The 72,089-nt window shown below is 37.4% G+C and overlaps 3 protein-coding genes across 7 annotated transcripts; 1 reads left to right on the top strand and 2 right to left on the bottom strand.

Annotated features, from left to right (window-relative positions):
- Positions 1 to 14,260: 14,260 nt before the first annotated feature.
- Positions 14,261 to 28,529, bottom strand: LOC115620863 (glutamine--fructose-6-phosphate aminotransferase [isomerizing] 2-like). 5 transcript variants are annotated; one of them, XM_030514324.1, is made up of 10 exons: positions 28,393 to 28,529; positions 19,518 to 19,585; positions 19,125 to 19,322; positions 18,750 to 19,063; positions 18,533 to 18,674; positions 18,314 to 18,343; positions 18,099 to 18,122; positions 15,826 to 15,983; positions 14,915 to 15,754; positions 14,261 to 14,846 (listed from the first exon to the last, which is right to left on the bottom strand). In XM_030514324.1, exons 2-10 carry the CDS (start codon positions 19,522 to 19,524, stop codon positions 14,472 to 14,474), a joined length of 2,088 nt encoding a protein of 695 aa, XP_030370184.1. In that variant the 5' UTR covers positions 19,525 to 19,585; positions 28,393 to 28,529; the 3' UTR covers positions 14,261 to 14,471. The 5 variants fall into 5 exon arrangements, with proteins under 5 accessions (XP_030370184.1, XP_030370186.1, XP_030370185.1 ...); XM_030514326.1 differs by having other exon boundaries at positions 15,826 to 15,947; XM_030514325.1 differs by lacking the exon at positions 18,314 to 18,343.
- A 3,805-nt stretch (positions 28,530 to 32,334) lies between these two features.
- LOC115620798 lies at positions 32,335 to 40,530 on the top strand. Its single transcript, XM_030514221.1, has 9 exons — positions 32,335 to 32,473; positions 33,338 to 33,550; positions 33,602 to 33,768; positions 33,942 to 34,085; positions 34,154 to 34,363; positions 39,316 to 39,492; positions 39,571 to 39,866; positions 39,933 to 40,078; positions 40,138 to 40,530. Exons 1-9 carry the CDS (start codon positions 32,422 to 32,424, stop codon positions 40,437 to 40,439), a joined length of 1,707 nt encoding a protein of 568 aa, XP_030370081.1. The 5' UTR covers positions 32,335 to 32,421; the 3' UTR covers positions 40,440 to 40,530.
- A 992-nt stretch (positions 40,531 to 41,522) lies between these two features.
- LOC115621899 lies at positions 41,523 to 64,846 on the bottom strand. Its single transcript, XM_030515728.1, has 10 exons — positions 64,765 to 64,846; positions 49,357 to 49,485; positions 48,973 to 49,262; positions 47,751 to 47,967; positions 46,659 to 46,808; positions 46,431 to 46,574; positions 46,024 to 46,332; positions 45,156 to 45,424; positions 44,855 to 45,095; positions 41,523 to 44,788 (listed from the first exon to the last, which is right to left on the bottom strand). Exons 1-10 carry the CDS (start codon positions 64,844 to 64,846, stop codon positions 44,448 to 44,450), a joined length of 2,172 nt encoding a protein of 723 aa, XP_030371588.1. The 3' UTR covers positions 41,523 to 44,447.
- Positions 64,847 to 72,089: the final 7,243 nt, after the last annotated feature.

Genomic DNA, 72,089 nt, shown 5'->3' with positions numbered 1-72,089 from the left:
GGCACACGGACACATTAGTACAACTGGATGTACCTACCAAAATTGATCTCAAAATTCCGAGAATTATGGAAGTTATAAGAAAAACACGAATTGCGGGGGAGTGGGGGGTGTATCAAAATAAAAAAAACAAACTTGACCTGCCTAGCGCTTAGGGGAACCTGGATGCCAAGTTTGGTTATTCTAGCTCTTGTACCTTCTGAGATCCTTGCGCTCATACAGACGGACAGACGGACGGACGGACATGGCTATATCGACTTGGCTTGTCACCCTGATCAATAATATATATACTTTGTGGGGTCTGCCACGCCTCCTTCTGTGTGTTACATACATTCGCACAAAACTAGTATAGCCTTTCACCCTTTGGGTACAGGTGGAAAGCGTACCTGGAAGAGTTCGACTATGAACTTTTCTATAAGCCAGGTAGGGATAATATTGTAGCCGACGCGCTATCAAGAATCCCTGTCATCAATAATATCGGGTCAGTAGCCTCTACCCAACATAGTGCAGACAGTTCAGGCCACAACTTAATACCAAGCAGATGTATCCATTTTGCACAATGAGACAATCTTGCTATATATTGTAAAGATTCCAAGTTTAGAAGAAACAGAATGCAAAAATATGATTGAAATATGATATGATATGAAATATGATTCTAAAGCCAGTAGTAAAAGACAATAATATTGTAAACCTAGAATTTAACGAACTATTTCATTGTAACAAGACAATTTATGGGATAAGTATTTATTTATTATTTATTTAAGAGCTAACTTAATAATAATAAAATTATAGGCTAGCTTATTTTTTTTTCTAAGCTATGGCAACAGAGGCCTTCAGCTCAATAGATGTGTGGTTTTTATGTTATTTACATGAATTTTCTTATTTGTATGTGTGTTTATATGCATATGAACAGGGGATGTTTAGGGTAGTCTACTTAGTTTAGGTACATTTATTTGATCTTAGATCTTATGATATAAGTTTGTAGTTTTTAGGTATCTTAGAATGTTTGATATGTTTGAGGGAGTGGGATTCGATAGACATTGGAGAGGGTCAGTGTTTTTAAATATTGCTTGTCTTTGGTGTTTTAGGCTATTGCAGTTGGAAAGTATGTGTTCAATTGAAATGGTGTCATTGCAAAAGGGGCATGTTCTTGGAGATTGGTCTATGTGGTGTATGTGAGTTATTTTGGTGTGACCGAGTCTAAGTCTGGTTATTGTTATTTGGTCTCTCCGCGAAAGGGGTAGTTGATTTTTTTTTTTGAAAATGTGGTAGTTGTTGAGCTTATGGGGATTATTTGTTTGGTACCAGGTTGATGTTTCGGTTATGTTGGATTGTAGTTTTGTGTGGTGTATGTTTTTTAAATATTTTAACATGTCTTGTATGTTAAGGTTTTCCTTTGTTATTAGAGGCAGCTTCGCTGCGTTTTTCGCTGAGGTGTCTGCTAGTTCGTTTCCTGTTATTCCTACATGTCCTGGTACCCAAAGCAGCTTAAACTTTGGGAACGATTTTTGCATAATATTGCGAGCATGAGAGGAATAGTGTTCGTTATTGTTGGCGTTGTTAATTGCGTCTATTGCAGAGAGTGAGTCGGTGCATATGCAGAACTTGCCTCTTCTATTTTTTAGGGTTTCGAGAGCTTCCACTATTGCAATGAGTTCTGCAGAAAATACAGAGGAGTAGTGGGGCAGGAGGTAATTGTTTCGGTTTCGTTTGTGATGGCGAAGGTAGTGGTGGTGTTATTTTGGGATCCGTCTGTATAGATATATGTGTGTTTATTATTCTCTTTAGTTTTAATTTTAATAAATTCAGCACGGTATCTTTGTGGGTTTGTGTCTTTTTTATTAAGGTTTCTCAGTGTTGTGTCGGTAGTTATTTGGCTTACGTTCCATGGGGGGGTAGTCTGTCTGAGTAGTCTTGTGGGTTGAAAGGGTAGATTGTGGGCTTGGCTATGTTTAATTATGTGATCTATTGTTGAGTTATATTGTATACGTCTAGGTGGTCGGTATGTTTTGAGTATGTTGATAAGTGGGGAGTCTTTTGCTGCAATCAGGGATTTTATCAGGTTAGCAGTTAGAAGTTCACGTCTGTCTTCTAATGTGGAAATTTTTGCTTCATATTGTATGTTTTTAGTGGGCGTGGTTTTGAATGCTCCTAGAGCAATTCTAAATCCTGTGTTGAGTGAGGTTTTTATGGGTCGTAAGGTTGTTTTCGGACAGTGCCCATAAATGGGAAGACCATAATCTGCTTTTGAGGAAAGTATTACTTTTGTGACGTTTATTAGTGTGGAAGTGTTGCAGTTAAATTTTGAGTTTGCTAGACATTTTATTATATTAATTGTTCTTTTAAGGGTGTGCGTGAGCTGTTCAGTGTGTGTATTCCATCTGTGTTTGTTGTTAAAGTGAAGGCCTAGAATTTTTAGTGATGAGACATTCTGGATTTGTATGCTTCCTGTTGTTAGGGTGCATTCACAGTTGTGTTTTCTACAGACGTGCATGTGTCTGCATTTGGTGGTGGAGAGCATGGCGCCTGAATAATCGGCCCAATCTAGTATGGTTCTGAGAATTGGTTCTAGGTTTATATTGATGTTTTTTCTATTTTTTAGTTTTATTATTATGTTAAAATCATCTGCGTAGGCGCTTAGATTAATATTTGGGTGTAGGGTGATCATTGTGGTGAGTTTGTTATAGGCTATTACGAATAGGACTACTGAGAGTGGTGAACCCTGGGGGATGCCGTTATGGAGTGGGTGGAAAGGGGAAAGGGTGTTGTTCATTCGCACTGTAATTTTTCTGTTTGTCATGAAATTTTTTATGTAGTTTAGTATTTTTGGTCCCGTTTTCCATTGCGTGAGTTGGTGTAGTATTGAGTGTAGTCCGATTCTGTCGAAGGCTTTTGCAAAGTCTAAGGATATTATAGATGTATGGTTTCTTCTGGAGATGGATCTTGCTAATAGGTGGTCTATTAATAGTAGACTATCTATAGCTGATTTCCCCTTCTTGAAACCAGTTTGACTGTTATGGATTAGTTTATCTTTAGAAACAAACCACCACAGCCTCTTTGCTATTATTTTGTCCAACTCTTTTGATAGGCATGAGTTCAGTGATATTGGTCGGTAGGAGTCTAGTATAGTTTTGTCTGCGTTGGGTTTTGCGATTGGAATTATAATGCTGTTTTTGAAAGCTTGGGGGATGTAATTGTTTAGTATGGAGTTTTGGAGGTTAATTATTCGGCATTTTGTTTTCCTGTTTACATTTTTTATCATGGAATAGTTTACTCTGTCAAGTCCGGGTGTATTACCTTTTAATGTGCTTAGGGCTGATGTAAATTCGATTAATGTTATTTCTTTTTCTATTTCGGTAGCTCTTTTTCTAGGGGTGTATGTATGGTTGAGGAGGTTGTTAAGTGATGCTTGTTTTGTGTTTGTAAATGTAGTGGAGAAATTTCGGTCAGTTGATTCGTCAGAGAAGTTTTTGCAGAAGAGTTCTGCTATTTCTGACTTGTTGGTGGTGTTTTCATTTGTGGATGGGTTAAGGATGCAGTGAATATGTTTTTGGGGATTTATGCCACAGAATCGTCTGATATTGCTCCAGATTGTTTTTGGACGTGTGTCGGGTGCTATTTGTGTTGTGAATTTGTGAATGCTGATTTTTTTTTCCTCTTTGAGGGTTCTTCTAAATATGGCATTCGCTTTTTTAAATTCTATAATATTAACCGTAGAGATGTTTCTTTTTAGTGTGTGCCATTTCTTTACTTTTTCGTCTCTAAGTTTTTGTAGAGTTTTGTTCCACCAAGGAACATTATGTGGTTTGGTCATGGGGTGTGTTTGAGGAATTGTTTTATGTGCGCTAGATATAATAATTTTTTGTATTGTGGCTGCCTCTTTGTTTATGTTTGTACTTGTTTCTAGCTCTGAGGAGTACTTTTCTGTAAGTTTTGAAAATTGTTCCCAGTTGGCTTTGTCGGTGATGAAAATGGGTTTGGAGGAAAAGGTTTGGGTTGTTATTAGGCTAGAGTTAAATAGTTTTATTATGATGGGGAATTGGTCGCTTCCAAATAGGTCATTTTCTGTGTACCATGTGCTGTCGATTTGTAATATTGGGCTGCTGAAAGTTATGTCGATGTTCGTTAGTGTATTGTGTGTGCTAAGGTGTGTTGGTGAACTGTCATTTAGTAGGATGTAGTTAGATTGGGTTATAAATTTTTCGAGTATTTTACCTCTAACGTTATTTGTCTTTGAACCCCAGCTTGTATGCCAACCGTTAAAGTCACCTGTGACTATTGTGGGTATGGTTGAACTTTCCAGTATACTTTGGAGGTTTTTTATAGAAAAACTTTGATTGGGTGCAATGTAGGCCGATATTACTCTAAATTTGAGTTTTGATGTTAACTCTGCGCATACTGCGTCGAAGCCGTCGTTCAGAGTTATATTTTGGGATTCAAGGGAGTTGTGTATCAGGAGAGCTACACCCCCATATGAAGGTGAACTGTTTTTTGCTATTAATGTGTAGTTGATAGGTGTGGGAATGTAGTTGGTGTGTATTATATGTGTTTCTTGTAAAGATAGTATATGTGGCATATGTTTTTTAATTATTATTTGGAGTTCGCTGTAATTGTTTACGTAACCGTTTATGTTCCATTGAACAATCTTAATGGACATTTTGTTTTATTTGAATTTAAAGAAAATGAAGAATAAAATGAGTGTGTTGTGTATTAACTTTGTAATAATTACGATTACAGCGCCTAATGGGTGTTAGATGGAGTCGCTGTCGCTATTGTTTTTATGTTTGTTTTTGTTTGAAGCTTTTGTTTTTTGTATGTTGGGTTTTGTGGGTTTAAGGTTTGTTGAAAGGGTGTTGTTTTTTTCTTTAGAAAATATTCTTAATTTTAAGTCTTTAGTTTTTTCGCTTGTTAAAGTGTGCGAGTTGTTGAGGTTGTCTACGTCCATATCCATGTCTTCTATGTGATGGTGTTGATGCGGTGTTGATGCGGTGTTGAAGTGTATTTGCTGTTGGCTGATGTAGTTGGGGTCTCTGATAAAAGGTCGTGGTAAGATGTGAATGAAGATGGGGTGTTTCTTTGGTGGGTAGTTGACGGTTTTGTGTTGCGCTGCGTAGTGGATGATGTTATGGTTGTGTTTGGTGTTGGTGTGTTTGGGTTTTGTTTTGGTGCGGCTTTGGTTATTATTGATGCGAAACTGTTGCTAAGTGGCAGATTGTGTCGGGTGTAATAGATTGAAAGTGCAGTTTTATGGTCGACTTTCTCCGTTGCTTTGATTGCTACCAATTCTTGTTGTTTTGCGAATGCTGGGCATTTGCGGTCGAGTGGGCTGTGTTTAGAATCAGTTTCGGGGTTGTTTATGCAATTAAGGCAGCATTTTTCATTGGAGCAGGTTTCATTTTCGTTTGTGTGCATCGGTTGAGAGCAGTTTTTGCAAGTTTCATTTGAACTTTTGCAGATCGGAGTTGGGTGGCCAAATCGTAGGCATTTTTTGCATCTAAGTGGAAACGGGATGTACGGACGGACTCGTGTGTTCTCATATCCAATTTTTAGAGATTCTGGGAGGGTGTGTGAGTCGAATGTAATTATTATTAGGCCAGTTTCTACCATGCACTGCTCTTGTTTTTTTAATATTTTGCGCACTTCGGTTACATTTTGTGGTTTTAATTCGTTTAGAATTTCTGTTTTCTCAATGTTTCGCAATTCATTGCAGTAAATTACTCCCTTTGAAAAATTAAGGGTTTTATGCTCCGTTGTATCTACCTCAATATCTGCCATGTTTTTAAGTTTTAATAATTTCATTGTTTGTAAGGAGTTTTTTGTTTTGACTAATAAGGTGCCGGCACGGGTTTTTTTGCAAGATTCCACTTCACCTCCACAGGTGTAGTCTATTGTTTTTTTTATTAGGAAGGGTGAGACATTTTCGAATGATTTGTTGTCTTTTCTGTTAATTACAATATATTTGGGGTTATTTAGGTTATATTTGCTGTAAGTTGTTGTTGTTATTCGATTTTTTTCTGGCGGTTCTCCCATTGTTGTTTTTCTCGGGCTCAGGCCCAGCACTTCGACGGGTGTTTTTATACCCTGTACCCAAAGGGTACAAGGGTATATTAGTTTTGTGCGAGTGCACATGGAACACACAGAAGGAGGCTTGGTAGACCCCACAAAGTATATATATTCTTGATCAGCATGACAAGCCGAGTCGATATAGCCATGTCCATCTGTCCGTCTGTCTGTCTGTCTGTCTGTATGAACGCAAGGATCTCCGAAAGTATAAGAGCTAGAATAACCAAACTTGGTATACAGATTCTCCTGAGACCGAGAAAGGACGAGTTTGTTCATTTTTTCTGATCCACCCCCCCACTCCCCCCCTATTAACGATTTTCTATAACTCCCGTAATTCTTGGAATTTTGAACTGAATTTGGTAGACACATCCAGTTAGTAATTGTATATCCGTATACCAAGTTTCATTATGATAGAATGATTGGAAAGAAAGTTATAGCCATATAACCAGGCCCAATGCACACATACATACATATGTACAAGTACACAAACACGCATAAGGCACGATTCTGATGTAAATGTAAATGTATCTATGCATGCATGGAATATTTAGTTAATTAATTAAATTAATTTAGTTAATTAATTAAATTAAATTAATTAATTAAATTAAATTAATTAATTAATTTAATTAAATTAATTTAATTACTTTTTTGTGGGGTGGTACAGGGTATTTAAGAGTTGAGCCTGCTCGACTTTAGCATTCCTTTCTTGTTTGTTCTTGTTTTTGTTGTGTTTGAGTTTTTTTGTTTTTGTGCAGTTGTATATTTATACCCTGTACCCAAAGGGTACAAGGGTATATTAGTTTTGTGCGAGTGCACATGGAACACACAGAAGGAGGCTTGGTAGACCCCACAAAGTATATATATTCTTGATCAGCATGACAAGCCGAGTCGATATAGCCATGTCCATCTGTCCGTCTGTCTGTCTGTCTGTCTGTATGAACGCAAGGATCTCCGAAAGTATAAGAGCTAGAATAACCAAACTTGGTATACAGATTCTCCTGAGACCGAGAAAGGACGAGTTTGTTCATTTTTTCTGATCCACCCCCCCACTCCCCCCCTATTAACGATTTTCTATAACTCCCGTAATTCTTGGAATTTTGAACTGAATTTGGTAGACACATCCAGTTAGTAATTGTATATCCGTATACCAAGTTTCATTATGATAGAATGATTGGAAAGAAAGTTATAGCCATATAACCAGGCCCAATGCACACATACATACATATGTACAAGTACACAAACACGCATAAGGCACGATTCTGATGTAAATGTAAATGTATCTATGCATGCATGGAATATTTAGTTAATTAATTAAATTAATTTAGTTAATTAATTAAATTAAATTAATTAATTAAATTAAATTAATTAATTAATTTAATTAAATTAATTTAATTACTTTTTTGTGGGGTGGTACAGGGTATTTAAGAGTTGAGCCTGCTCGACTTTAGCATTCCTTTCTTGTTTGTTCTTGTTTTTGTTGTGTTTGAGTTTTTTTGTTTTTGTGCAGTTGTATATTTTTAGCTAATTAGCTGATAAGCTTTTGCTGTTGAGCTATTTGGCACTACGGGGAACGCAGAAGTAACACGTCTTGTCTCAAAGAAGTTCAGAGTGAAACTGTATGGGATAAGTAACAATTGTAAGATATACCACAACATTAAAATTTGTAACAAATCAAAAATTGTAAACCTAAACACTAATAGCTGTATACCTAAGCCACTAACCATACAACATATAGATGCTTCATTTCATACAACGAAAACGTCCCATCAAAATTGTGAGCGACAGCTCCCATAGCTGTTCGGGTATTTGCCGAATGGGAGCAGTCGCATTCGTGCTCTCTGTGAACGAATTTCATTTCATTCGCAGAGAGGCAGTCAACAGTGACGGTCGATCTGTGCCGCTTGTGCTCTTTGAATGTGTGCGTGCACATATATACATGTTTATATGTATTTGTTCTTTTACTGTTTTGCGAGCAGTAGCTTCGCTTTTCGTTTTCAGATTTCGCCTGCAACATGGGCATGAGAATTTCATACACTGTTGCCATCTTCTGTCGCATTGCATGCGTATGCATGTGAACTTTGTCAACAGTGTATGGGTTTCTAAGAATGCCTATAAAAGCACACATACATACATATGTGTGTATGTGTGCAAATGTAGTGTTCATATGCAGACAGTAGCCTTGACATTGTCATGACCTACCTCAACTTGTATTTTTATACCCTGTAACCAAAGGGTACAAGCGTATATTAGTTTTGTGCGAGTGTACATGGAACACACAAACTTGGTATACAGATTCTCCTGAGCCCGAGAAAGGACGAGTTTGTTCATTTTTTCTGATCCACCCCCCTACTCCCCCCCTATTAACTATATTCTATTTTCTATTTTCTATAACTCCTGTAATTCTTGGAATTTTAAACTAAAACTTGGTAGTCACATTAAGTTAGTAATTATATATCCGTATACCAAGTTTCATTATGATATGGTTGATCGGAAAGAAAGTTATAGCCACACAATGCACACATACATACATATGTACAAGTACACAAACACGCATAGGCACGATTCTGATGTAAATGTATGTATGCATGTATGGAATATTTTCTATTTAATTTAAATAATTAATTAAATTAAATTAATTAATAAATTAAATTAATTTAATTTCTTTTTTGTGGAGTGGTACAGGGTATTTAAGAGTTGAGCCTGCTCGACTTTAGCATTCCTTTCTTGTTTTTGTTTGATTGACTTGCATATTAATTTCAAAATATTTGGTAAAAATGTCAGTTGGCATTCAAATCAAATTAATTTAAAAATACTAGTTTAAAAATATTTTATTTAGTTGTTATTTATGTTTATGTTTATTTATGTTCTTGGTAAAAATGTCAGTTGACAAATTGGCCTATATTTTATATGAAAATATGTACATTTAAGGGTCTCAAAATCTTGTAAATTTTATGGGGTCTTAAATTAATAGGACCTTTGAGTCGACTTGAAATGACTTAATTTCAAAAATGCATAACATTTTAATTACTATTTATAAGTATTTGAAATTAAGTCAAATCGATGTTCCCTACTTAATATTACCTTATTTAGTTTTTTAACTTAAAAGTAAATATTTGCAACTATTTAAACATAAAGCAAGAAAAAATTATACTGCCTAATTATTTTTAATTTATTTAAAGCTACCTTGGAGTTCTTTGCCCCAACAACAAAACATATACACCCAAATAATTTTGAGAGGATGAAAGTGAAATATGCCACACAAATATTTAGTCATAGTGTGGCTGCTGCACTCCACAATGATAAATTGTGGTGCATTAACATATTGCATACAGACGGCAGAAGCAACAGCCACATTTATTGAAAAAGTCAACAGATTATTTGACTGCCTAAATAGTGATGTTTTATACAAGGAGCGTTCCAAAGTAAACAGGACTTGTGGCGGCACAAGATGACAACACGGCAACACTAAACTTTACAGCTCACGACATCGCTCCACACGATGTGCAACTAACAGCATCGATATCGATATGAGATCGTCATCAAGCACGTGAGTTTGACCAACTTAAAAAATTTTAAGCTGCCAACTTCAAGCACTGTACAGAATTATATTATAACAACTGGTCAGCCGAAAGTCGAACCCAAACGACGCTGTTCTGGCGAGAAACTGGAAATCATTAAGGACGAATTCAAAAATTTACTCCAACTAGGAATTGTTCCCCCATCAAGCAGTCCATGGTCTAGCCCGATTCATTTAGTAAAAAAAAACTGGCGGCTGGCGTGCCTGCGGTGACTATAGAAAGCTCAACATCGCAGAAAGGCTTTATGGAAAACAGATTTTCTGCAAAATCGACATTAATAAAGTGACATCCAGAAAACAGCGGTAAATACCCCACTTGGTCTGTTTGAGATCGTAGTTTTTAAACCAAAAAAATTCCAATCAAACTTTTCAACGCTACATCGATTCAATTTTTCGTGATGACGACCATGTTTTTTGTTACCTCGATGACATACTTATTTTCTCATGTACTGAGGAGGAGCATCTCCATCACATTCAATCTGTGCTCGAAAAATTAAAAAGAACAAATTTCCCAATAAACGTATCTAAATGTGAATTCGGCGAACCAGAACTCACATTTTTTGGATACGTTATCACAACGGATGGGATAAAACCACCGCAAGAACGAGTAGAATCCATCAAAACATATCCAAAGCCGAAAACCATAATGGAACTGAGACGATTTCTTGGCACTCTTAATTTTTTTCGAAAGTTCATTCCACACGCATCTGAATATCAAGCTTTACTCTGCAGCCAATGCAAACAATCTAAAAGAAATGACCACACTTCTGTTGATTGGACTCCAGCTTCAGAAGAGGCTTTCAACAAGTGCAAAACAAGTCTTGCTGAAGAAACTTTACTAAATTTTATCGCACCAAACGCACCGATTGCATTATTAACAGACGCTTCAGATGTTGCTGTTGGTGCACATCTACAACAGCTCGTTGCAGGTGATGCAAAATAGAAGTTCGTGCTGCACCAGCTGCTCATCATATAAGCAAAACATCATTTGTACACAAAGACTTATACACCTGCACTCATGTATTCCTCCGCAATGACCACGTAAAACGCCCTCTCGAGTCGCCATAGACCGGCCCACACGAAATCAAAGAGCGAATCAACGATCGTCTGTTTGCAATTTGTGTCAACGGCAAAACACTAAACATTTCTATTGAAAGACTAAAGCCAGCATTCACCACTCGAGATCCTGACATAACACCGCAGCTGCTCAAAACTTACAAAAACAAACGCAAAATAACGTTTTCACAGTGCACATCGTGACGTCACTAGGGGCGGAGTAGCTGTGGCGGCACAAGATGACAACACGGCAACACTTTACAGCTCACGACATCGCTCCACACGATGTGCAACTAACAGCATCGATATCTTTAATCGAACTTTTGATCAATATAGTGTACTCACTAGTCTCTAACACAACGCCGCAAAAGGAAGACGCGCCAATAAAGACACATAAATAACGAAATATTAAATTGTATTTTATTGTTAATATGTGGTGCATCCGAACACACGGAGACTCCACAGACTTCTTGAATCTAGCGCCCCCTGGTAGCGCTATCTATATGTCGACTGGTGCGTTAGAATCTGCTATCTTTATCGATTGTCCAGGCGTGACATTTCATCGATTGGAAATGAAGTTATTGCGTTTTAAGTGTTAGTATGTTTGTGTTATTGGTGCGAAAATGAGCTTCGAACAAAGAGCGAACATTCAATTTTGTTTTAAAATTGGTAAAACTTTTTCCGAAACCTATCCCGTAGCAGAGTGCACGAGTGGTTTCAACGTTTTCAAAGTGGTCGTGAGGACATAAATGACGATCAACATGTGGGCCAATCAAAATTCGTGATCACCGAAAATTCCATCGAAACGGTGCGTGAATTCATCAAAAATCAGCCGAAATCATCATTGAAATTGATGGAAATGGAATTGAACATCTTCAAAACATCGATTTATCGCATTTTGACCGAACATTTGGGCTTACGAAAGGTGTGTGCATGGTTTGTTCCGCACAAATTGACTGACGACCAAAAATGGCTCAGAATCGTCTCATCGATCGACGCTTGTGACCGATTATTTGACCAAAACTCACATTTTAACCATTAACCACTCGCCGTATTCACCTGATATGGCACCGTGCGACTTCTACCTTTTCGGAAAAATGCATTTGCCCATGAAAGGAAAGTGTTATGCAGACGTAGAGGCCATTCAAAAGGCTTGCACCGGCATACTGGCGGCCATACCGACCAACGAGCTAAAACACTCGTTCGACATGCTTTTGGATCGTGCAAAAAGCTGTATTGAAGCAGGAGACTATTTTGAATAAAATAAATTGATTTTGCCGAAAAAACCATTTGTTTTTTAAAAAGTCCTGTTTACTTTGGAACACACCTTGTATATGTATATATTATATGTGTAGGTAATTTTATAACTACAGTAAATCGACTTAATATCAAATAAACTTGAGAAACGCGGTGCTAATTAAAAAATGCGAAGATATTCTGTGTGTTCTTAAGAGTGGCGGAAGTTATGTAGAAACTGGCCACAGAGACGATGGGAAGGGAGCTTCTTGATTTTTCAACTTAAGTCCATGAGAAATATAAAATTTCAGTAATTAAGTAAGCAACGATTTTAAGACCGGATAAATAAAACAAGTTCTCAAAAATAATGATTTTGGATTGAGTTGTAAAGTTTAACATAAAACAAATGGAAAAGCTAAAGTCGGGTGTCTTTAAAATGCTCCGTACATCTGTGTAAAATAATTATAGAAATTAAAAATAATATTAAAATTTCAAAGAAAAGTGATCGAATTTAAGATCGATTATACGTCCCTGGGTATTCGAACTCACGTAAAGCAATCAACAGCTGCGGGCGGTGAAACCTATAGGGACATATAATTACTAACTAGATGTAATTCTCAGATTTGAAATTTACTTATCACTAATAGCGGGGGAGTGGGGGGTGTATTAGAATACCTAGGGCTTAGGGAATCTTAATATCAAGTTTAGTTATTATAGCTCTTGTACTTGCTGAGGTCCAGAGGACAGACGGACATGGATATATCGACTTGTCTTGTCATCTTGATTTAAAAAATATATACACTCTGTCAGACCTCCTTCTGTGTGTTACATACATTCGCATAAAAATAATATACCCTACAAGTACAGGTTATACAACTAAGAAGAAGTTCGGTTTATGTGCTTTTTGCCGTTTTCGAAATTCATGCATGGATGGATTTGTTTTATTTTTTTGATTTTCCCCCCCCTACTTGCCCGATAATGGGGGTTTTCCGTAACGCCGTTCGCATAACCGCCTATATCTCGGAGACTATAAGACCTAAGGACATCAATACGCAGAAAATGTGTTTTTTGGAATTATCCTCCTTCCCCCTCTCCCCGGCAATCACTGATTTTCCATAGCTCCCGTAATTCTTGGAATTTTTCATTAAAAATCGTAAAATACCTCCAGTTAGTGATTATGAGTCCGTATGCCGAGTTTCATATTGAAAGGCCGATTTAACAGGAAGCTATAGCCATATATGTGCATATGGCCAAGCAGTGACCGCAGACACAGACAAACCCACACATACACGCATAGACACAAATAATTATTTTACACATATGTACAGAGTATTTCAAAGTCGGGACAACCGACTTTAGCTTTTCTACTTGTTTATAGCTATACGAGCTAAAGTCTGGGTAATCTTCGAAAGATATAGGTAGCCTGGGCTAGAAATATGCACGATTCGCATGTGAGACAGGGGCAGGTATGCTCGAAAACATCCATGCCCTGTTAGCAGCTGGGTCAGGTAGTAGTTGTCCCATCGTCTCATCACTTATCTGCCAGGAGTATGTTACTCCGGTTCTTCTTTCGTGGTACTTTTGCTTTTCTGCCTCTGCCAGCAGCTCTAGCTGTGGCATTCCTGCGATTACTATTGCTGTACGGAACGAGGAGGCTACCCTAAAGGTATACCTTCTATAGGCTGAAAGTAGATAGTTCTTATACGAGATTTTGGGCATTGCTTCAGACCAAATGGGCGCTGCGTACAGGGCTACTGACTTGACTACATTCATTAATAGCAACCTTCTGTCTTGTCTCGGTCCACCAATGTTGGGCATTATTCGTGCTAGGGCATTGCTTACTCCAGCACATCGACTTCCAACATATTTGAGGGGCTCCTTGAAGTTGAGTTTGTTATCTATCATGACACCTAGGTACTTAGTTGCTACTTTAGAGGTGATCCTGCTGCTTACAAGTAGCCTTTTGCCCTACAGGTACAGGGTATAAACATGATTCGAATAACAGCGACAAACGCTGTTAACTGAAAATGTATTTCGGTTGTCATATCGACGTATCGGTGACGCCAATTAAAAGCTAAACATAAGACGCCATAGTTATTAGTATATAGATTTCTACCCTTGGTGATAGGAATCCGTAGTGATAGGAGTAGGCACCAAATTTATGTTATATATACGATTCCTTCTTAAATCCTTTTCTGAACACATAGTCGATTAGAGCTGAAGCTGCTAGAGAGCTGAAGCTGTGGTGCAATTCAACACCAACACATACATTCCTCGGGATCTTGTATCTATTTCACATTAATTTTCAACAAATGCCACCATTTTGATGAGTACATTGATATGTACATATAGTATGTACGTGTATTTGCATCTGTATGTATATATGTGTAAAACACTAGTACGCACATGCATACTTGTTATGTATGTATAAAATAATGTGCAGAGCACGGATATGTATTTGTGTATGACAGACATGTATAGAGATTATCTTCAATATCTTGGATATGAAAATCAGTGGATGCTTGACAGTCTCATCTTGGATTCACTCAACCGTAACGGACTTGGCTAAGTTACGCGGACAGTCCACGTCACATCCGCGCAGCACAGCAATATGGTAAGAGAGCAATTGCATGGGAATAACGGTTAGGATTCCTTGGAGACAGTCAACAGTGCGCGGGATCTCCAAGTGGCGAGAGGAGAAGGCTTTGGTCTCTTCGTCACCCTCTTCGCAGATAATTATTGGGCAGCCTTTGCGTGATGTAACCTGTTGCAGAGCATTCATACATTTTGTGTATACGGGATCTCGGAGTACAATCATTAACACAGGCATGGAGTCATCGACGAGTGCCAGAGGACCGTGCTTCAGTTCTCCGGCCATAATACCTTCACTGTGCATATAAGTCAGTTCCTTCACTTTCTAAAATTAAAGAATATTTGCTTTAATTATCGAAAACAAATTGTTGAAGAAATTCCGGTCCAACTTACTAGAGCGCCCTCGAGGCAGGTGGCAAAGTTATAGCCCCGGCCCATGATTAATAGGGATTTGTGCTGATAAAGATCCTTGGCAAGTTCCTGTACCACTTTGTCTAACTTGAGAACCTCCCTTATCTGGTCGGCAAGTTTCGATAGTGCCTGCAGAATCTCAAGACGCCTCTGCTGCAGAGACAATCTATCCTCGGACATAACCAATGCGAACATAACCAATGATATAAATTGGGATGTGTATGCCTTCGTCGAGGCGACGCCGATCTCAGGTCCAGCATTGATATGTACGCCGCAGTGCGACTCACGGCAGATACTACTGCCCACGGTATTTGTAATTCCGACGATCAGTGCACCGCGCTGTTTGCAGTACCGAAGAGCCATCAGAGTATCTGCGGTTTCACCTGATTGTGAGATGAAAAAGCACACATCATCGCGGAAAATGGGAGTGTTGCGATCCAAGAAGTCCGATGCAAGCTCTACCATGACAGGCAGCTCTGTGAGCTCCTCCAGCAGCTGGCGCGTAGCTACGGCGCTGTGGTAGGAGGTTCCGCAACCAATAAGCATTAGGCGACGGCAGCGTTTGATCTCCGGTATGTAATCCTTAATTCCTCCCAGCACAATTGAGTTCCCATCAAAGCGTACTCGACCCCTCATTGTGTTGACCACAGACTCGGGCTGCTCGAAAATTTCCTTTTGCATGAAGTAATCATAGTTGCCCTTCATGATCTGCTGTATCTCCATCTTTAAAGTAGTTATCTCACGCGCATGCGGATCATCCAGGCTCTTCTTGAGGCGATGGATGCTCAGAGTACCATCGCGCACGGCTGCAACGTCATCGTCCTGCAGGAACGTTGTCAATAGTCATTTGCCATACTGGCATACTATAAGGCATATTTAGTACAAGCACTTACCTCTAAGTAGATAACACGGTTAGTATGCTCAATGACAGCGGATGCGTCCGAAGCGAAAAAATACTCTACTTCCTTATTCTCCAGCGGCATGAACTCCGAAGTGCTATCCGAGCGCGGTAGAACTGGCAATTCACGAGTTTGACCGTGGGGACGAATTTCTATTTAGTTAGTCAGTTGGCATTCAAATTTGGTCGTGTTTGGATATTATTTTACATTGCCATAGAGGTCGCCGTGAGCATGAAGATTGATGTGAGCAGTTGAATTTGCGATGAGCATTGAGTACACGGGGGAGGATGAGACGGTGGCATTGACGATAGCAATGGCCGAGGCAATGCATTTGTCAATTGCATGTGGATTGCGTGCATGGACGAGCACATGAGTTCGTGTGATTGTGCGAGTGTTGGTTTGTTTTTATACATAAGTATGTACACGGTTTAATGGCCAAAGCATTCGAAAAAGAATAAAAGAGAAAACTGAGTTTATGAGTATAAATAATTGAACTACTGAACAGACGACGTTCGAATATTTAATTACTAACATTTGTCCACTACCTGAAATCTCCCATCACCATTTGAATAACGAATTTCGATGTCTCGCATGTGTTCGCCACTACGTAGTAGACCATCAAACGACATAAATGATATAAACGTTTTAGAGACGGACTAACATATATTTTGATTCTTCTTTAAACTCTGAAAAATCCTGTACCCACTTCAAAAAGAAAGTTTCAAAAATGCTTAATCAAAATAATTAATAATATAGTATGTATTTAAACAAATAATATAAAACATACGTACGTATATTTAAATTATTTATATGTATTATAGAATCGAATTTGAAATACACTTCCTCTTATGTATCCTCATAGCAAGTCCCATCGCGATAGGAAATTATAGCTATCTCGATTCCCGATTTATGAAATTGGAAAGTGTTTTATATAATTTGCTTCATTATTAATATTTATTTTTACTTTTAAACATTTTTGAGTTGTTAACCAAAAAGTTGGGACCACTCGACTTCAGAATTTATTTCTTGTTTATTCTTAACCTGAGCTAATTGTACTGAAGTTCCACTAATCTACTGTAATTGATTATTTGGTTTTCTGAGTTTGAGGGACTGAAATAGCGGCTACAACTTGTTTAAAATATCAAAAAGGAAGTACATAATACCTTAATTTTGAGACAGCTTCCATTATTTAATAAGAATTATTATTTAATTAATTATTCTTTTCTTTATTATTTTGGCTCTATGTTCCTGCTAATTCGGTCTATCATAATGAAACTTGCCGCACGGACACATAATCATTTACTGGGGGTACTTGCAAAATTTGAGTTCTAAATTCTAAGAATTACGGGAGTTACGATTTGCGGCGGAGAGGGGTGCTAGAGGGATATTATGAAATACATATTTTCTGCGTATTCACAAAATGCATCTCGGACTAACATTTTGTGGCCCTAGGTCCTTATAGCTTCCAAGATATAGGTGATTATACGAATGGAAAATCGGGAAAACCCCCATAGGGGGGAAGTGGGGGGGAAAATCAAAAAAATAAAACAAACTCGTATAGAATACACACATAACGCATCTTTGTGGAAAATTTGGTGTGTATAGCTCTTATAGTTTCTGAGATCCAGGTGTTCATACGGACGGACAGACGGACAGACAGGGCTAGATCGACTCATCGTGTCATCCTGATCAAGAATATATACACATTGTGGGGTCTGTCACGCCTCCTTCTGCCTGTTACATTTTTCACCTCCCGCAAACCTAATATACAAATAATAATTAACACAGACAATCAAATTTAAAATGATTCCTTTAAAAGGCAGTTATCCAAATACCAGTTATAGAAACCATAACAAATAATAATAAATATGTAAAATCAGTCATTAATAGCGTGACTGAAAAATAACATGTAAAGATCGTGTACTAGATATGGTAGCCTGATGTTTTATACAAATCTTCATCTGTGCGGTCTTTGGGTGCACTTTAATAAGGTAAAGCGATCGATAATTAAGCAAGCCATTTTATACTAAACTAAAATGGTGTGCGAACTAGTAATAAAATCTATTTCGATCTGAATCCAAACACCCCACCTTTTAATTCTTAATATTCCCAGTGTCTTAAGGGTACGAGATTTCTAAAAATATATGTAAAGTACTAGGCGAGTCATAGAATTGCTTGTCTTGCAATTTTCATGTTGATAGTCTTTATTATCTAGTGGATGTGCAGCTTGAGGGACAACTCTAAAAATAATACTTTGAATAAATTACCTGTAGGTTTGCCTGATTCAGCATCTAAAGAAAAAGTGAATAAAAAATAAGTCAGACATTTGATCAAATTTGAGGAATGTCCCAACACCGACAAGATAGAACTAGATGCTTAATAGTCAGTTTGGTTAGCGAGGGTTAGTTGTAGATTAGATCAGGTATTCTATACAGCAACTGAACTGGAACTAATTAACGAGTAGCGTGGAAAAAAGAGCTACCTTTATCGGGGTTCTTCTTCTGATTGTCATCTACGTATAGTCAGGGGTGGCACGGTAGGAAGTATCGGAGGCAGCAATTGGTTATTAAGGAGAGAGAAACACACACAGTGAGCAATGTATGGACATAAAAGACAGATTGTGATAGGAATAATAAAAAATGCCAGTCAGAAAGTAAATACATAGCAGATTTTGTACAGTTATATATTCACTTATACATACCTTTTCCGTACAAAATGGGAATATGATCGGTGGCCAAACGCGTCTTGGTCTTGATACCGACTAGTAGGGGGGAGCTTCTACGGGACGCCACGCACTCACCAGGAAAATGCTTCGACTTAACTGCTATGGCAAAGGCGCCCTCCTGCATAATTTAATAGACCGGAGAGTCAGTTGGGTTAACGGGCTTACGGGGAATGCGCCACTGAGGCTGACGTACCACTTGTAGTATAGCCTGCTCGACCAGCTCCCGAAACGAGTAGCCAGGATGTTTTTTCCATAAGTGATGTACAAGCTTGGCAAATACTTCAGTGTCCGTATCCGATTCGAACTCATAGCCACGCTTCTGCAGGAACGTCTTAACGTCATTGTAATTGGTAATTATGCCGTTGTGCACGACTACGAAACTGTTTCCCTCATCAGAACGATGCGGGTGCGAATTAAGCTCGCAGGGCACGCCGTGGGTGGCCCAACGTGTGTGCGCAATGCCGACGTGGGTCAACACTGGTTCGCTATACTCGCTACCACTAAAATCTGAAAGCGGCATTGCAACTACGTGTATGTGTTCGTTCTTCTTTAAAAATTTGTGTCTTACTTTCTTGTATGGCGTCCTCCAGCACCTTTACTTTTCCCGTTCGTTTCACCATCACGATATTTTTATTATCCGGAGCGTCAATTGCAACACCTGTGGAATCATAGCCACGATACTCCAAGCGCTTCAAACCAGTGACCAGAAGATCCAGCACTTCCAGGCGTGACTTGGGAGTCAAATAGTTTAGGTAGGCAAAAATTCCTGTGAGCATGCGAACGAATTTAGAATAAATGAATTTTTAAAAATAAAACTATTCTATGAAAAACAAAAAGGAAACCAATTCATGGACCACGCATAGATGTATTATGCAATATTTTTCGTCATATATTAACCACCTGCTTCCATATAGTACTAACAGTATCTTTAATTCTTCTATACTATACATAGTCTACTTACCACACATATTGAATGATACAAATACAAATATTTGTCAAATAGATTTTTATTCACTGGCCCAGTCGTATCTGAAATTGGAAAAACAATAATCATAAAATGTCTATTTACTGTAATGAGCTGAATTTTAAAACTAACCGTAAAGATAAGACTCCGAATTTTTCTCAAACACAGAGAGGGTTTTTTATTCCTGAATTTTAATAATTTAAGCTACAAGTTCTGAAAGTTCTGAGTTGTAATATTACACTGATAAAAAAAAAGCACGGAAATTTCAATATTTACACGTAGATTTAACTGTTTTTACCATCGATTTTGCACCATCGTGTGTTTTAGTAAATATGAAGTGTGCACACTTAAATTTAAAAATTTAATATTAAAATATTAAATTGAAAGTGTGACGATATTAAATAACAATGTGGAGACGTGGGTTTGATTCACGCCAAAGGTTTTTTTATAATTATAAAATATTTGTTCAACTTTTTTGTCTACGTTACTGTTTTTTTTTTAACTCTTCAACATTATCATGATGCATATTTATACTCTGTACATGAAATGTACAAGAGTATATTAGGTTTGCGCGAGCTGAAAAATTTAACAGGCAGAAAGAGGCGTGGAAGACCCCACAAAGTATATATATTCTTGATCAGCATGACAAGACGTGTCGGTCTAGCCCTGTCTGTCTGTCTGTCCGTCCGTATGAACACCTGGATCTCAGAGACTATAAGAGATAGAGACACCAAATTTTCCACAAAGATGCATTATGTGTGTATTCTATACGAGTTTGTTTTATTTTTTTGATTTTCCCCCCACTTCCCCCCTATGGGGGTTTTCCCGATTTTCCATTCGTATAATCGCCTATATCTCGGAGACTATAAGACCTAGGAACACCAAATTTTAGTCCAAGATGCCTTGTGTAAATATTTTGGAATTTCCCTCCCTCCCCCCTCTCTCCCGCAAATCATAACTCCCGTAATTCTTGGAATTTCGAACTAATTTTGGAAATACCCCCAGCTGGTTATTATGTGTCCGTGTGTCAAGTTTCACTATGATAGACCGATTTAACAAGAAGTTATAGCCATAAATATATTTGCTGCTGCAGCGCTGCTCAAGCGCTGCCCACGGCTGTTGTTGATGTTGCTGTTTAGTTGACTGCGAAAATGCTTACACAGACACAAATAGACGCACATAAACATACATACACTCACATAGACGCAATTGCTTTGTATATGTGCAATTATATACCCTTTACGTGAGTTCGAATACCGAGAAAGGTAAAATCGATCAAATTTTTTTAAATTTTCTTATTTTTTTTTCTATAAACATATGTACAGAGTATTTCAAAGTCGGGACACCCGGACTTTAGCTTTTTTACTTGTTTATTTCTATATACTTCTACATTTTTTTTCTATAGAATACCACCATTTTTAGCAGAAAGTAATTTTAAAGTTCTTTTGTTATTATGGATTAATTTTTTTGATGTTTTTTATGCCTCTTTTAGTACTTAAAGTGAGAAGCAGCTGATTGAATAACACTTACTTGACACATACTTAACGACCATATCTGTATGTCGAGCGGTTACACTTTGTATTTATACCACACAACCGCTGAAAACCGACTTGAGAATTCTAGTCAATTGAAATTTAATATATTTCTGGTATATTTGAAAAACATCAAAAAACTTCAAAATAAAGTTCAAAAAAATATTATAATTTTCTATGGAATATAGTAAATGTAACTATTTGTTTTTTGAAGTGTGTGCATATTAATATTTAATATGGTTCAACATTAATTTGAATATGACACACTTTAATAACGGAGTTTTACACTTTGTTTTGAATAATATTCATTCACATTACAATCACTAATTGAATATGTTTTAGTAAAATTTAAGATGTTTATAGTATATTTGATTTGAATATGAAATAGATGGACATTAAATTTAATATGAAAATATTCATCCGTACTATGCAACTTTTATATCAGTGTAGTGTAGTGTGCTGACACCATGTGCCGGTGTTGTCTCCACTACATGGACTGCCGTTCATTTCCCTTCGGATACAGAGTATTTGATTATTATAGCTTTTGCACGAGTGGGAAACGTACAATGTAGATAGTACGTAAGAAACAGAAGATACTGCCCTCGGCCCTGTAACGTACATGTCTGCTATTTTGTGCAAAAGGGGACAAAAAAATGCCAACATTAGGATCAACAGAGTTCGCAAATGAACCGGTATTGCCTTTTACTTCCAGTTAGGTACGAGTGGGTGACATGCACACATACATATGCATAAAAAATCGACAGTTTTGAAGTACTGAAAGGTGAAAAAATAAAAATATTACAAGTATGTCTTCGCCATCGCTCGTTATGTGGCGGCACAAAAGGAGAACTCATTAAGAGGCCTACACCCACTGGAGAACAAACACGGTATACTCAAATGATATGATTATAATTATTTGCTCAATTGTAAGTTGCACAGTGAGTGTATGCAAATAGGTGCAGTGCACTCTTTAGTTGCATACTGTATCTGTTCTCCCATGGCCTATTCCCTGAAGCGTACATAAGTACTATACGTATGCAGGTATTCACACACGTATGTACACATGTATGTTTGTTTGCGTATACGTACACAAGTATTTGTTTTAAAACGTACGTGGGCTTAGTTGTTACTGTTATCAAGTTGTTGTAGCCAGCGACACCACGCGTCTGCTACTGCGTCTTTTAAACCCTGACTAGAAGCGATGCCAATACTCCGCCCTATCCCGCTACTTCACCAATAAATTAGTTTACACAAATGGACATTTTTTGTATTCAACAATTTGTCTTTTTATTTTTAGTTGCTATTTTTGCTTCGCCTATACTCGTATGTATACATACATATGTATGTAGATATACAAAATATATATCTATGTATGTACAAGTAATAATATGCGTGTGCGGAAGATATAGCCTGATATCAGAGCACAGCTTTATTTGGAGAAATATAACCAAAATTTGGTTGAATGGCGCATTAAATTGTATTCTTATCACATGCCACAACCAGATGGGAAGATAGCGGCAGTGCTATCTAAGTATAGATGTACCTTTGTATGTAGGGATATAAGCATCGGCAAATATCGGGGTTCACACGAAGACCCACCTCTCTACATATGTACATACATATGTACAAATTTAGTACGTATTACTTATGTATTAACATGGTCTGTTCAAAAGAAAAGGGCAATTTTGAATTTTTTTTTTTTGAATTATTTATTTATTCGTCAAATTCCATTTTGTCCCCTTTGAAGTGATTCCCCTCAGATACAATGCACTTATGCCAGCGCTTCTTCCAATCCTCGAAGCACTTCTGAAATGCGCTTTTCGGTATGGCCCGTTCTTCGATTTTGATTTTATCTCATCAATTGTGGCAAAACGCTTTCCTTTCATTGGTCTCTTCAGTTTTGGGAATAGGAAAAAGGTGCTGGATTCCTCATTAAGCATACGACCTGTTGGCAAGAACTCATGTACGCACGCATTGTAATCGAATAAAAAAGAGAGCAAAACCGCCATCTATTCTTTTGAACAGACCTCGAATATGTATATTGCCTCACCATTATCAAAGTTTTTTTTGTTGGGGTTTTTTGCAAACTAACGCTGATTGCCAATTAAACCCTAATTAAATGTCTAGGCTATCAATTAGAGGGCTAGCTGTGAAGTGGCCAAAAAGGGATTTTGCAGGTGAAGAACAGTCGTGAGAAAAGTCACAATACATTACTAAATTATTCTCGATTTCAGAAACTAATAAATAAATAATAATAATAATACAAATAATAAAGCTCCATAGCCATTAAGTTAGTTATTAAGAAACACAATTTTTTATAGCCTGTGCCCAAAGGGTAAAAGGCTTTACTAGTTTCGTGCGAATGATCAGAGTGACAAGCCGAGTAATATAGCCATGTCCGTCTGTCCGTCCGTCCGTCTGTATGAGCGCATTGATCTCAGAAGGTGCAAGAGCTAGAATTACCAAATTTGGTATCCAGGTTCCCCTAATCCCTAGGCAGGTCAAGTTTTTTTTATTTTTATAGCCTGTACCCAAAGGGTGAAAGGCTATACTAGTTTTGTGCACATGTATGTGACAAGACGAGTCGATATAGCCATGTCTGTCTGTCTGTCTGTCCGTCTGTCTGTATGAGCGAAAGGATCTCAGTAACTACAAGAGCTAGGATAACCAAAATTGGTATCAAGGTTCCTATAAGCCCTAGGCAGATCGAGTTTGTTTATTTTTTCTGATACACCCCCCACTCCACCGCAATTCGTGTTTTTTTTCATAACTCCCGTAATTCTCGGAATTTTAAACTCAAATTTGGCATATATGTACATCAATTTTGAAATCAATTTTGGTAGGTACATCCAGTTAGTACTAATGTAGTACTAATGTAATGTAATGCATCATGATAGGTCAATTCTGAAGAAAGTTATAGCCATAAGTAAAATCGCTGCTCATGCGCTGCCTGCAGCACTGCCGGCAGCGCTGCCCGCAGCTGTTGTTGTTGTTGCTGCTTTGGTTCAACTTTGTGCTGCATACATACACGCATATAAACACGCATAGGTACGTGATGTAAATGTATGCTGTTAAAACTGAACATAAACATGTATTCTAATTTAATTTAATTAATTAATTCATTCATTCATTTTTATAGCCTGTACCCAAAGGGTGAAAGGCTATACTAGTTTTGTGCGCATGTATGTAACACACAGAAGGAGGCGTGGCAGACCCCACAAAGTATATATATTCTTGATCAGGATGAGAAGACGAGTCGATATAGCCATGTCCGTCTGTCCGTCTGTCTGTATGAGCGCAAGGATCTCAGTAAGTACAAGAGCTAGGATAACCAAAATTGGTATCAAGGTTCCTATAAGCCCTAGGCAGAACGAGTTTGTTTATTTTTTCTGATACACCCCCCCACTCCCCCGCAATTCGTATTTTTTCTTATAACTTCCGTAATTCTCGGAATTTTAAAATCAATTTTGGTAGGTACATCCAGTTAGTACTAATGTGTCCGTGTGCCAAATTTCATCATGATAGGTCAATTCTGAAGAAAGTTATAGCCATAAGTAAAATCGCTGCTCATGCGCTGCCTGCAGCTCTGTCGGCAGCGCTGCCCGCAGCTGTTGTTGTTGTTGCTGCTTTTGTTCAACTTTGTGCTGCATACATACACGCATATAAACACGCATAGGTACGTGATGTAAATGTATGCTGTTTAAACTGAACATAAACATGTATTCTAATTTAATTTAATTAATTATTTTAATTAAATAATTCATTCATTTTTTTTTAATAATTTAATTTTTAAATAATTTTTTTTTTTTTTTTAATTTTTCCTTTTTGTGGAGAGTACAGGCTATTTTACTGTCGGGCTTGCTCGACTGTAGCGTTCTTTCTTGTTTTTAATAATTTATTTTTTTTTTTAATTAATTCTTTTTATTTTTTTTTAATTTTTCCTTTTTGTGGAGAGTACAGGCTATTTTACTGTCGGGCTTGCTCGACTGTAGCGTTCTATCTTGTTTATTCTGATTCACCATCCACTTCCCCGCAGTTCGGGTTTTTCATAACTCCCGTAATTCTTGGAATTTAAATTTGGCATATATGTACATCCAGTTTGTGGTTATATGCCAAAAAAATAAAATTTTGATTAAATAATGCACATGCGTTTAAATAATAATTTACACGATTCTTTTGTATATATGTATTGAATAAATTGTATTTAATTTAATAAAAAATTTTGTTTTTCCTTTTTGGGGTGAATTGAGCTTGCTCGACTTAATATTCCTTTCTTGTTTTTACTGATAATTGATAATTGATTTGCAGTCTGCCTTGTCCGTTATAAATGTACACGGTCTGCAAACATTGATTATGGTCATTACGTACCGCTATTTCCTAGAACTTTAATAGTTGTATTGTCAATTTGTTTAGTGTTATTGGAATTGGTGCGGTCGTAATAAAAAATATCAGACGTAGAAAAATTTTGATTTCCTTATGAAAAAAAATATTTATAGTTTAAAGAGACATAACTTTCCTCATTCGCATTGCACACAGGGCTAGATCGACTCTTCTTGACAGGCCGATCTAGAATAAATAATTTGTGGGGTATGACGCGCCTCCTTCTGCCTGTTACACTTTTCACCTCTCTCAAACTTAATATACTCTTGTACATTTCAGGTATGTTGGCTCACCAGAACTCACAAAAAAAGACAATAAAATTTTAAAAGAATTGAAATACGATCAGGAATAAATGAATGGAAATAAAGTTGTGTCTAAATTTAAGTGGGTGTGGTTTATTGAATATAAAAGCTTCTGAGGCTACGTTCACAGCTTTGCTACAAAATAGGTCGTTCTCTAATCCCTTTAAAATTGATATAAATATACACAAAAAATATCAAAATAGCAGGTTTGTTGTTCTGCCCTATACACGAAGGAGAGATCTTTAAAGTCGAACTTGTTCAGCAGGTTCTTCCTAGCCCATTTATCTTTTCCATGCTTCCGCAACAGCTGTTGTTGTTTTGGTTCAAGTGCGTGCTGCAAACATGATACAATCGTACAAGGTATGACTCTCACTGCGCAGGTACCTACATACGTCTTATTAAGTTTTGTGACGTATGCTTGAGAATGTTTGCATTGTGGTTAGTGTTTCCAAATGCATTTTGCCTGGCAGCTCTAAAATATCGCTAATTGGTGCAGCCAGACTGTGCTACCACGCGGCTTATTTGAAAAATGTAGTGTAGAATTTACACTTTAAAAAACTAGTGGATTTTGCTGAGGAGGCTACCACAATCAATGCTAACCGTCAAGCAGTTCATGCAGCCTGTCACATATTTCATTTCAAATTTTGCGCGCCATAGGTGTTGTTACCACTTGTATGCGCACAAGCACCTTTGGATAGCTAACAGTTATCGTGTTATGATGTCATACCCAAGGGAACACCAAATAACGGACCTGGGCAATGGCATACCTTGCACGATTGTATAATGTGCAGCAAACATACACATCCTTTACCATATAAAGAATAAGTTTGTTACATACATATTATAGTTTGTAGAGCCTGGTGAAGTTATATAAGATGTCATACCTTGTACGATTTTACTTATAATGTGCAGCAAACATACACACCGGCATATTCGCTTTGGATCTGTACAAGTTATATGAACGTCCTTTACCATATAAAGAATGAGTTTGTTACATACATATTATAGTTTGTAGAGCCTGGTGAAGTTATATAATATTTTGGTCGAATGCATGTAGCACACATAATGAATATACATATATTCTGGATCAATCCATTTGCATAAGCGCGGGGATCTCGGAAAGTATAAAAGCTAGAGTCGTCAAATCTAGTATTCATATATTTCCTAAGCCAAAAGCGGAAAATGCTTGTGATTTATTTTGGATGCACCCTTCTGCCACTGTACACTTTATGGACAGGGCAGGCCGTATTTTAAATAAAACTAAAATAAATGTTGTGAACAGCGTACATTTTAAGTTATAGTTTTACCGTCGTTCAATCAACATGATTGCGGATAAGCGAAATAAGATACCACATACATACTTATGCATGCATGCAATTGCGAATTCACATAAGGTTTGTTCAAATCTACACATGAAACAATTAGAAGGAAGCATCTCTGTCCCCATTTAATATATACATTTAGAATATACATATATTGATTTATTTTCCCTCTCTTCGTACCGATAACGAATTTCACATTTCACATTACATTGATTCAATATTTAAAATCACATCAACCTATTTTATGTGTAATTATTCATAACTCTCTATTTTAAATTGCATCAAATCAGTTAATATCAAGAGAAGTTTTGAAAGAAAAGAAAGGCTTAGTCAGACAATTGTACGTCCCGAAAGTGCATCATCGGTTTCGTTCGTCTTCTTCTTGCTTATAACAACGAATATAGGCAGCGGTAATAACAAATAGTATATATACTATTTAATTAGTAAATAATCAATTATTAATAGAGATCAGGGAGAGTAACTATTACCCCAAACATAATATTAAAAGTGCTCACCGAGAGCGATCAACAGAATATCCACTGGAAATGATTATACGTTTGAGGCGTCAGTAATCCTTGGTTGATTTCCGTCAACGGAGTAGAATAAAACCACACTCTTATAATGTAATTGACAACTAGCCCAACGCGGCATGCTGCAACCCACACCGAAATGCACCGAGGGAACTTGAATTAAATAATTTAATATTTAAAAACGGTAACGAAATGAAAGCCTTTAACAATAAACACAATAGCTCATACCAAAAATGTTATAATTTTCGGAAACATATAATTTCTTTCTGGCGGTGTAGAGCCCACCAACACAAGCAAGCTTTCGACCGCTCTCTTTTTGTGCATGTCTGACGGACGGGAAGCACAGAGTGCACTCCGACCATCTCATGGTTTTCAGCTCTGTGATGAGTTGTCCACGGGCCTGTGGTCCACCACAGTTACATATCCGTATTTACAGCATGTACGAGTACTTGTACAGCCAGCACCTGCTTCCCAAACAGGTATTTTACATAAGCAAAGACAACATTTTTGACGGGGCGACTGCCGTTCAATTAAAGTTTGTTTTTCTGGTGCTGAGAATCGGGTGGGGGCAAGCATTAGACATACTCGTACTTAGTCCCACCCGCCGCCTGTTTAACATGCAAAGTCACGTCAAACATTCCGAATGGGTTTGTTGCCTTTGTTAGCATGATTGGCCTACACACTAAGATGTGTAGTACGTGTGTACGGGTCCGAGTATGCCGATACTCTTGCCAACAACTTCTTGCAAAACCCACGATATCAGGAAAACATTGCAACAACAACAATGATAAACTGGATTGACTCACACTAGTTTTGCTTGCACAATACGTCGTGGTTGAATATAATTCCTGGCCTCTCACTTTGTAACTGCTTGAATACGCACACGCACACACCGCTGGCCAACTCCGCTGTTGAATTAACACTGAGCCAACTTCGAAAAGCAACGCGCACTAAATGAGCCACTTTTATAGGAAACGGCAACCGATCTGCAACCCGTCGCGTTTCGCTTGCCATGCAGACGATTGGCTCTCTGATTGCTGTTGCCGGCAAAGAGTGGGCAACGTAAGCGTAAGCGTAAACGACAACACAACGCCAACCAACACTATCTCTTGAGAGCGAAGCAAAGCAGCCAACATGCTTGATAGCGCACTGAGCAGTTGAAAGAAACAGCAAAAGTTCCGCTCGTTATTTGTTTTTTTTTATTTTTCTTTTTCTTTTTTTTTGTAACTGAACACAATGTTCGTACATGCGATGAAATTTGGGGCCATATGTATAGTATTTTATCGAAACTGGTATATACGAGTACGTGTATTCATTAAAATAAGGTGGTATTTATATGATATTCCTGAAAGGTACTCGTATGAGAAAACAAAGTATACGATTTTTTGATAAGCCCTGGATCGAGATGGGTAAGGAGCGCCCGCCTGAAAATGCAAGGATCTCGGAAAGTCATAATATAACATAATTTTAAGGGACATACTACTATATATACACTTATTTGGGTACACTATTTGATTACTTACAAATAAAACTTCACCCACACTGGCGAGAACACAACACAACATAGAATTCACAAAGTCTGTTTCAAAATCGAACATGCATATGAATATAGCTTCAAAGCTTTCCAGGAACTCTTAGGTGTTTCTTTAATACCTATAAAAGCTGATTAAATAGCGAAGTGAAAATTTATGTTTGAAAATACTTTGTATTAACCTCTATACATATTTCCATATGTATTTTAAAATTTGGATCACATGTGCTTTGCCTATGGTAGATATTTGTATGGCGTACTAATACCGATTGAAGTAAACTGAGACTTTTTCTAGACTGCTTTGACCTTTTCTTGCTTGGCAGATAAATGAGCGGACCTTATTGCATCGCTTTGTGTGGCATGCACGCCAGTAATAAGAGGGGAAACAACTAAAAAATTAAAACTTGTTTTATTTATTGAAACCACAGCAACTGAATGGCATTTGTTGTATAGATATAAAAGACTAAAAATAAATAAGGAGAAATATACGAGTTGGGCGGAGTGAGCAAAACAAAAACTGGTTCTTCAATCGACATATTATGCAGCCCCACAGGCGGTTAACATAATAAAATAATATCAGATGACCAATTATAATACGTACTAATGATTTCTTTGTGTCTAGCATAAGCCATAAGACTAGACTAATACAGGGCTCATTGGACCCCTGAAAAGGTGCTCGAATGGCCTCTTGCTTTTTACCTATGTGTGTATAGTATGTAAATAACACCAAAGTCGCCGCTATGTGAGTATATCCGCATGACCTTGACTTCCATTCGAATAAAACGCAACGCTCCATGTTGGCTATGCCGCTGCTCAGAAAGCGATTCGAAAACCAGTCTGCGAGACAGTGACGACTGCGAAGTACATATATACATAGAGGTAGTACGAGTATTTCGGCACAGAGCCAACTGCACACAAAATTAGGTGGAACCAGCTGAGCAACTATCCGTGTTGAATGGCATTCAGAGCCCATGGCAGTAAAATCTTGCTCCAAAGGAATCAGTTAGTGAGTCAATAAAAAGGGTAGAGAACGTAGGGTTTTGTTCACTGCCATTGGAAGAGATTATTGTACTCTGGTATTCTATTCCCATTTAAGGTGCTGCTGTTCGAGATTAAAGGGCGTGGTGGGTGGAGGTGTTTTCCAAAGCCTTACCCGGGCTCAGAGACTTTGCTTGCTATATGTCTTATAGTTGTAGACCTTTTACCGTGTATCTTGAAGCTGCTGCCCGTGAATGGGTGAACCGTTTGTTCAGCTGCTTATACCCATTACTGACTAACAACACTAAAGAACAGCGGAAAGAGAACACATACGAGTATGATAGGTCTCATGCCTAGGAAGCAAAAATGAAGAAAAAAGTTAGTCTAATAACCTTTAAATTCTATATTAACTGTAGTAAGCTGAGTAGGTTAACCGCAAGTGTTGAAGATTTATTAAGCTTTACATTCTTCTTTGTACGCAAAGGGTAACAAGGAGAGCCACAAGAAGCTTATGTATATATGTATATTTTTCTGATTGGCATGACAAGACGTGTCGTTCTAGATCAGTCTGTCTGTATAGCCGCAATACTTTCCGAGGCACCACCCCTTGTGCACCCCTTTAGATATTTTCGTCAATGGTGTCCACAATTCTAAAGCTACATAAGCTAGTCTTGAATATTAGTATTCTGGCTCTGTGCTTTTGCAGATTTTTACATTCAATTCATCTACTGATCAGGAACACAAGTACTCTTTGGAGTCACTTTTTAATAAACTAGCTTACCTTTTAGCCATTTAATAACGATTTGAACATTAAATTTAATTAACTACCCAGTCGACTCTTGTAAAATAAACATTTCTTATTTAAGCGCAAGTTTATTAAGAATTTTAAAACTAAGAAATTGTAGTATTCCGTAGTTCCATTCCTGGCCCAGATAAATATTCCGTCTTTGTTGCTTAGTGTTAATAATTACACACACGGAGTATTTAATGTCCAACACACATAAATATGCCATGACTTAGGTACGGTTGAAGCGGGGACCTGTTGCTCTCTTGCATCCGGAAAATAGCAAGTGGCTGCCGTATTCGTATACAAATATGTTCATATGCACGTATGAATATACAAGCATACAGAAAAAGTGGGCGATAACTACATGGGAAACAAGGAAGCAACTTCAATCACGAGATGGTTGGCTGGGGAGGGGGAACTGTTGTCTGCGATCTGTGAGAGGGAAGTACGCTTCTTATCAAACTACTGATAAAGCAAATGAACATACTCGTAGAAAGTACTAGGGCTGATGCAAGAAACTAATTACTTACAATTGGTGACGCATTGAGGGACTGATAGCGCTGCAGCTGTACATTTTTACAATAATCGTTATAAAAATCTATCACAAATCCATAAAGCGCATTTTCTCGATATGCGGTTTCAATATCTAATATAGAAATTGTTCACAAAAGTGAACATATTCTTAGTCGCCAGTGACTATTAATTTTGCCCTGAGCAAGATGTTCACAAAAGAGAACAAGAGTGCAGAAGTTGGCATAGCGAATATAATCAAGTGATAGACTAAACAAAAATCCTGAGTTATAAATAGCCTCATGCTGTGCAGAAGCAGGCCAACGCATAAAGAAATATGATCTCGAAAGCGTTTAATTGTGGGTGCACACTGCATGATTAGGAAAAGGCTTCAAATACACAGATGCAGGGGAAAACCCACTAAGTCAAGAAGTAGAGAAGCTAAAGTCGGGTGTCCCGAGTTTGAAATACTTTATACATATGTGTAGAATAATTATGTGTGTATGTGTGTGTCTGTGTATGTCTCGTGTGCCTATGCAAAGCAGTAACAACAACAACAGCTGCTGGCACTGCTTGGTCATATATACATATATGGCTATAAGTTCCTGTTAAGTCGGCCTATCATTATGAAACTTGGCGTACGGATTCATAATCACTAACTGGGGGTATTTTCCGAATTTCAATGAAAAATTCCAAGAAACATGGGAATTATGTGACATCTCTAATTGCGTGGGAGAGGGGGAGGGAGGGAAATTCCAAAGTACACATTTTCGGCGTATTCACATAAGGCATCTTGGACTAAAATTAGGTATACCATTTACACTTTGGCTACAGGGCATAAAAAATAGGAATCCGGGTCAAACTAGTAGGTTTTCAGGTTGCTGTTATTTTTCAAAAAATGCTCAAATAAACTAATTGCATTACATTTTTTAAAACATTTTTTATTTTATTAATTTTCTTAACGTTTTTTTAATAATTTTTTATAACCGTATTCTGCTAAGTACATTAATAACTTTAAACATATTTCAAATGGCTCAACCACCTGCATCTAGAGTAAAACCCCATTTGGAGCCATGGGAAGGTAAGGATGTCGTTTTGAAATCTAAGATAGTGCGTTCCATCGTCTCCTGCATATCTGTCTGCCCGACACTAAAACGTTTCACGACCCACTCATGGACCGATCCATATGTTCTCCATTAGAGAATCGACCCAGTTTAATTCCCAGGTTGGTTCCTTCTTCCATGGCAAAGTCCGCTTGAGGGCCTGTCCTTCTAAAATGAAACGCTCGTTGAGTCTTCCTTCGATTCCATACAAGTAAATAAAGTTATTCAGATATAACTGGAACCATGTAGAGAACAAAAATTTATTTTAATTTATTTTTTATACCCGTTTCCCTTAGGGTAAAAAGGGCATATTAGGTTTGTACAAAGTATGTAACAGGCAGAAGGAAGCATCTCCGACCCCATAAAATATATATGTATATTCTGAATCAGCGTTACAGAGAAATCGATCTAGACATGTCTGTCCGTCCGTCTGTTTGTCTGGATGAAGGCCCGAATTTCAGAAACGGCTGAGCGTACATTAACCAAACTTGTTATGCAGACGCGACTAGGAGCGCTTATATGGGGTTATTTTTTTTTTTTTTTGATTTTACCTCCCCTCCCCCCGCTAAAAAAAACAAAAAAAATATCGGTTCTAAGAAAAATTATAAGCGCTACAATTTCTCTCCAGTACTTCGCCTACAAACTACAGCATCAAGTCAACTCTTTTTCTGCTTTTTGCTTCTGCTAGGGGCGCGTAGCGCATAACTCAGTGCAAGAAGTTTCTTTGGGTACAGGGTATTTCACTGTCGGGCTTGCTGGACTGTAGCGTTCTCTTTTGTTTGTTATTTTCCTCTTTTTTATATGTCTTTTAATGTGTTGTTTGTAATGTATTGTAATCCAAGCTGTCGACTGGAGCCCGGAAAGATTGCGATCCATGTATTCAAACTGGGGCTCTTTTTACGCAAGAAAGCAGCATTTCCAGCACGGAATTTACTATATGAATAAATCTTTGGAATTGAAACCGGACTGTTCTTCGGATTTAGTTAAACGCAGTCAGTTCATGAGGTTGATGGGAAAAGCTCCGAAGGCCCTTTTGGACTGCCAAAGAGCTGAAGGTAAATTTTTGTATATTAGATGAGTTCTGTGGAATGATTGAGTTATTTCAGACATTCTTCGAAGTCGTGGAATAATTAGCCCACATGTCAGCCTAGAAACTTGTGATGCACTCTATGAATCCAATCGGCTTGAGGACTTTAAGGCAAAGCTCCATGACAATCTTAGAGTTTTTAATAGCAGCACCACAAAGGGCCTTTTTTTAAAGCGCTTGTGTTTTGTAAGTTCCAAAACTAAATACCCATATATAAATCCTACCTTATTTCTGTTATCGAAAACTGAAAACCTTTCTGAATTAACTTTCGTCGAATTTCCAAAAGCTTTTCTTTTAGCGGAGGCGGCCTCCTATAAGTATATGACTGTACAAATATTTTAAAATATATTTATTTTCAGATCAATGAGAATTTCAATGATACGCTCTCCGAAAATCTGTCCCCGGAAGTTCAGCGGCTTATTAAAAAAATGATAGCTAGCAATGCGAGTAAGCCTGAAGAGAAGCAATTAGACTGTGATGTTGTTAGTATTTTAGAAAAAGAGGTATGGAAATATGTATTAAATATAAAATATATGCTATATGTAAAGAAACAAACTACTCATTTGCTTAGGAAGAAGTGCTGTCGCCATTAGAGATAGCACGGCGGAAACGTATATTTAAAATATACAATCAAACTTACCTTAACAGGAGCTGGATTGATGTAATGTTCCTGCGAAAACTACGAGAAAATTCAAACTTATTGCTTGACCAAAGTATGGAATCAACTCCTTGTTTGCGCCAATTGGCAAATCGAGACTACAAGACTCTGCGCACATTAACGGTATAGCTCCGAATTTTTTTTGAAAGAATTATAAATTGGGTCGTCAAACTACATTACAATTACATTACATTCAAAACTTACATTAGCCAAACTTTGCACACATAGTTTATACATAACTAGCAGGTATTGACCGTCTTAACCCGGCTCAATATAATATTTCCAATTGTATTTATTTTGTGTGTGCATAACCTACCCATATGTTTTCACCTTATACGTTACCATTAGGAAGGCATTTAAGGTATTTAAATGAACATTTTCTGTTTTTAACAAAAAATTGTTCAATAGTCCGTTACATTTTTGTTCTTGCCAAACTATTTCGTTAAACGAACATGACCACTATAACTAATATTTCTTAAAGCTCGTTTTCCCCCCTTTGGAGCTAGAATTTTCCAAAAGCCTTTCTTAGTGTGCTCCTACACTATGATGGATACTATGAAAGGATACTTGAGTCCAAATTTAAATTCACATTTGAGTCTTTTCGTGTCATATTGAGTCAATACGGCCACGCACAAACTCGGAATATGAAACACGGCATTCGTGTCAATGCCGTGCAGCGATGAGCCACGATCAAAAACCACTGGCACCGATTCCATCAAAATATCGAAGTTTGAATGCAATAAGCAGAATATTTAAATAATGAAATCGAATTATTTATTGAGATCAATAAGAACAAATCATATACATACATACATCTGCCCGCAATGCGTGGCAGAATATGCGTAGCTCCGATATTCGGTTTCTGCTTTACTATCGCTTACGAAGTCGTTGCCGAGCGACGGTAACTGTAAACTTTTGGCGTTTTGCCTTTGCAATTAACATTAAATGGTCAAAACGAAAGAAGAAGAGCGAGCTAATGACTTGCAGTTGTTGTTTTTATACTCTGTACATGAAATGTACAAGAGTATATTAGGTTTGCGGGAGCTGAAAAATGTAACAGGCAGAAGGAGGCGTGGCAGACCCCACAAAGTATATATATTCTTGATCAGCGTGACAAGACGAGTCGATCTAGCCCTGTCTGTCTGTCTGTCCGTCCGTATGAACACCTGGATCTCAGAGACTATAAGAGATAGAGACACCAAATTTTCCACAAAGATGCATTATGTGTGTATTCTATACGAGTTTGTTTTATTTTTTTGATTTCCCCCCCACTTCCCCCCTATGGGGGTTTTCCCGATTTTCCATTCGTATAATCGCCTATATCTCGGAGACTATAAGACCTAGGCACACCAAATTTTAGTCCAAGATGCCTTGTGTGAATACGCAAAATGTATATTTTGGAAATTCCCTCCCTCCCCCCTCTACCAAGCAAATGTGATTTTCTCTAACTCCCGTAATTCTTGGAATTTCGAACTAAAATTTTGCAAATACCCCCAGTTAGTAATTATGTGTCCGTATGCCAAGTTTCATGATAGATCGATTTACCAAGAAGTTATAGCCATAAATATATTTGCTGCTGCAGCGCTGCTCAAGCGCTGCCCGCGGCTTTTGTTGATGTTGCTGTTTGGTTGACTGCGAAAATGCTTACACAGACACGAATAGATGCGCATAGGCATACATACACTCACACAGACGCAATTGCTATGTAAATGTGCAATTATACACCCTTTACGTGAGTTCGAATACCGAGAGAGGTAAAATCGATCCAATTTTTTTTTTATATATATTTTTTTTTATTTTCTATAATTATTGTAAACATATGTACAGAGTATTTCAAAGTCGGGACACCCGACTTTAGCTTTTTTACTTGTTAGAGCATTATTTTATTTACAATCAAACAACTGTGTTCGATTGCCCAATGTATACATTAATACGAATGTACATACATGCTATATTCATACACAGGCATACACACATACATACATATGTATGTTTCTCTTTACTTTTTCAACCGTACGTAGAGAACCGCACACATAGACACGAACTGTTGCTTGTTGTGTGTGTGAGTGTGTGTATGTGATGTCCCCAACTATTTGATATTTGTTGTTGCTGCATAAAGCTATTAATGAAAACCCTAATGCCAAATGCACTAAACAAAGAAAAAATTACTTTTAAAAATGTTATATAATTTTCAATTATTTAACATTTCTTGCTCTGTCAGTGCAAGCCGAATGTACAAACATACACATGTAGATACATATGTACATACATAGATGTGCACATATGTATGGACATTCACACATTAGTGTCTCACATGTTGCTTTGGCTATTTCAATCGTTTGCACGCAACTACACGAACAGCTGTTTGCATGTGTGTGTATGTATACTTAGTTGTCCCCAACTGTTTGATACAATGTTTGTTCGGCCTGCTTTTGTAAAATGCATATTTTGAAAATCCTTGAATGTAAAGTTGTAGATTTAGTTACAGTGAATCAATAAAGTCTTGGCACAAGCAGAATTTTTTATGAAAAACGTATTTAATACCTATTATTGATGGGCTTTGAAAATTTTTTGTGATGCAGTTAGTAACATTCGGTAATTATCTACACAACACATGTGAAATTGTTCCGTTATCTCTCATACAACTGAAAATACACAAGAAAGAAGAAAGAAATAGCTTGAAAACACATCAAAAAAGTCTTGGCACACAGCATTAATTCGTCGTGTATTTGCAAATATAACGGTAACCTTTCAATTTTCTTTGATCTGTTTCTTACTCTGTCTTCAATAACTGCTCATTCCTCCATTTCCTTGTGATTTGAAGTTAGTTTTGCTCTTAAGTTGGTGACAAAGCGATCAAAATGGGTGGAGGCATGGAAATTTCAGTAGAAGTCCGTAAAATGATTATAAATCTCTATGTCCAGCGAAAAAGTTATCGCGATATTGGCACTATAGTTGGCAAACCATTTTCAAGTGTACGAAACATTATAAAGCACTACATAGAAAGCGGCCAAGTGGAGCATAAATCCAGAAGCGGGCGGCCAAAAAAATTTACACAACGCCAGGAGCGGGTAGTAGTCGCTGCGGTGGCACAAAACCCAAGGCTTTCTGCGGTCAAACTATGCCATGAAATGCAGGAACGCTTTAAAGAAAATATTAACCCTCAAACAATACGGAACACATTATACAGAGCTGGTTTCCATGGAAGAGTCCCCCGTCGCAAGCCTTACATTTCGAAAGAAAATCGGAAGAAGAGACTGGAGTTCGCTAAGCTCCATTTAAATCAGCCGGAATCATTCTGGAATAGTGTAATATTCAGTGACGAATCGAAATACAACTTATTTGGGTCAGATGGCGCGCAAAAAATTTGGCGGAAGCCTAACAAAGAACTCCAAGAAAATAACATAATAAAAACAATTAAGCACGGTGGGGGAAATGTCATGGTGTGGGGGTGCATAGCTGCATCTGGAGTCGGAAACTTGGTCTTCATTGATGAAAAAATGGATAAACATGTGTTTCTCAATATCTTAAAAGAAAATTTACTTCCAAGTGCGGAGAAATTGGGGTTAAATGGACGTAGTTGGCAATTTCAACAGGACAATGACCCAAAGCATACGTCGTATCTGGTGCAGGAATGGCTTATATGGCATTGCAAACAATTAAAAACACCCCCACAGTCGCCGGATATGAATCCTATCGAGCATATTTGGAACATTTTGGAAAAAAAAATACGCAAACATAAAATAACATCAAAGGATTCCCTCAAAGATGCTATACGCACGGAATGGGCAGAAATAACTCCTTTGGAGACATCCAACTTAGTCGGAAGTATGCGTAGGCGCTTAGAAGCAGTTATCCAGGCTAAGGGCGGTGTTACAAAATATTAGGTGTGTAAAGGTTACCGTTATATTTGCAAATATACGACGAATTAATGCTGTGTGCCAAGACTTTTTTGATGTGTTTTCAAGCTATTTCTTTCTTCTTTCTTGTATATTTTCAGTTGTATGAGAGATAACGGAACAATTTCACATGTGTTGTGTAGATAATTACCAAATGTTACTAACTGCATCACAAAAAATTTTCAAAGCCCATTAATAATAAGTATTAAATACGTTTTTCATAAAAAATTCTGCTTGTGCCAAGACTTTATTGATTCACTGTACGTAGATTACATTATCAAAATTTTAAATCGACACAAACTTTTCATTTGAATAAATATTAAAACCCCAATAATTCAAGCTCCAAGACAAAATTTAAGAAACCGAGTATGCAGTTTTGTTTGTATTCTTTAATTGATTTTAGAAACTAAGTTTTAAGTCGATCGGTTGAAAAATGCGGATTTTTCAAACAAACTTTGGAGCTACTTTTCCCCCCGTTGGAGCTCGAATTTTCCAAAATCCCTTCTTAGTGCTCATCTACACCATGATAGGATACTTGAGCCCAAATTTCAGTATCCTAGCTTTTACCGTGTGGGCTGTGGGCTGCTGACGCGGTTTGCTTTTGTGCCCCAACATTTTTTTTACAGGAAAACTCCCATATTTTAGGCCCCAAAAAAAATATCAAAAAACCAAGTATACAGTTTTTCTTGGAATTGTTCTGAGAGTATACAAACTAAGTTTGAGTAGATTTTTCATACAAACGTTGGTGCCTGTTTTCCTCCCTTTGGAGTTCGAGTTTTCCAAAATCCCTTCTTAGTGGGGACCTAGACTTTGAAAGGATACTTGAGTCCAAATTTCAGCTTCCTAGCCTTTACCGTTTGGGCTGTGCGTTGATCACCAATCAGTCAGTCAGTCAGTCAGTCAGTCAGTCAGTCAGGACAAACTGTTTTATATATATAGATAGTCTACTTATGTTTCTACTTATGTTTCTAAATCGGTTAATGCTAAGAAAAGTTATTAGCGAAACAAATTCTCTACAGTACAACCCCCCCAAACTGCAGCAACAAGTTCGCTCTTCTTCTTCCTCTTTTTGCTTCTGCTAGAAGCGCATATACCTCAGTGTCGGAAGTTTACCTGGGTACAGGGTATTTCACTGTCGGGCTTGCTCGACTGTAGCGTTCTCTCTTGTTATTTCAGAAAATGTTACAAACACGCTGCCCAATGTACTCTTCTCATATGGAAAAGTACCCGAGGAAAGATCTGTATGAAAAACACAAACGAGAAAACTTATTCCGGATCCAGTATCAAACAAGGCGTAATATGTTTAAGATTCTAAAGAGTATTCGGCAACTAATAAGCAGTGGAGAACTCAATGTATGTTATATACGAGTGCATGTCACAAATCCGAAACAGATTATTATTTATTTTAAATTTTCCATTCCAAATCTCTAGAAATTGAATGACTTTGTCGAGGAAGTGATGGGAGATTATGTTACAACTAAAACAAATCGCATAATGCCGTGGAAATTTGAGTTCGTTTGTGAGGTGTACAACTACTTAGGTTTAGCCCGCATAAATGAATACAAAATTCCACGGGATATGAAAATATTAAATGGGAAACAGCGATTATTGAAACTTTTTAAGCTTCCTACAGACAAGAACGCAGACACTTCTTCCCGTTTTATATTTGGGGATAGATCAGCAATTCAAAGGCCGGATACCGGCGACACCCAAGCAATTGGTTTTAAGTATGTTTCGCAGCACGTACGATTACATATAATAATATTCTTGTGCACATTTTTTGTCTCGTTAAGACGTCGAATAGCCCGCATGGAGAATCGTATGCGATTTGCCAAGTATCCAATAGAGCGTAGCTATTTACTCCATGAAATCGCACAGGCGCACCTCAGCAACAACTCCTTTGACGCAGCTTGTTCCGTGGCGCGAAAGGCGATTGACGGTAAGATGCCCTTTCTTTGAAATTAATGTAGTTCCATTTGATCCCTGTTGGCGTTTTAGAGTCAAAGCAGTGTAATAGCACCCTCTGGAGTTTTTTGAATTTGATGATCATATGCAAGGCGCACGCAGTTTTAGGGAAGGTTGAACGCGAGAAGGAAGCACTCAAGGACGCATTTCAATTAGCTCAAAAAATGAAAAATATTGACCAATGCGTGTTTATTGATATATGCCTAAAGGTAAATGCAGAAGAATTGGAGCTCCGAAAAACATTGACGTCAATTGATGTTAGCTTAATAAGGAGACAAAGAAGTCAACGAACAGTCTCCAGTTTGGACAACCAGAGCTCCTTAGCATCAACGTAATACTGTTTACCGAAGAACTAAAGGTTCATTGAAAAGTATGTAATGCAAATGTACATTAATGTTTAGTAAAAGATGCATAATCCTCAACTGATCACTGATGCAGGGTATGTGAATTCATAGAATGAGCTTAACCAAAATACTTGTACTCTGAATTGCCAAAATTCCTTTGCATATATATTGTTATATTGTAAGGAAAGCAACATTACAAAAAACAGTATCTTCCATACATAGAGTTCCAAGAGTTAGTTTAAAGCCGATGGGACCAAAACTTATATTTTGTCACCCAACTCTTGACGTCCTTCCTAGCTTGTAGTTTATTTTGTATTCTTCTTGAGAGCTTACAATCCAAGAATGATGTAAATCGGATGAAGATTTTTCAAAATATCTACAAGAAAAAACAAGTTTGTTTTTTCGAGTGATGGGAAAGAAAAGTTTTATGATTTTTCCGACGCCCTCAGTAAAATCGTTTTGTTACAACTCCATTTAACGTGCAATTTTAATATAAGTTTACATACATACTTATGTACATACATACAAGTACTTGGCCAATCTTCGTTCTTGGTACTTGGTATTGATCAAGCATTGCACATTAAATAAATATATAAATTTATACTTGTGTTCCATTGATTCTAAGAAAATATATTAGCGAAACAATTTCACTCAAGTACTACTACGCCCACAAACTGCAGGAGTGGCTTCGCTCTTCTTCTTCTCTTTGCTTCTGCTTGGAGCGGTCACCACTCAGCAGAGGAAGTTTGTTTGGAAACTGCTTGCTCGACTGTAGCTTCCTTACTCAGGAAATTTAAAATATGATACAATATTTGAAGCTGGGCAAAAAGGTTTTTGTTTTGGCTAAACCGTCTGTGAAAGTTGAACGTTCTCTGAATGAAGCAGTTTGAATTTTTAGTTTTTCATGCTTACCTGCAAATGAAATAACCTTCATGTTCTAAAAGCTTTGAACACTATTATTGCTTAATGTGTTTATGTTTAATGTATTTTTAATACTCGAAACGAAACATAGAAAAGGTAGAATACATAAATAAGGTAATTAAATCGAATATTTTTTACATTTTGCAACTTTTCTACATTTTAACTGACATTTGTTTGGTATGATTTTCTTTTTAAACATTAAAAAACACGTCTTTATTTATTTATTTATTTTTTGATACCTTCTCAATTATTGCAGTTATGTACATAATAGGGGGCTTTACGAGTAGCTGAAATACCTGTGCGCATTTTTCATTAATTAACCGTTGTTGTTTTTGTGTAATTTATATTTGGCTTGGTGTTTTACAAATACGATTACTTTATGATTTATTTTCTCTTGTTCCTAGTGTGACTTACTGAAAAATGTGCCTTTTTACATACATATTTTTATTTTACAGCTTTCTTGGTGGCACATCCTTGAAATAGAACTAGTTTCCAGACATTGTGTGCCCATTCGCTTGGCAATTCATAGAATATTTATAATATCATCAACTTCAATATGGAATTGAATAACTGCGTATGGGGGCTGATTCCTTATTGAAGTTAGGAGAGTTAATTATTTATTACATGCTGATTTTTAGCTTTTACGGTTAGGTAAGTGCTTAGAACTAGAATATTATCATACAAACACTCTTATATATTAATTAGAAAGGCACTTCTCTTTTTAACACAAAATCGTGATACTACATGTAATAATCGAGACAAACGCAAACGTAACGAGGCATTGTCTGAAAAGCCCTTATAGCATAAATTACATGCTAGAACTTACATACTAAATGCAAGAGATACAATTCTATAAAAACCTGAAAACGACTCCAGAAATACGAAGAAATATTTCACATTGATTGGCTGAAGCTTGGGCGGCTAATATTCGCGGGGAACAAATGTTTATTGACAGAATTTCGAGCAGAAACAGCAACTTAAACAGATTTTTATAATGTTGAGCACAAACATTTAATCTAGGATTAATCCTAGATGAAGTTGACACCAGTGGCCTCTTGTTTTCAAACAACAACTGAAACATAAGGTCAGAAACAGTTTTTTAATGCCAATCATTTTGCACTGTACTTTAAAGGGTAAAAATTGTATCTAAGGTTCGTGCAAAGTCCACGCTGAAACAAATTAATCTAGATATGCCCGTCCGTCTGGTTTAAAGTGGGGATTGTCTGACCAAACTGGACCACTTCATATATAATTCCCTGTCTTCAAATCAATTTTCATATTTCAAGGAAACTTATTTTCAAAACACTATATCGCCCCAAAACTGCGGAAATTAAGGACAATGGGGGAGGGGTTTTTTGTTTTTGCTGTAATTATGCTTCACGTGTATCTTGGGCTTAGGTACATCTTGGTTAACTTATGCACGTGTATGGTATTGAATTGTTATAAGAATTTCTCTAGTCGTCCAATTTCAAAGTAATGTGATAATGTTGATGACTGTTTCCACATTGTAGATTGAAAACTGTTTATAACCATTTACGTTTAGCAATCAGCCACTTAAAGGTACCAAGGGGAAGTAGAACTAATTAACAAATGAAGAGCTGCCACCACAATTCTATCCCTTCTACTTTCAGGGAACAGTAAATATAGAAACGTCTTTCTATCTGTCTGTCAATCCCTCCAGCTGCTTACATTGTGCACCGATGTCGATAGAACTTCTGAACCAGTTGGACATTATAAAAAAAAACTCATAAAACGCTTAAAACTCGGGAGCCGGACACTTGTGTACCTTTCATGTGCCCCTCTCGCAAAAGTGCTTCAACTGAAATAAAGTTTCTGGCTCTAATCGTGATATACTATGGTGCACCTATTTTGATTTAACTTAACATGTTGAGGCAATGAAACACATGCATTTGATAAAGATAACTAGCAGGAGTCATTAATCATAAGCATTTTCAACATTTCACTTCACAGAGATTTTTATCTGTTAGTATCTCTATATAGAGACAGATACCTAATAGAGGAAATTGAAATTATTTACTTTGCACAACCCCATGACAGCCTGTACTCGTATTTGTAGCTCTACGAATCACAAATAATTAAAAACCTCTTTGTAGACACTACAAACAGTGTATTTGTCGTTATATTGATTAATTTTGAAATTTTTGCACACATTCATATTGCACCCACGGAATAGGTAATTTGGCTATATTGTTGCCTTGGCTTCGTCGCGTGAGCATTCAAACAATATCCACAATTTCTTGCTGTACCATTAAAATCTATATAATCTTATAGCAAACAACTGGCATGGTTTGTACTAATCGAAGTATAAGAGACCGGTGACAAGTAATGAGCGTAGGGGAAAATTACTAACATGAACATAAGATATACAGACTATGGAATAATACTCGTACTTTTATGGGAACTTTGAAAAAGCATCGCTCTGACTCGGCTGCCACCTCGAAGCTTGAAAACAAGACTGCACGAATTTGTCTAATAGATTTTAAAAATATCAGCCATCGAACACTAAAAATGTGTTTAAAAAAAGTTTAAATATGTACAGGAGAGGAATGTGGGGAAAGTACCCTGCCCTCCGTTCGCTGCTCTCAATCGCTGTCTTAACCTACATACTCGTAAATAAATTTGTTCGGAGGCCTTTCGGATACGTCCTAAAATTATTCCACTCATTAGGTATTTAAAGTCACCGAAAACTCATCCATATGATTCATACTATAAATTCAAGAGCTCATACCCAGAGCAACCGATTTAGCAACTGTAAAAGAGGGGGAGGCTTCCATCTCTACTCAATATATGTCGTTTACGTGGTTACTGAATTTGTTGTTCTCACTCCTGCGAATTACTAGATGTGTGTTTTTTTGTATTGTCGGTAATGCTAGATGTGGTGGCGGTCGGTGACTAGGGACCTACAGCAACCTGTGGAGTCTCGGCAGTCTGCGAACCTGTGCTGATATCGGTGGCTGGCTTTATGTGGACCGGGACGTTTGTAGAGGTTGCGTTAGCAGATGCTGCGATACTGACGGCTGTGGTGTAGACGTGGGGTTCACAGCCCAGACTGCTCTGTCATCCGTAGTACAGCTGCGAACTAACGGGCATGCCGGTGGAGAGGGTGCGCGGCGAGCTACCGTCGTATGAGAGTTGTGGCATTAACGCTGCAGCATTTGGCTTCGGCCGACGCAGCATCGTTGTGCCCGGCAGATGGTTAATCGGTGCAATCACAAGTGACGACTGCATCTGCGAGGTAGAAAGGTGTGGATGCACAGGCGAAGCAGCAGCTAGCGCCGCTGGTGGAGTTGGTGTGTTGTTTGGTCGCTGCAGAATTCCATCAGGACTAATAATGTAGCCGGCGCGAAGGGTAGGAGCCGTCGTGTATTGCGCTAGTGAAGTAATGGGCACCATAGTACCTTTAAAGCAAAACAACCCGAATATAAGGGTGTACAAAATATTAAGGCACTACGAGGTTAACTCACTTATTGCACTGCTGCCCGGATGGCCACCAGCAGGTGAGTTAACACTAGCCTCGATTACGGTAGCTGGGGAAAGTATGCTTGTCACAGGGCCTGTAAAAATTAGGTCTGGTGACTGGCGTGCGCCAAGCAGTATCGGATTGTTAATCAGACCAGGAGTACTGCTATTGCTTGAATTGCATCCAGCAGAAAGTTGGCCTGGCGCGAGACTGGTATATAAGCTACTAGTTGGTGCCACGTAGTTCTGCAAGTGTAAGCAAAAAGCGTGACGGCTGCCTTCATTCTTATCACATTAGACACGAACCTCGTTTTTGGAAACGCTAGACACTGGGATACTGGTAAGATCTATATCACCATCAATCTCCGAGACCGTGTCGTTGAAGCCGCTTTGAATAATCGTCTCGTCCGCCAATCCACTCAGACCGGCCCCTTTTATCGAGGAGTTCGAGAGGGTATCGCTCGCAGACCGCCGGCGCCTCTGCAGCACCAAGCGAGTGGCCAAAATGAGAATGCAGAAAAGCACTCCTGAGGATGCTATGATTAGCAAATAGAAGTAAAGCCGTTCCTGGTCATCTGAAAATAAAATGTAAACAGAACGTGAGCCGAGGGCTCAATAATATAAGCCGAAAAGGAAAGCAAATGGCTGTGAATATTGAATCTGTTGCTCCACATAATCCCCTGGATACATTTTGGGAAATTTGAAATGTTTCATGGAGACAGTGAGAGAAAAGTTGATTAATGAACGATTTAGTTATTTTATAATTAAATAATAATTGGCGGAAATATGGAACTCTCTGTCTGGCAGGATATTACTAATTTTGATTCGTCCACGCAACCTCCTCTTTAGTAACCTTTGTTTGAATTATTGTTTGTCAAACAAACGAGTATATGAGTATATACTTCAATTTATCTATTTACTGCTATAATTAATTGTTTTTTTTTTCCACAAACTTGGAATATTTTTAAAGCCCTCATTAAAAATTAATTCAAAAAGACAAGCCCTCATTAAAAATTAATTCAATAAGACGATTGATATATATACATAATGCAGCTTGGAGTACCAGAAATGCGACAAATTTTGTGTGAAAATGAATTGTCTGTCAGACCCAACCCGTCTGCGTGCTTGAATCACTAATATTCGTCTTTGTATACGTGTAGTCTAGATGACTTACCTTCCAGACTCAGGTCGGCGCTGTGCGTCATTGTTGGGTTCATACCAGTGGTAACGCCATCCATGCCCAGGGAGCTGTTCGTCACAGCAGGATTGTTTTCAGCCCTAGTCGAATTCGTAGCAGGGATGCCGGTTGCCCCACCGTTTCGTGAAGTCTTGGATGTTGTATTACTGTATAGTTTTGGTACCGCCTCAGACTCCTTGTAAATGAGCTCATCGTCGTACAGGTCATTGATATCGCCATCAAAATCGTCTGATTCGTCAGGTTCAACTTCAGAATCGTTGCTCTCTTTGAGCACTTGTTTAGGAACTGCGATGAAGGAAAACAATGGAAATGTGCTCAAAGATTATGTGGTCCATTTTATTTAATCATTTTATTTCACCACCCGTTTTTGTTCCTCTACTCACCACATGTGTAAACAACCTTCAGATACATCCGTGAATTAGGTTGGCATGGAGTGCCAAATGTATTTGCGTCGGCTGCCAAGTTGCATCGCCGTCGACCATGGCAGATTTGCATGACTGTCTCAGTCGCATACGACGCTAGGCAGGCTGTAAATTTGGTGGGCAGACGAAATGCAAAGAGACAAAGTATCAGTATCAATGAGACCAAAGCCGTCCAGGCTCTCTACTTACTTTCTTCCCGTACACCCAGGGGCTGTGGGCATTGTATGCTTTCGTACTCAGTTCGCCCGAAACTGGCGCTGTACACAGCGATGCGGGAGTAGGGATTGCACTCCAACTGGGCGACGTCATTGTGGCAGGCGACTTTGCTGCGGAACTCGTCTGAAAGTGATCCAAATATTTAAGACCCCACATCTCTCTACATAGACGTATTCCCCTTATTGTATACATGCAGCATATACACGTAGTATGTAGTAAGTAACAAGAAAGGAATGCTAAAGTCGAGCAGGCTCAACTCTTAAATGCCCTGTACCACCCCACAAAAAAGTAATTAAATTAATTAATTAATTTAATTTAATTAATTAACTTAATTAATTCAATTAATTAACTACATTAAATATAATATATTCTATGCATGCATACATATACATTTACATTTACATCAGAATCGTGCCTTATGCGTGTTTGTGTACTTGTACATATGTATGTATGTGTGCATTGGGCCTGGTTATATGGCTATAACTTTCTTTCCGATCATTCTATCATAATGAAACTTGGTATACGGATATATAATCACTAACCTAATGTGACTACCAAATTTTAGTTCAAAATTCCAAGAATTACGGGAGTTATAGAAAATCGTTAATAGGGGGGGAGTGTGGGGGTGGATCAGAAAAAATGAACAAACTCGTCCTATGGTTCCTAAATGAGACGAACAACTTAAATTAGGCAACTACAGAATCCTGCATTTTAAAGAATTATTTTTCCCACAGAGTCAACATATACAAAGTGGTGCTTTGCGATCATTATTTGGCCAAATATTTGAAACTAATGTAAATAATCAAAGAGGAAACAAAACAACATGTTTTCAGTATTCCATCTTAAAAGTACTCCTAAGCTGCTATAGACCCATAATGTACTATACAAGGAAATTATAAAATCGTTTTGTTTTTGTACTTTCGTTTGTTTGTCAGTTTCCATTACCCATTACGAATTCTAGATTCACCAAATGGGGAAGGCACGCTTCCCTATATCTAAGAACGGAACACAGTGAGTCGTTTGTTGGGGAAGCGGGTCGGGCGACGACTTAAAATGTTGACTTACAGGGTCGACATTTATACGCAACTTCGACGATTTTCCGTTGCTTCGGGCACGGGTCGTTGCTGATTACGTTGGAACTGGTGGTGCTGCTATGATAACTACTGGTTCCAGACGCATCGCCCACTCCACTGGTGCCTTGGCCGTAGAATTGCGGCGACCCATGAAATTTGCAGTGCTTCTTTTTTTGACAAGCCTCCACGACTGTCTGTAGCAACGAGTACTGTAAGAAAAGAAGAAAACAATTTTTCGAATCACCAAATATATTTAATACTCTATTTAAATATACTCTAATCTTTTCTATCTTATTCTATTTAATTTCATTCATTCCATTGGACAAACTTTAAATTTTATGATAACTGTGACATTTTTATACCCTGTACCCGTAGGGTAAAAAGGGTATATTAGGTTTGTGCAAAGTATGTAACATGAAGAAGGAAGCATCTCCGACCCCATAAAGTATATATATTCTGAATCAGCATGACGAGAGAAATCGATCTAGACATGTCCGTCCGTCCGTCCGTCGGTCCGTCCGTCTGGATGAACGCAAGGATCTCAGAAACTATAAAAGCTAGAATAACCAAAGTTGGCATCCAGATTCTCTTAGGTCCGAGAAAGGACGAGTTTATTTTATTTTTTTTTAATTTCCCCCCCTTCTCCCGCTACAGAATTTCGTCAATAGCGTCCACATTTCAAATGCTACCTAAACCAAACTTTGCACACATAATATATGTTGTTATATATAATTGTCTACTGTTGTTCAAAATTTTATTCAATTCGGTCAATTCTAAGAAAAGTTATTAGCGAAACAAATTCTCGCCAGTTCAACCCCCCCAAACTGCAGCAACAAGTTCTCTCTTCTTCTTCCTCTTTTTGCTGCTGCTATGGGCTGCTCAGTGACGGAAGTTTACCTGGGTACAGGGTATTACACTGTCGGGCTTGCTCGACTGTAGCATTCTCTCTTGTTTAGTTATGCTTCTTTCACGATGGTTGCGACGTGATTCGAACCGAGTGCGTACCCAAGGAATGAACTCACATTGTGCGATTTCTGCTAGCTCGTTGAATTAATTATTGTTGGAAGAATTTTAATACAAAATATGTGTGATGCTATGATTGAATATGTGCTATCCGAACAGATATTATTCTTGAATTAGGAAGGAAGGATTCAGCTTATTGCATTCCTTTTATGGATTTTTTTCAACAAAGCCAGCTATGACTCATAACTCACCTGCAAAGCATTCGGCCACATGCAATTTACGGGAAAGTTGTCTGCATTGCTGTCGATGGCCTGAGCATCAGCCGTCTCCGTCGACGAGCCTGCATTAGTGGAAATGGCACTTGTGCTGCTAATGACGTCTGCGGGTATAGCTCCGTAGCCGCTGCTCATGTAAGGGTTTGGCAATAGCTTATCGCTTGGTGAGCCAAAGATGGAGCCGCGCCATAAGTGCTTTGCCTTACCGCGTATCTCCGCTCCAGCTCGTGCACTGCTTGGGCACAGATCTTCAATGGTATAACCATCTGAAAATATAAAACCGAATACCGGGTAGATCAGGCCACATTTACGAGCATAATATACATATACATATGCATATACATATATATTAACACTCACCTTTGCCAATAAATTTGTTGTATTGAGCAAATTCTATGGATATACTAGTGCCTCGCGGGCAAGTAATCATAATCTGATCCGTATCGCAGGCCGCCTTCTGGTATGTGCGTAGCGTGGCCGACAGCAGAGCTAGGTTATACGAAAATAAAATACAGCTTATTATTATCATGCATATAATTAAGCAAAAGGTCAATATACGACTAAGTGGTCTCATATTTGATTAAACAATCCAATAATTTCGATAGTTATGGAGCAGGGGCTCATCGAAAACAAAAAAAAAATCTTGTCCTGATTATGGGTTTGAAGAAGAATACCAAGGTTGGTAGTTCCAGCTTATATATTTTCGAGCTCCTTGCATTCAAACAGACGGACATACATATAGTAATATTAGTATCATGTATAATGTATAATACATATAAAACAGTCGAACTCTGCGCTCAGTTTTTTTTTACAAATATCACCATGGAGCCTGGCATAGCTCAACGAGCTAGCAGGAATCTCACAATGCGAGCTTGTTCCAGAGTAGGCCAGCTTAAGCTCGGAACCATCCAAATAGACTTGCGCAGAATTTAAATTGGCAGGCTAGCCATACACGATTCCGTCGAAAAGACCTCCCCACCCAGCAATAACAGTTAGGGCCGTAATTTAAATATTTAATTGTAATGAATTAAATAACTATATTATATTAAGATTTGACTACTTATCGTAAGTCTCCGAGAGAAAAGATTCGATAAATAAAGAAAACTTTAAATAAAAATATATTTTTTTCTAAAGCACGGACGAGATCTTACGATCTTTCTTGAAATCCAAACTCGTACGTCTCATATCGTATGAACAAAAGTAAAAACAATCCTTAAATAGAATCACAACGTTGTTACAAAAAATATTACAACTAATGTAGAGCTTTCGATTAGCTTCCCCCATTGAGATGAACGATAACTCAATCGAAGGATATAGACACACATTTCAGATTTCAAATATGTTGACCATAATGGGATGAGAAGCGTGTGTTTGTTCTGTGCAACTGAAAAACAAATTTATTTGAAAAGTAAATATTAAATTATGAAATATTTATTCTGAAATAGAAATCAAATGAAATTCGAAAGTTTCGTACCTCGCCAAAACGGCTTATAAAACGCCGAATGCTAGAGCCTGCACCCTGTACTCAGTAATTACGTAATTGGGGCTTCCAGAATAGTTTGTATACTATTTTAATTTATTCTATCTTTTTTATGTACTCTCAACTTTCTTCCTGTACTAAGTAAACTATTCAGGGTGGGCATATTTATTTTGAAATGTCGTCAATACGCGTTCATGCAGTTCTGTGGGCTTTATAGATTGACAGTCTAATAGCTATTCTAACCCCTTATAGCTATACCGACTTGCTTAGTCATGCTGATGAGCATTATACGATTAATACTTTACTCTTTAGGTATAAAGTACAGTAAGCTCCTAATAAATGATCGAATGTTGCAAATATTTTACATATAGTAGGTATGTTTTGCATATAAGCTTTATTTTAATTGAATTTTTTTATTATCAATATTTTTATTTTAAAACGCAAAATTAATTAAAGATATAAGATTGGCATTAATTACGAAGTAGAATAATACAATTAGTTATATTAGTTGTTCCTGGATATTTGGCATTATGTTTTACAGAAAGAGATTACGAGTATTTATATTAAAAGTAAAATTAATGATTAATGTGCTTTTTTTTGAAAAGGTCACTGACTTACTATATAAGTTGCACAATATACTTATGAGACGAGCCAAACGCTTACCCAAGGGATCAATGCGAAAAATTATTTCACCGCTGGCACTGGCCACATTAAGCGCGCACAGAAAGGATAGCATTATATACATGTACTTCACTTGGAAGTAATCCATTTTCCTGTAAGGAGAAGTGCGTCGAACGCATGGCCTCCGCACAGGCCTTACGATTGGGTGTTCGGTTGGGATAGAAATCCGTATCTCCATACCCGGGACATCACAGTTACCTTTTAAGATTATTTTCACGCACTCCTGCAATAACATTATGAATCAGTTTCTCATCAAGTTCCGAATCGATTCATGACCACATATAACACGAGCCTTTAAAAAATAAACAGCCCTACCGTTGCTTATTTTGTTGGCATTAGTTTCGGACCGATTTTTGTTGTTGTTACATTTTTGCACATTTTTTTGTTGATTCTCTTTGTGGATTAAATTCCCTGTGAGTGGGCTTCAATTGAACAAACATATTGACAAACTTGTAAATGCATCTTTAGGTTTCCTTAATAAACATTTACTGTTCCCTTTTATGAAGCCCTATGCAGTTTATTTAATCTTTTGTGCTTTTGCTTCCCAAGTCCCTGATCATTCTAAGTACGTGTATACTATTTATGTACACATTCATATCGGTAGGACTGTATCAGAAACATTCTTATTGTGGCGTCTGTTACAAATACATTACAAATCCATTACAAATATATTGGGTGTTAAACCTAAAGAGCCACTTGGACAGTTCTGCTTACTTCCAGTACATGAGAAAATCAAAGCTATTATCCCGTCTGTCAATTTCCGAAATGTAAGTTTTGAAATACATATAGTACAAGTATAGTATGTAGTTCTTTTGTTTCAAAGTTTTAAGACTGAGATAGTTATTTTAGTTTCTATTTTAGCGGACTTCACGATTTTTTAATAATGTACATCAATTCATTCATCTCAGCAGAGAAGAAAATTAATTACTTGGAATTAATATCGACTCATCTTGCCATGCTAAGAAATAATATTTTGGCTCGTCTGAGTTCGCCTCCTTTCGGTTGAACGAAACCGTAAAAGCATTTTCTCAATTTTGCACAAACTTCATATAATAAATTAAAGTTATTATAATCATCATGAAGTATTTCAGTCCCTGGTACAAACATTAGTGCGCATACTTATGCTTCGACTCGCCGAAGCTTACATTACCTTGCAAGCTTACTTGCCAGCATCAAAAACATACAAACTACTTATGTTATGATATATCATCAGAAATGCTAATGTTATGCTGCTTACACACACACGTATATATCCACCAAGGGACGAAGCAAATCGGCAATACGCATTCGTACGAGCCGAGGGGCGCCGAGGGGCGCCGAAGGTGCGCTACGCTTTCGCTCAGAGATAAAAAGAAATCAGTCATCACTCAACTATCAAGGAAGCAAGTCGAGGACGCATGAATGATTGAATACACTGGGGAAAATAGTAATTGATTCCTTATACGTCAATATACACATGTACACGTGTGTATATATGCATATACATAGCTACGGGTGCTACACATACAATGGAATGGAGGTTGCATTTCAAAACGCGCTTGCACCGGAAGAATTCCTTGTGTTAATACAGGCAGATGGACAGATGAACATGATTAGTCGGCGAGCCAAGGATACATACGTATGTACAAGTATATACACTACACTACACTACACTGAGTGTAACATCCCATGTCCCATGAGATCTATGTGGTTGGTATTGGTTTGAGAATTATTATTAACCACCACATGTGTACTCATATAGTAGTTTGGTTGAGATAGCCGTTGTAGCAAAGAAGTTAAGGCGGACTGTTCTCCAGTTCAGTAGATAGTTCCTATGGCAACTACATACGAGTATATGATTTCATGCTGAAAAGCTGTGCTAAGATAATTGTATTTCTGATTATACATCCGACACAATTCATTCGCAGGAGGCGCTATCATCAAAGAGGCGTATCGAAACAGGACAAGGCGTGATGGAGCAGTCTGATGCACGCATACGCTTCTCCCCCAATGCCGAATGCTGTCAGCCGATTGGAGTCAGCCACACACTCATTTTGCATACATACATATGCATATGTCTACATATGTACATACATGCATACATAGGTGTACATGCATGTGTAAATAGCCGCTTGCAGACGGGATACACAGGAGTATTATCTAGAATCGTGGTATGCTTTGACTACTGGACTGATGCGTTAGTTTTCACGTATTGTGCGGGGCTTCATTGGGACATTCAATTCGAAAGTATAATTTACAACCAAATCGGTAAAAAAAAAACCGCAAAAACACTTAATTTGCGAAACTGAAAGACCAACTATGTTAGTGACTGTATAAAACCTGTCGATTTTTTTAATTATTGGGTAGTTGAATAAGAAGTAACTGGAAACGGGGCTCTAATCTGCATTTAGTTAGGAATTCCAGTATTGTACTGCTGCTGTACATTAAAGCCTGAAGATTGTGGCCGCTTGTGGTGTAGAGACGTTGAAAATGTTACTGCTATTGTTGTTATTGCTGTCCTTTATATATCGTTCGATTTTTCATCATGCCACAGCGGTCCGACACACACGCCCGCGCGTACGAAGGCCTACTTCGCGTCTGGCCACATAAAGGACCGTGTGCCTTAATTGCGCGACGGCTCCGACAGCGAAACCGACTCAAAATTCCACACGGACTCGGCCGAAAGCGGCAAGACGGAGATTGGGAGTTGCTTCGGTGAACCGTTTCTATCAAAAGACGCCCGCGTGAGCCACGGTCCCATGCGTAGCTGTGTCGTTTTATAACTGACTCGGCACTAGAACAGCAATGAACATAATACCGAAGCCAGAACCTACGAGTCATAAGTCACGCTATGGGAAATATTCTCTTCCGAAAGGACAAGAGTATCATTATCGTTAGAGGCGGCTTTTGCTAAAGCAATGAGAGTGCGCATGCTAGATAACAGAGGAAAGGAGAGCCTTGCCAAATAGACTCAGGCGTGGAGAGCTCCAAACTAGGTCAGCATGACGGTGAGCGGTGGGGCCCTCGCCTCATCCCTCTCTCAATAAACATATATACATATGTGTGGATGTAGTCATAAACGCAGACGGCGACTTAGGTAAGTAAGAATGTTGCCATGGTGTCTGAGCCGCATTTAATCGAATGTAACGTTTACCATCAACTTTCACATAGATTTAGCCTATCGTAGACCAATTTGGGACGCTTGCTGTATTCATACGCCTACTTATTGCCACTAAGTATGCATTGGCTTAATAAGTCGCTTTGAAATCAGTTGCAAGCAAATACCTGGCGTAGTTAAAGTTTTGAAGTGTCATGTTAAAGTTTTGAAGTCATTGTGCGCTACATAAATGGTATCTTGTTGAATAGCTCTCAGTTCATTTAACAACTGATACAAATTAAACAAAAGAGAACGCTCCAGGCGACCGCGTCCGACAGTGAAATACCCTGTACAGAGACAAACTTCCGGCATAGCAGAATCAAAAAGAAGAAGAAGAGCGAACTTGGTGATGCAGCTTGTTGGCGTACTCGTAGTACAGGAGTTAAACGATTTCGTTATTACGTGTACAAGTTCGGTTTATTTAGCTTTTCAAATGTGGACAGTATTGACGAAATTGTGTAGCGGCTACATACCAAGTTTGATTAATGTGTGCTCAGCCGTTTTCGAAATCCAGGCCTACATCCAGACGGACGGACAGATCGACGGACATGTCTAGATCGATTTCTATAGCCATGTTGATACAGAATACAAGTATAAGTGTATACTTTATGGGGTCGGAGATGCTTCCTTCTGTCTGTTACATACTTTGCACAAAGATTGCAAAGATCTCTGGCAGCATAAGAGCTTGAAAAACCAAACATAGCACTCTAAGTACCCTAACCAAAAACATTTTATATTTAAAGTGCCCGTATGGTCAGACTACCAATCTACCCCTATACAATTATTAATTGGCGGCTATATTTTTTTTGATTGTATGTACATATCCATTAAATTTTATTCATCTTCATCAAATTCTTGGCGCTTTTCTGGCGCCAAATCTACATTCCCAGAATTGCATAGTACAAATTCAAATTTCCATATTCAAATAATTGTTTTAAAATTTCTTATTTAAACCAAATACATATAAACATATTAAATTACTTCATCAAAAATGAATGATGTTCATAACAAAGTATAAATCTTTATCAATAAAGTGTGCTCCTTTCAATTGAATTTAATCTTAAACCATTCTAATTTCCAACCATTCCTTTCAAATAACAAATACTATTCCATAGTCATTGCAATATTTTTCTCAACTTTCATTTCAAGTTTTGTGTAACTGATTTGAATATGCAGAAAATATATAACAATTTAATATTTTTATACCTAATTCGAATTTTTAAGATAAAATAGAGACAAAAATTGATTACAATTCCCAGCTCCCAAATGAATGAAGTGGATCGCAAGACAAATTAAGAATAATTTATAAATTGTGAAACAAACAATTTAAAAAGCGTAAAAATGAATGCTAGATTTATCAGGCCCAACTCTTGGATACACTGTACCCGCTCATAAAAAACAAGTAAGGAATGCTAGAACAGAGCGGGCTTAACTCCTTAATACCCTGTACCCACTCCTACAAAAAAGAAAACAATTTCAAAAAAATTATAGAATATTAAATTCAAGAAAATTAAATAAATAATTAAAATTAAATAAAATATATTCAATACGTACATAAATATGTGGTGACATATGTTTATGTACACTTTCAGCAGCATACATTTGGGCGTGTATGTGAGCAGTACAGAATTAAGTCGAAGCAGCAAGAACAACAAAAACAACACCTGCGGGCAGAGCTTGAGCAGAGGCTAGACTTATGACTATTACTTTTTTCATAATCAACCTAACATGATAAAACTTAATATGATAACACAAAGGCACTAGCTAGAAATTCTAAAAACTACAGGAGCAATGGATAATCACTTATTGTATATCATATTGTATTTACATTGAGGAAACCTTCTCTAAACAATAAAATATTTTGTACAATACAAATTATTGTATTATGTTACATATTATTTGGTTAATTGTTTGTGCTTAATTAATTGTAATGTAAATTTATTTATTTAATTTAAGGTTACCGGGAATATAAGAGCCGGACGACTTGACATAGATATGGGCATTTCTCTAATGTCGAACGCGACATTCGAACGCATTCAAAGTGAAGAAAAACATATGCCCAAAAATAATTTTGTTCTCACAAAAGGAAAGAGTTATAGCTCTTGACCAGCTCTATTATTGGTGCTAAGGTGGATTTTGCGGATTGGTTAGTTTTTCAGATAGTTTAAAAAAACCAAGGCATTCGCACGCGACATATACAGAAGTCGCTTTCTCGGCGAACAGTTCAAACACTTATTTCAGCGAAACCTGAAGGAATATTTTAATGCGATTAATTTTAAAATGTTATGCATTGATGAATCTTCCATCATATTTTTATGTTTTACATTATATGCAATTAGGCATACATATAATGATTATAAATGAATTTAAATATATGCTATCGCAACAAAACGAATGAAACTGGGATAAACCTGAAATGCTTTTTTTATTTGCCACACATTTCTATTATCGAGGGCTCAATGGCTCCCTTTACGCGAGAAGTAGTCAAAAATTTCATTCCATATACTTGTATATATACATCAATTTCAGTGCCGGATTAAACCAGCGCGGGGCCTGTAGCAAATTCTCTCAAGGGGCCCTTGGTTTGCTTTAGGTTCTCAAGTTTAGGGTATTAAATAAAATAAAACTGTTACAAATAAACTTTGATAGATTTAATATGGGCAAATTTAGAGATAACACTTTCAATCGACTTCTCTAAGCAAATCAGGCTCTATATTCAACAAAGTGAAATGATTAAGACGTTGTTGACGTTTTAATACTGAAAAAGAACGTTCGCCACTGCAGTTAGTGATCATGAGAGACAAGGCAATTTATAAGTTTGGGAAACACGATTTTAAAGAATTATTTAATTTATAAAATTTATTTAGTTTATAAAATTGCTGTTCCAGAGGCTCCTGTTTCTTGCTGTCAATAACAGAAGTGAATAACGTTTTGTTTATAATTTGAATAGTTTATTTTTAAATTAACATGAAGTTATAGCCATAAATATATTTGCTGCCCAAGCGCTGCCCGCAGCTGTTGTTGATGTTGGTGCCTTGGTTGACTACAAACATGCTCACACAGACACGAAAAGTCGCGCATATACATTCATACACTCACATAGACGCGATTGCTTTGTATATGTGTATCTTGATTTTTTAAATAAATAGTCCAAATATATGTACAGAGTATTTCAAAGTCGGGACACTCGACTTTAGCTTTTTTACTTGTTACTTGAGACTCTGAAACACGTTGCTCTTAATATACCGTCATAATCGATTAAAAAAAAAGGTCAGCTATGTTACCTCATAAAATGAATCCACATTTAATAATAAATCAACCAACCACAGTAGATTGGATCGTGACTGAGTTAATAAAATTTAAATAGTTCGCCTGTTTTCTCGAAATACTTACAATCGATATTATATTAAAATCGATTAAAAAGTACAATCTTAGTGACGTAAACTCGCAAAATAAATGTATACCTACATATGTAAAAAAATTAAAATCTGGCCGCTTGAAGGGTAGAAATGTGGTATAGATTCTAGTCTAAATACAAGTATACCGATTTTAATTGAGCATTAGAACATCAACCTTAAAAAGTTCGTAAAATACCTACTTATTTTTACGATTTAACGTGACGAAATCGAGTTTTTGATTTTTAAGTGGAAGTGAAGTATAGCCTAAGCGCTTCGCGTTTCACTCATAGTCATGCAAGATACTTTACGCTCCTATCTAAATTAATATTTTTATACCCTGTACCCGTAGGGTAAAAAGGGTATATTAGGTTTGTGCAAAGTATGTAACATGCAGAAGGAAGCATCTCCGACCCCATAAAGTATATATATTCTGAATCAGCATGACGAGAGAAATCGATCTAGACATGTCCGTCCGTCCGTCCGTCTGTCCGTCTGTCCGTCTGTCCGTCCATCTGGATGAACGCAAGGATCTCAGAAACTATAAAAGCTAGAATAACCAAAGTTGGCATCCAGATTCTCCTAGGTCCGAGAAAGGACGAGTTTATTTTATTTTTTTTTTTTGGAATTTTCCCCCCCTTCCCCCGCTACAGAATTTCGTCAATAGCGTCCACATTTCAAATGCTACCTAAACCAAACTTTGCACACATAATATATATATAATTGTCTACTGTTGTTCAAAATTTTATTCAATTCGGTCAATTCTCAGAAAAGTTATTAGCCAAACAAATTCTCGCCAGTACAACCCACACAAACTGCAGCAACAAGTTCTCTCTTCTTCTTCCTCTTTTTGCTGCTGCTATGGGCGCATATAACTCAGTGACGGAAGTTTACCTGGGTACAGGGTATTACACTGTCGGGCTTGCTCGACTGTAGCGTTCTCTCTTGTTCTTATATATAAACTTATATTTAAAAGAGCAAATATCAATGAATTATGTCTCTCATTAAGAGAAATAATAATAATAATTAAAACAAAACGTGCAAGGGAAATGTTCAAAGCAGAACATTTGCAGTTGTTCGACGTTGCATTTGAATCTTACGAAATGTGTTATGAAAAGATGTAAAATTTAATTAGAGTAGTTAAATTTGATAGATTCTCTATACAAATATGTTAAAACATCATACTTTTACAGACTTTGAATTTTTTGGCTGCGGTTGACATTTCTGTGGAAATGCCCATATATAAATAAGAGATATAAAAATAATTCGGACTCTTTTTACAATAAGTAGTATATATTTTAAAGTTCAGTGAATTGCGATTGTGTTGCTATAAATTTGTCCCTTAAGAAATCCTTTCATTAACACAATGTTCTATTACGGAGTAGTATGGCATTTACCGTACACATTTATGAAACAAGCTGTGCACTTATGGGAAAGCAAGCAGTTTTGTGTTATATCACACGTACGTAACAATAGATACCATTATAGATAGTACTAAATAACAAGCAGTATGTATGATGTAGTTTGACAACTCACCATACATATATTACATAGACAACTGTTATACCGTGAACTAACTATCAAGCAGTTCACTCTGTGTACACTATATTTTATAAATATCGATGCAGTACACAACTACCAAGCAGTTCTGTCTATGTGTACAATTATACTATATGGGGAACTGTTATACCGTGGACTAGCTACCAAGCAGTTTTGTATTTATTGTGTATTTTAAAAATAGTATGAATGTCGCGTATAAACACCAAGCAGTTTTGTGTGTATGTACATATATACATGCATACATATTTAATAAATAGCATGTATAGTATTGATACCGTTTATAACAATCAAGCACATTAATTGTAATAGCTTAATATCCTGGTAGTCATAGCTATTCAAACCCTGTTTGCTGTAAGTTTTAACTTTAAGCTAGCATTAAATAAATAAATAAATAAATAACAATCAAGCAGTTTTTTCTATGTAATAATTTATCAATTATATGTATGGGTGGTGCCTACGACTACCAAGCAGATTTATCTATATATGTATGTTATATATACGTACAATGAGTTTCTTCAACTGAACACTTATGTATGTATATACAGATATGGGTATTTTTTAAGGCAAATTTATAAAATCTATAACAACCGTCAAGCAGTTTTATCCACACATTATTCGCATATAAAAATATTATGGCACCATCTTTTGCAACCAATTGGATAAATCTTCCTATGTTTAGCAAACTCCGAAATGAGTGGCAAGCAGTCCCCAATATAACTTTTTGGACATTCATATACATATGTGTGTGTGTATGTACGTGTATGTCTATTGTAAGATTTAGGTATAAGCATTAATTATAGCCTGTACCCAAAGGGTGAAAGGCTATACTAGTTTTGTGCGAATGTATGTAACAGGCAAAAGGAGGCGTGGCAGACCCCACAAAGTATATATATTCTTGATCAGGGTGACAATCCGAGTCGATATAGTCATGTCCGTTTTTCCGTCTGTATGCACGCAAGGATCTCAGCAAGTACAAGAGCAAGAATAACCAAACTTGGTATTCAGATTCTCCTAAGCCCGAGAAAGGACGAGGGTGTGATTTTTTTTCTGATACACCCCACCACTCCCCCGCAATTCGTGTTTTTTTGTCCATAACTCCCGTAATTCCTGGAATTTTGAACTAAAATTTGGTAACTACATCCCATTATGTGTCTGTATGCCAAATTTCATCATGATAGGTCAATTCTGAAGAAAATTCTGGCTATAACCATAAATAAAATCGCTGTCCATTCTCTGTTTGTAGCTCTGCCCGCAGCGCTGCCCGCAGCTGTTGTTGTTGCTGCTTTGGTTTAGCTTTGTGGTGCATACATACACGCATATAAACACGCAGAGTCATGATACTGATGTAAATGTATGCTGTTGAAACTGTACATGAACATGTCCTTAATCTAATTAATACAATTTTTATACCTTGTACCCGTAGGGTAAAAAGGGTATATTAGGTTTGTGCAAAGTATGTAACATACAGAAGGAAGCATCTCCGACCCCATAAAGTATATATATTCTTGATCAGCATGACGAGAGAAATCGATCTAGACATATCCGTCCGTCCGTCCGTCTGTCCATCCGTCCGTCTGGATGAACGCAAGGATCTCAGAAACTATAAAAGCTAGAATAACCAAAGTTGGCATCCAGATTCTCTTAGGTCCGAGAAAGGACGAGTTTATTTTATTTTTTGAAATTTCCCCCCCTTCCCCCGCTACAGAATTTTGTCAATAGCGCCCACATTTCAAATGCTACCTAAATCAAAATTTGCACACATAATTTATATATAATTATCTACTGCTGTTTAAAATTTTCAATTCTAAGAAAAGTTATTAGCAAAACAAATTCTCTCCAGTCTAGTTAATTTTGATTTATAAATCGGGACGTCCCGCCAAAATTGGAGCGTTCGCCAACGCTGATATGTACATACATTTAAATTTTTTATGCAGACGGTATCCGCCTATATACATACATACATATATAAGTATGTATTAAATTTTTTAATTCAACACTTATTTGTGTCTTCAATTCCAAATATGATTGTTGTGAATGTAAAAGGTGTGTTTCTGCTTTTGTAAATCGCATGAATACACTCACAAAATAGGCTTAACGGTAAATGACACTTAGATTTGTTCAGAATACATTTGTAGCGTTGTTAGCTAACACTAAAACGGTAAGTCGCTGTAAATATGCGATCAGTTGAGATGCTAGAGATGGGCATGTGTCGGATGCTCTATGTGATAGAGCATCAAAACTATCGATAGTTGAATCCGTCGATACAATCAATAATTCCATCGAAGTTTAAATGCAATTAAAGGAAAATTTAAATAATAACATCTTATAATTTATTGAGATCAATTAGAACAAATCATATACAAACATACATATGTACATCTGCCCGCAACGCGAAGCAGAATGTGCGTAGGTCCGCTTTCGGCTTCTGCTTTACTATCGCTTACGCAGTCGTTGTCTAGCGACGGTAACTGTAAACTTTTGGCATTTTGCCTTTGAAATTAACAGGCGTAAATGATCAAAACGAAAGACGAAGCGCGAGCCAAAGACTTGCATTTGTTGTTGTTTTTCGTTTTAAAAATTTGACTTAAAACCATAGAACATTATTAATTACAATCAAACAACAGTGCTCGATTGTCCAATGTATACATACATACATACATACGAATGTACATACATGCTATATATGTACGTACACAGGCATACATACATACATGTATGTACATATGCATGCATGTTTCTCTTTACTTTTAAAACCGTACGTAGAGAGCTGCACACATCGACACGAACTGTTGCTTGTTCTGTGTGTCAGTGTGTGTATACGATGTCCCCAACTATTTGATATTTGCGTTCTTTGTAATTTGTTGTTGCTGCATAAAGTTACTAATGAAAACCCCAATGCCAAATGTACTAAACAAAGAAAAAATTACTTTTAAAAATGTTAAATAATTTTTAATTAATTAACATTTATTGCTCTGTCAGTGCAAGCCGAATGAACATACATACATACATAGATGTGTACATGTACATAGATGTGTACATACGTATGTGTGTACATTCACACATTTTGCTTTGGCTATTTCAATCATTTGCACGCAACTACACGAACAGCTGCTTGGATGTGTGTGTGTGTGTATTTATACTTAGTTGTCCCCAACTGTTTGATTTTTTTTATTGTTTGTTCTGCCTGCATTTGTAAAATGCATATTTTGAAAATCCTTGAATGCAAAGTTGTAGATTTAGTTACGTAGAGTACAGTCCCCAAATTTGAAATCGGTCGCAAAAAATGTATAACAAACTTTTCATTTGAAAAGGTGAATAAATATTAAAACCCCAATAATTCAAGCTCCACCACAAATTTCGAAAATCCGAGTATGCAATTTTGTTTGTATTCTTTTATAGATTATAAAAATCAAATTTAAAGTTGATCGGTGCACAAATGCAGAATTTTCAAACATACTTTGGAGCTCGTTTTCCCCCCTTTGGAGCTTGAATTTTCCAAAATCCCTTTTTAGTGGGCACCTTCACTATGATAGGATCTTTGAGCCCAGCTTCATAGCTCTTGCCGTTTGGGCTGTGGGCTGTTGATGCGGTTTCCTTTTGTGCCCCATTTTTTTTTACAGGAAAACTCCCATATTTTAGTCCCCAAGAAAAATAAAACCAAGTATGCAGTTTTTCTTGGAATTCTTTTGGGAGTATACAAACTAAGTTTGAAGTTAATCAGATGAAAATTGTATACATTTTTCATACAAACGTTGGAGTCTGTTTCCCCCCCTTTGGAGGTCGAATCCAAAATCCCTTCTTACTGGGCACCTACACTATGAAAGGATACTTGAGTCAAAATTTCAGCTTCCTAGCTTTTACCGTTTCGGCTGTACGTTGATCACCAATCAGTCAGTCAGGACAAACTGTTTTATATGTATAGAAAAGAAGATTATATTACTTTAAGCTATTTAACGAATCTTCATTTTTATTTTTGATCGCTATGCGTATGTAAGTACTTACATAATAAAGTGAATTTATTTTAATCGCCTAAATATAAATACAAGTATGTACTATACAATTAAAATAAGAGCAAAATTTAGAAAATGTGTACGTATCCTCTTATCCGGACACTCCCCTTGGCCGGACAAAAGTTGGTCGACGGTGGGTGTCTGGCCAAGAGAGGTTTCACTGTACATACATACATATATACATACATACATACATATACCCCTATCGCCTATTTATATTTTGCGACGAAGTTGCAGTATTCTGTTTGCCATTGAGCTTGGACTAAATTATGGATTGTGTTGATGGCGCCTTTGGTTGTCCACTTTACTGCTATGAATGATCCTTGTAATGGGGCTTCTCTTGCTGCGACGTCTACCCGAGTGTCTTGGGGTATGTCTTTAAAACCAGATATGAGGTGGATTTCGACCAAACGGTTTTGATTTGTCTCTATTATCGAAAGTTGTTCTATCTGGATTTCTGAAGGAACAGGGTACCCCCGCGGTTGCCTCTACGGATAGCTATTGTTGAAATATCTAGGAAAATGGCATGTTCTAGTGATATTTCTATCAATTTTGTTTGTGCAGAAGCTGTCAATAAAATTGGAGTTATTGTAGAGGAAGGCTGCCTAGGAGCGAGTATTTTGTACTGAGCCATTTGTGAAGCAAATTTTTTAAGCAAAAAGTACTTAAAAAAAAGGATTTTAATAGTATAAATAGTTTCCGACACGATTCGGGTACCAAATGCATGAGTAGTGTTCCAAAACACGGCCCAAGAGGTAAGTTTGGTGATGAAACGAACATTGAATGCTTTTGACCATCGTTCAATTACATAGAATGTTGTATAATTAATTAATTTATTCATTAAATTATTTGTTCATCAACAAAGAAATCACTCAACTTGAAAGGATAAAAACCTACACGGGCCAGGTATGCCCCGGTTAACAGCACAGAGTTATTGGTACGCTATTAGGCCTAGCAATTATAAAATTAAGAATTAGGAATTTAAAAATTGCTACGTGACCTCTATCGGAGCATGTGCCTTATTTGCAGTAATTTTAATTCATATGTATCATTCAACTAACCGCTTAAATGTATCAATGCTATACATATCTATTTTGAGCTTCAAGTACCATCTCTCCACAATTATCAGGAAAGCAAAGACTACATTAGACTTTAAGAAACCCTAGGGAAAGGACTTTGATGGTCCTCTCCTCTCTCCTTAACTTGCCCAGCTTCTAAGCCTCTTACGCTCATACGCCAATTATTGGCGATTCAACAACATAATTTTTCCACTACACAAGGCGCAACACGATAGAAAGCTTTCTTTCGAGATCGAGATCTTCCGTGTCTCGGACTCCCATTAGTTATTAAGCCAAGCGTGGCGTTTCAGTTTAATTTTCGTCACCGGCGAGTGGCACAGTTGCCATTTCTAACAATAGATCGGAGCCCCCCAAAATAAAAATTCATTTGACTCGCAAGCTCTCCTAGCATATTTAGATACTAAAACTATCTAATATATCCACTTACCCAATTTCTCGCCGCACAAGATACAGTGCAAGGACTGCGCCCAGACCCACAGGAAAACCATAAGTGCCAGTCTCGGGTCCATTCCGATTCCAAAAACCAAAGCAGGCAATATGTTGCACAAATTATTTTTAGATAATCGGTTTAGATAATCGGTTTAGGTGTTTTTTATTTTATTCAACGGCAACCTTAGGTTGACTCTCATTTGCGTAGGGAATTGGACGAGCTTATGTTACGAGTCGGTAAATAATTTATAATTTATATTTCGCAATTTGTTTGTGCTAATTTTTGTAAAAGTAACACTTTATTCAACTTTTTATCACTCCCGTTTTATTAGTGGTGGGCCAATTTTTATCTTCATGTTGTGCTCACATCTTTGTTTTCATATGTCCTTTATTAAATTGTACATTAGGTGCATAGACTTTCCCGCCTATTTGATGTCAATAGACGTTTTATTTTTTTTTTTTCCTTTTTTGAGTTCATCAATATATTATCTACAAAGAAAAAACGCGAATTTCATGAAATTAGGTGCGATTAAAAATAAGTTTTGTATAATATAGAGAACAGTGTATATACAAAGCTCCTACTCCAAAAGGCAACTCTTAATTGCATTGTACCAACAAAAATCCAGTAATATATTTATTTATCTTGTTAGTACTTATGGGTCCAATGTCAAGTTTGATTATGAAAGGACAACTCCTAACAAATTAAAAATAAGAGAGAACGCTACAGTCGAGCAAGCCCGACAGTAAAATAGCCTGTACTCTCCACAAAAAAGAAATATTGAAAAAAAAATTTTTTTTTTAAATTAAATTGTTAAAAAAATTAAAAATTAAATTAAATTAGAAGACATGTTTATGTTCAGTTTTAACAGCATTTACATCACGTGCCTATGCGTGTTTATATGCGTGTCTGTATGCAGCACAAAGTTGAACCAAAGCAGCAACAACAGCTGCAGGCAGCGCTGCCGGCAAAGCTGTGCTTGCAGTCAACCAAAGCAGCAACATCAACAACAGCTGCGAGCAGCGCTTGGGCAGAAAATATATTTATGGCTATAACTTCTTGTTAAATCGGTCTATCATAATGAAACTTGGCATACGGACACATAATCACTAACTGGGGTTATTTGCAAAATTTGAGTTTGAAATTACAGGAATTACGGAAGTTACGATTTGTGGGGGAGAGGGGGGAGGGAGGGGAATTCTAAAATACACATTTTCTGCGTATTCACATAGGGCGAAAGTGGGGGGAAATCAAAAAAATAAAACAAACTTGCCCCGCGTACACACACATAGGGCATCTTTGTGCAAAATTTGGTGTCTCTAGCTCTAGCTTATAGTCTCTAAAATCTAGGTGCTCATACAGACAGACGGACAGACACACAGACAGACAGGGCTAGATCGACTCGTCTTGTCTTGCTGATCAAAAATATATACATATACTTTGGGGGGTCTGCCACGCCTCCTTCTGCCTCTTACATTTTTCAGCTCACGCAAACATAATATATTCTTGTACATTTCATGTATAGAGTATACAAATTTCGCAATCTGAAATCGACCACACATTCATTATTATGGCGCAGTTTTTGGCCTTAAAGTGGAACTGAGTTCGATTTTTTAAAAGTATTTAAACGCAATGTTTCATGGCAAGACGTAAAACATTGCGGCGCTTTCAACAATAAATAACAAGAGAGAACGCTACAGTAGAGCAAACCCGACAGTGAAATACCCTGTACCCACTCCCACAAAAAACCAAAAATAAACTTTAAAAAAATTAATTTAAATAAAAGTAGTTCATTTAATCAATTAATTTCATTAAATAAAACATATTCAATGCATACATACATACACTGCCGTACAACTGAATACATAGGTTCAAAGAATGCTGCTTAAAATTCGTCCAATATTTCTTACTTGTATTGAAAACACATTTTTTTAAATTTTATGATGTGAACCTCTATTTGTTTGCATTTAATATAGCACAAAAAAGTAACCCGTTTTTTTTAACGGTAGTGCAGAATCTTGCTTTAGTATACATATGCTAAAAACGCTGCATATTTTTGGCTCATCAGAATAGGTTCAACTACCTCAGGGGAAGGTCAAGCGGGTGGTTTCTTCTTAATGTGCCTATCTAGTCGCTCCATGTGGGCTCTGCTCAGCCTGATAATCTGCTCGTGAACCCATGGGACTCCGAGCTCGTTCTGAATCTCCACGGTTGAGTGGAATAGGTGCGCATTGAAAATGATTCTGAGCGCTTTGATTTGAAACTTTTGTATGACATTACAGTTGTTTTGGCAGGCAGTGTCCCAGATCGGAATCCCATAGATCCACCAGGATTTCATTATAGCCTTAAAAATGAAGCGCAGTCTCAAGGTGGACCTTTTGCCAACAAGCCAGAGATGCCTTTTGAGCCTTTCGTTCAGGTGTGACCTTTTGCTGAGTAGGTGAGATCTCCAGGTTAGTCTTCTGTCTAGCACCAGACCCACTTGGCTGTATCGCTGCTAGGGATAGTTGAGCCGTCCAGTTGAACCGGGGGGCAGTCTCCACTTCTTAGGGCAGAAGTGGTTTGAGTGGACTTCTCGGGGTTGACCCTCGTATTCCATCTCTTTAGCCAGATGTTAATGGTGTCAAGCTGCATGTGTCGCACTTCACGAAGAACTTTCTGCCCTCGACGTAAAATTTTAGCATAATGTTGTACGGTGTGGGTAGGGCAATCTTCAGCTTGTAGAGTCCAGTGTGCTATACTCTGTCAAAGGCTTGCTTGACGTCCAAGAAGACTGTCGAGCAGTATTTCTTTTCCTCGAATGCTTCCAAAATTTTAACGACAACCCTATGGCATTGTTCAGGTGTGCGATGACATTCTCTGAAGCCAAACTGGTGATCCAAGATCCAGTGGCCTCCTCCAGTATTGCTCGGACTCTGCGCAAAAATAGTCACGACTTTAGAGAGAACCGCCAATAAGCTAATCGGGCGATATGAGGAAGGATTGGGTGCAGGTTTCCCATGTTTTTGAATTAGAATTATTTCAGCACATTTCCACTGGGTGGCGAAGTGTCCTAGTTGAAAACATTTGTTTGTGATTTTAAGAAGGAGCTGGATTCCATTCTGCAGCAGTGCTTTGATGGCTGGTTCGTCGATTTCATCGTATCCAGGGGATTTTGACGCCTTGAGCTTTCCGATTTCGCATTTAAATAATCTGGCTCGATAGCAAGGATAGGGAGCGCCATTTAGCAGTGCACGTTCAGGCACTAGGCCGTCTCGTCTGTTTCCTTTTGAGAGCATCTAGAGAAAGGTGAAAATGCGTCATACAAAAAATCGGCAAAACCTGTTGCCCTCTCACTGTCAGAACGACACCAGGCTCCGTTGGCGTTCTGAACTGGCTCCTTCCTTCTTATTGGTCTTTTGACGCTCTTGATCGGCGACTGATCAGGTTGTATTGAGGGTCACCTGGCTCAACGTCTTCAATATACCGCTCCAGTGATTGCTTTCAGAGATTACTTCTTCCTCAGATCCTTGCGTTCATACAAACGGACGGACTGACGGACGGACGGACTGACGGACAGACGGATATGGCTATATCGACTCGACTTGTCTTAATTATAAACAAATACAAGCATATATTAATATAAATAAAACAAATATAAATTTAATTTAATAATTTAAAAAATACAAAATATATAACACGTACCTAGAGACATACAGACAGCCCTATCACTCTGAAAATTCACATTAGGGCACATAAGCACTATCCTGATGTAATTGCCAACGCAGTGGGGGAATTTAATTTGTGGCTGGGAGATAGCTGCCCCGACTCACAGCTAAAAGTGGTCAGAGGCGTTATTAGACCTAACAAACGAAATGGGACATTTTCCAACCCCAAGATCCTTCCGTTCCCACAGACGGGACGGCGCTCAAGGTTATTTCGACCCATCATGTCATATTAAGAAGGAAAATAGATATACTCTTACATACTATGTATATTTTGTTGGGCTTGCCTCGCCTCATTCTGTGCACGGGCGTATGCAGCTTTTTACAAAGGGGGGCCTATTTGCAGTACAAATTATTTCCAATTTATTAAGTAACTTATATACGTACATTAGGATAGATAAGTGAAAATATATTAAAATTTTTTTTGGGTTTTTAGAAAACTCATCCACGATTAACTCTTCTAATTCCGCATTTTTCTGTAGCTAACTGCCTTGCCTCAACACACCTGATCCTTGGGAAATAAAAACATCGTGTCACGATGTTTGTCCTTGATAGACTCCGAGACTACTGAACCGATTCAATTCAAATTGCACACGTATCTACGTATCTGTCATTGGGTCTACCTTAAAACAAGATAGAACGCTAAGTCGAGCAAGCCCGACAGTAAAATAGCCTGTACTCTCCACAAAAAAGAAAAATTAAAAAAAAAATTAAATTCTTAAGAAAATGAATTAATAATTAAATTAAATTAGAATACATGTTTATGTTCAGTTTTAACAGCATACATTTACATCACGTCCCTATGCGTGTTTATATGCGTGTATGTATGCAGCACAAAGTTGAACCAAAGCAGCAACATCAAAAGCAGAGCTGGAGGCAGCGCATGAGCAGCGATTTTACTTATGGCTATAACTTTCTTCAGAATTGACCTATCATGATGAAACTTGGCACACGGACACATAAGCACTAACTGAATGTAACTACTAAAATTTTCAAAATTCCAAGAATTACGGAAGTTATAAGAAAAAACACGAACTGCGGGGGAGTGGGGCGGTGTATCAAAATAACAAAACAAACTTAACCTGCCTAGGGCTTAGGGGAACCTGGATGCCAAGTTTGGTAATTCAAGCTCTTGTACCTTCTGATATCCTTGCGCTCATACTGACGGACGGACGGACAGACGGGCATGGCTATATCGACTCGGCTTGTCACCCTGATCAAGAATATATATACTTTGTGGGGTCTGCCACGCCTCCTTCTGTGTGTTACATACATGCGCACAAAACTATAGCCTTTCACCCTTTGGGTACAGGCTATAAAAAAGAATAGTTTTTATCTCAATTATTTATCGTTTGGATGCTTTAATCACGAATTTAAATTCGTTCGTATTATTTCATCAAAATGTTTTGGTAGGTACTCCAAAAGTAAGATTAAACAAGTAAAAAGCTAAAGTCGGGTTTCCCGACTTTGAAATTTTAAAAATTAAGAGAATAAAAAAATATAAAATATAAATCAAAAAATAAAACAAACTTGCCCAGCGTACACACAAAAGGCATCTTTGTGTAAAATTTGGTGTCTCTAGCTCTTATAGTCTCTGATATCTAGGTGTTCATACGGACAGGCAGACAGGCAGGGCTAGATCGGCTCGTCTTGTCATGCTGATCAAGAATATATATATATATTTTTCAGCTCGCGCAAACCTAATATACTCCTGTACATTTCATGTAGAGAGTATAAAAACAAGAGAGAACGCTACAGTCGAGCACGCCCGGCACTGAGGTATATGCGCCTCTAGCAGAAGCAAAAGGAAGAAGAAGAGCGAACTTGATGCTGCAGCTTGTGGGCGCAGTACCAAAGTAAAATTGTTTCGCTAATAACTTTTCTTACAACTAACCGATTTAGATGAAACAAGAAAGGAATGCTAAAGTCGAGCAGGCTCAACTCTTAAATACCCTGTACCACCCCACAAAAAAGTAATTTAATTAATTAATTAATTTAATTTAATTAATTAACTAAATTAATTTAATTAATTAACTAAATATTAACTAATTAAATATAAAATATTCCATGCATGCATACATACATTTACATTTACATTTACATCAGAATCGTGCCTTATGCGTGTTTGTGTACTTGTACATATGTATGTATGTGTGCATTGGGCCTGGTTATATGGCTATAACTTTCTTTTTGATCATTCTATCATAATGAAACTTGGTATACGGATATATAATTACTAACCTAATGTGACTACCAAATTTAAGTTTAAAATTCCAAGAATTATGGGAGTTATAGAAAATTGGTAATAGGGGGGGAGTGGGGGGTTGGATCAGAAAAAATGAACAAACTTGTCCTTTCTCGGTCTCAGGAGAATCTGTATACCAAGTTTGGTTATTCTAGCTCTTATACTTTCGGAGATCCTTGCGTTCATACAGACAGACAGACGGACAGACAGACGGACAGACAGACGGACAGACGGTCAGACGGACAGACGGACAGACGGACATGGCTATATCGACTCGGCTTGTCATGCTGATCAAGAATATATATACTTTGTGGGGTCTACCAAGCCTCCTTCTGTGTGTTCCATGTGCACTCGCACAAAACTAATATACCCTTGTACCCTTTGGGTACAGGGTATAAAAACAAAAGTAGATAATTATATAGAAATTATGTGTGCAAAGTTTGGTTAGGGTAGCTTTTGAAATGTGGTCGGTATTGACAAAATTCTGTAGCGGGGAGAAAATTCCAAAAAATAAAATAAACTCGTCCTTTCTCGTACCTATGAGAATCTGGATACCAACTTTGGTTGTTCCAGCTTTTATAGTTTCTGAGATCCTTGCGTTCATCCAGTCGGACATGTCTAGATCGATTTCTCTCGTCATGCTGATTCAGAATATATATACTTTATGGGGTCGGAGATGCTTCCTTCTGCATGTTACATACTTTGCACAAACATAATATACCCTTTTTACCCTACAGGTACAGGGTATAAAAATGCAGACTGAAATAGAGCATCTACTTAGTGGTAGTTAGTTCTCAAAGTGTTGAACGAAAGTGTATGTTTTTGTCGTTAATAGAAAGTATTCAATTATGATAATAAAAAGGCTGATCAAATACTAATTCTCTATCTATTCGAACGAAACTACTGAATGCTGACGGTAAGCCGGCTACCCTTATTTAATTATAAAGAAAATGAGTTAAATGAGTAGAAAGCAGTAGTAGTAGCATGCAAGGTTCGATGAACTGGCAGCCCTATTTTATATAAAATAGGATGATTCGTGCAAAAGAAGAAAATAATGTTTCGAAAGGTGAAGGGTCCACACGAAGCGAAGCACACTAGTATATATACGGGTATATATGTACATATATACTAATAGGGTTGTTATTTTTATTTGAATTCTCATATTAATTACAATTTAAACGAGATTCGATCATTGTGGATCGAAGCCATGTTTTGACTCTACAGCTTGCTAAACCACTACACACAATTCTAAGTCGTGCTCTACGTCTTTGAAGCCGTAAAAGCGCTGCCATAACATTTATTTGCTCTTGTATCGCCAAATAAAACCCAAATAAAACATTTTTCATTTTATTTGGGTACAAAGTAGTTTAATTACA

The sequence above is a fragment of the Scaptodrosophila lebanonensis genome, unplaced genomic scaffold (assembly GCF_003285725.1).
Source record: "Scaptodrosophila lebanonensis strain 11010-0011.00,11010-0021.00 unplaced genomic scaffold, SlebRS2 tig00000024-arrow-pilon, whole genome shotgun sequence".
Taxonomy (NCBI): Eukaryota; Metazoa; Arthropoda; class Insecta; order Diptera; family Drosophilidae; genus Scaptodrosophila; species Scaptodrosophila lebanonensis.
Note: the sequence above shows the minus strand (reverse complement) of the source record. Positions and strands in the feature narration are given on the sequence as shown.

What these genes read in the sequence shown, in the direction of transcription:
- LOC115621899 (XM_030515728.1), bottom strand. Translation starts at nt 64,846, where the DNA reads ATGGACCCGAGACTGGCACTTATGGTTTTCCTGTGGGTCTGGGCGCAG. An exon ending in GAAGGTTGTTTACACATGTG is followed by an intron (nt 46,333 to 46,430) that starts GTGAGTAGAGGA and finishes CCTTCATCGCAG; the next exon opens with TTCCTAAACAAGTGCTCAAA. An exon ending in CTAGCGTTTCCAAAAACGAG is followed by an intron (nt 45,096 to 45,155) that starts GTTCGTGTCTAA and finishes TTACACTTGCAG; the next exon opens with AACTACGTGGCACCAACTAG.
- LOC115620863 (XM_030514324.1), bottom strand. An exon ending in AGCAGGCTATACTACAAGTG is followed by an intron (nt 18,675 to 18,749) that starts GTACGTCAGCCT and finishes TAAATTATGCAG; the next exon opens with GAGGGCGCCTTTGCCATAGC. An exon ending in TCCCATTTTGTACGGAAAAG is followed by an intron (nt 18,344 to 18,532) that starts GTATGTATAAGT and finishes GACTATACGTAG; the next exon opens with ATGACAATCAGAAGAAGAAC.
- LOC115620798 (XM_030514221.1), top strand. Translation starts at nt 32,422, where the DNA reads ATGGCTCAACCACCTGCATCTAGAGTAAAACCCCATTTGGAGCCATGG. An exon ending in TTTTAAAGCGCTTGTGTTTT is followed by an intron (nt 33,769 to 33,941) that starts GTAAGTTCCAAA and finishes ATTTATTTTCAG; the next exon opens with ATCAATGAGAATTTCAATGA. An exon ending in GGCGCGAAAGGCGATTGACG is followed by an intron (nt 40,079 to 40,137) that starts GTAAGATGCCCT and finishes TTGGCGTTTTAG; the next exon opens with AGTCAAAGCAGTGTAATAGC.